Here is a 72089-nt window from a genome sequence, read left to right as displayed (position 1 = left end):
GATAACCATAGGACCAATACATCATCAGCATAGTTCTCTGTCATGTCCATCAAAAATACTGAGAAGCATGGGATAAATGTAATTTCAGCTCCTTATACAGCACATTCCTGTCTTTTGCTGAATGTCAGTTTTGAGTTGCCATTTTCTTCCCATATCTGGATGTGTAGGCACTTTGACTAGTTTGAGAGGATGAGCCTGCACAGCTGTCAATTGCTTATTGTGTTTAGAAATTGCTCCTTGAATTGTAGCTTACATCTGTCATGATGTTAGAACAGCATCACCTGAATTAATTTCCCAGCATCAGGTTATAAGGTGTCACACAAAGATTTTTCCATCAGAAAGACTTGTTGAGATTGTCCAAAATAGCTTTGCAAAAAAGAGATCTTTCCTTACTCAGTCTGCTGTACTGCTCAGTACCAGATTATATATATCTGATGTATATCAATCATACTGTATTCCTATTGTGCTATACTACAACAATCTAAAGTACTGTATTATATGCTACACATAAAGCCTTATGTATATGTTGCACATTGTTATTAATTATAAACAACATATTAATATCCTAATACTCCTCTGTTAATGTGTCTGTTGCTGTATTAATTACATACAATGGTGTATTATTATAGAGACTATAAATGAATTTATATATCCACACATTGTTTTTTGGGTACACCTCACGTATATCTATACATACACCCGTGTACACACACATACACACGAATACCCAGGCTGTAGAAGTATTTACAGCCTTTACAGCAGTGAATGGAATGGTGGTATAGAATAACAACCTAGACATGTCCATATGGCTCCAGGCTCCTCCCCTTCACAGCTGCTGCGGTAAAATTAACTCTGTCCTGGCTGAAAACCAGGACACAAGTGATAGTCTCTTTTTGGATTATTACCCATGACTCCAGGCCAAGGTGTGACACATTTTAGAGTCTGTCCAACCTTATATCTCACTGTAGCAGTGAGAGGTTAAGCACCAGTCAACTCCTGGTTTGCCAGTGAATGCCAAGGGCCACGAGCAGTCCCGGAGGGCGGGTAAAAGATGTGCAGTGGCAAAGCAGAAGAGGGAAGGAGGCTGGTGGGCATGCTGGCACCTTCCCCTCATGATACAATGAAGAGTACCAGCGCCAGGGGCTGGGAGTCTGTAGTCTAGCCCTGGTATTTCAAGGGACAGAGTGCTCACCCAACTCAGGGCCCTGGGGTTAAGGCATCACATTCCCATGCCTCTGGTCTTGTCCTTCGCAGAAGCTTCCTGCAAGGCCTTGGAACCCCCTTTCTCTGGGACTTTGCTCTCACTCATGACCCTAGGACATCATGCAGTTCTACTTTTTTGCTACATATTTTTTATCACCAATGGAGATGTGATGTTTTCAGTCAGCAAAAGGTTACGCCCATGTTATGATGGCAGCAAAGGAAATTCCTTCCTGGCTTTTGGCCTGATATACCAACTAAGTAATAAGTGTCTTCCGCTTGCTGTCTTTCAAGCTGCCTCCTGAAATCAAGTGGCTGATTAGCATCTGAGCTCAAATAATTAGTCTTTTTCCCTGTCACCACAGGAACTGTGACTCTGTTTCCTAGTCTTGTATCTTGTACGGAGATAAATTTTGAATTGTCCCTTCCCTTGAATTTTCATCTGACAAGTAACAGAGAGATATTTTCCTGCAGTGTGAACAGAATATTTTCTAAAATTTTCATGTTTATTTCCTCAATCAGTGCAGATTTGTATAGTGTGGAAAACCCCATCAACTCTTACTTTCCTTCCAAAAGTGTCCTCTACACAAACTGTCTAGGAAAGGGGAAGACATTGCTCTTTCCTGAGAAAAAGACTCTCTAAGTATTTTTCAGAATGTTTCTTAGTAAGTGTATATTATGCAATGAATTAGGCCTCCAGAAACATTTTTTAAGGCAGCTCTAAGGCTTCACAGAATCATAAAAGACTGATTAAATGATCTAAGACAATACACTCATTTTTCCATTCCTCTCCTGGTAAATGATTGTTCTCTGAGCGATGTTTTTCCAGTGCTCTTTCTCAGTTTTGTTTAAAGGAACTAGACAATAGAGAACTCTCATTGTTTTCTCAGTAGGTTATTTGCAGAGCCAGAAAATTCCCCATAGATATAATCAGCAAATGTTTCGTGCTATTATTGTATTTTCTTGTGGCTCATGTTGTTAATTTTACTCATGCTCAAATCATATCTTTGTGCTGCTTACACTCTCAAAAGCCTTACAGGTAGTTTCTGTGCTGTATATATGTTCTCCCAGTTATGTGCTGGTCTTAAATGAGATCTATATCCTTTGCTCTCCTAGCATTACCTTGGATTTAATAAATTGGTTCCAAAATAGTGATTTATAAATTTAGATCCCTCAAAATAAATTTTTCCTTACTTCAATTTTTTTCTACTGATCTTCTTGCAATTCCTTCCAATTTTCTGGTTTCCCCCTGCATTTTCTATAAATTAAATGTCCTACTACAGGCTTAATATATGTATATTTTTGTTTGGGAATAGATGTTAAGATACCACCTCATTCCTGTGAAGTGGATGTTTTCAGGTAATTTGAGCTAAGAACACACAGAAGGAAACTTCCTTATCTCATAGATAAGCACCATATTTTTTAAAGAGCTCCAGCACACGGTCATTCACATTTATAACTCGTACAAGTCACAGGCAAAATATAGAAAACTTGTTTATATTCATGCCAAAACTTAGACAACTTCTGCCTCTCGTCAACAGGTGTGGTGTTTAGTATGACCCACAAGCCACAAAAGCCTTGCGGATTATATGGCTTGCTTTGCAATACAAAACAAATGCCTTTCTATTTATTTAATTTACTGTGAGAAAGCAAACCTGTGGAAGACACATTCTTACAGAGGTAAAATGTGGCTATAAAAAGTATTCCTCTATTCTAAACTCTAAGTTAGTGACTCAGTAGTCTTTCATTCCCATGCTAATGTGATGAATGTCTAAAAAAAAACATAAGTTAATTACTGCTAAAACTTCATTGACTCAGAATGCACTGCAGATTTTTTCAGAGCACTGTGCAGAAGTGTTGTCTGACCAGAGCACTTAGAAGTGCTGGATGTTACAAGTACCTAATGAGTACGGTATGCTAAAAGTACCTCAGTTCCATTACACTTGAGATAGTACTTGAAGTAATTTCCATTTGGCTGGCTCTCAAGCATTTGCTGTTGTCCCTTCTGAACTACAGCTAAACAAAAAAGTAAGAAAGGCTCTTTTCAACATTGCACTCCACATTTCTCAGCTCAGATTGTCTCTTTCAAGATACATATAATTCATTAGACTGGAATGGTAAAATAAAAGGAAAAAAATTTTTCAAGATGATGTAGCCTGGGTTGCAGAGTAGGTCAGGGTAGTAGTCACAGCCAGAGTGGAAAGGACATTGAGTGACTCTCTTGTGCAAGGGCAGGGAGGAAGAATCAAGATACCTTTACAGCAATATCTCAGCATTGGCACTACATATGACCATCAAGTCATAAAATCACTGGTACAACATATTATCCCCTCTGCACAAGGGGAGAGAAGAGCCTATAGACAAAAAAGACATGACCAGGGGAAAGCTAGAATTGCATGATTCCAGCTTTGTTGCACATCATGCCTTCTAATGATGGTTTTGGTTGGGGTAGAGTTAATTTTTTTCATAGTGGTTCATATGGTGTTATATCTTGCATTTCTGCTGAAAATGGTGTTGATAGTGTGGATGTTTTTGTTATTGCCAAGCAGCACTTCCACAGCTTCATGGCCTTTTCTACTTCTTATACTACCCCACCTGCAAGGATTCTGGGGATGCACAAGAAGTTGAGAGGGGATAGAGCTGGGACAGCCGACCCAGATTGACCAGAGGGATATTCCAGACCATATGGCATCATGTTCAAAATATTAACTGGGGAAAGAAGAATGAAAGCACAGGATGTTGAGAGTGACGATTGTCTTCCCAACTCACTGTTCTGTGTGATGCAGCCCTGCTCTCCTGGAGATGGCTGAACACTTGCTTGCCCATGAGAAGTTGTGAATGAATGCCTTGTTTGCTTTGCTCGTGTGCACAGCTTTTGCTTTACCTGTGAAATTGTCTTTATCTCAACCCATGAGTTTTCCCACTTTTACAATTTTCTTCCTCATCCCACCAGGAGTGGGTTCCAGAAGGTAATTTCTATGATCCTCCCTACAGCCAGGAAATAGGACATGACTTGATCTTTGAAATTATCAATACCCTTCTGTTTGTGTGTATGAGAAGGTATTTGCAGAGTCTTTCTTCCTGCATTTGTCAGGACAGATTCTTAGATGAACAGATATCTCACAGAGAAAGGGAGCTGTGACAGAGAGTTAATAGAAGTAGGCAGTGGGCAGTCAGAACAGCTGTGTACTCCTGTTCCTTTCCACATGGAAGAAGTGCAGCTTTAAATATAAATACATAGATATTTGCCTATGTTTTATATGTTTTTTTGCAAACCACTTAACTAAGTTATAGAGCTTACTTAAATTACAGTTGCATGAATCAACTCTTTTAAATGTTTCTAAATGCCTGTTTAAAAGACTATTGTGCCTTCATGGGCAAGTAAGACTGTCTTCAAAATACAATTTTGCATGACCAACTGTGACATGCAGTAGGAGAGGAGTTTCTGATTCTTATTTTGAGGGAGAAGACGCTTCTGCATGTTGCAAAAGGCTGGTATTTTGATTTGAGCTGTGTAACAGGATGTCAGACATATTGAGAATGAAGATTATGTGAGTTTTACAAATTTATCAGGATTTTTTAAACTCGTTCATCTGTCAGCCAGTTGTTAACACACATGGTAAATTTCAGTTACACCTACACAGAAATAAGAAATCTACATTTGCCAGCAGGGTTTACCATCTTACTGCTCAGGAAAAAAGCATTAATAGCATGCAGAGATGAAGTGTGTATCCCATGAGGCTTTCAGGAGACTTTCCTTCATGTGAGTTCCTTGAGGAGAACAGGAAGATAAAACCAGAGGATTTGGTGCTAAACCCATCATCTGTGTGCTGCCCCCACACAGGGATACAACACTAACCTGATTTGTTTGTGCTGGGCCAGACATCCCACCAGAAATGAATGATTTAAAAACACTTGAATTTTTCCCTGCTAAGTCCATATATTATAATAACATTAACAGTGAAAGGTATCTATCAGGTACATGGTCATGATGCCATTTTCCACTTTTAGGAATTCTTTGCTTTCTACAAAGAACTGAGAAAGAGGAACGAATTCCCCCAGAAGGCTCTAATCCAGTAAGCATGAAGTCAGTAATCATTTATGCTTAGATTAGATTCTAACATCCAAACTACAAGGCTACCAATACTCCAGGGATCTTCATATGTCAAATGAATCATGCCTCCACTTATTCAGGAATGGAAAGAGCAAGTAATGACTTCATTCAAGCAGTAAATCCAAAACAAGTGCTCCAAGCCTTTGAACCCTGAGCAATGCCAGTGAGGCCCAGACAGTAAATCTGGCCTTCAGAGTTTGGGAATGTATATATGTGTGTGCAGTCATCCTATTCTGTTTCACGTAGCAGGATTGTCTTGCATGCAAATCCAGAGCCAGGTGACCTGAGGGGAACTGTAGACCAAGATATTTACACAGTACACACATTTTGCTTGCTGAGCTGTAATGGTTTTAAAACCCTCTAGCAAGGAGTACTCTGTGTTCTCTTCTGTCTAAATGTGCTGGAAAACAGACTGCATGTGTTGTCTTAGCAGGTTTTGGTGATGTGAGCTCCGTGCCTCTGTCCTCCTGCAGGTGAATAACAGGTTAAGGCTCTTTTAAAATAGTCCAGTCATAAGGTGGTAATCCCAGACTTGAAATCCTAGAGCATGCAGGGATGCAGAGTAGTCACTACTGGGAAGTTAAGAGGCCAATCTAGTGTAGTTTCATTATCTAAAGGGATACTCAAAGATTTACTCTAGAGATCGCACCTTATTCATTGATGCCATACATGGTTGGTAAGGGAAATAGTCATAAATGCTGTGATACTCCATGGACAATTGTATCAGTCCACAGAGATGTAAATTGTTCCTATCTCTAGATCTTTAAGGGATATACAAAAATGGAAAATAAGAGCAGAACCTAATTTGCTCTGGGATACACAAAAAGGAATAGGAATTTTACCATTACTACAGTAAGGTCAAGATGTCTTTGAATATGAAATCTTTCTTGCCTCAGTGGCTTTTTCCTTTTTCACCTCTCTTACCAGCTAGTAAGCCTGGGATCAAAATATATTGTGTTCTGTCACTGAACTTCAGTTGCAACTAGTTACCTATTTCACTATTTTGATGGATTGGCAAAGGCTTTTATTTTGAAGACTTCCTATTTCATTAAAATTGCAAATGAAGACCTGGTTCAGCAGTGTTTACCCACAAGGTTTTGAAGATGACCAAACTCACAAATAACCATTGTGGTATATGGGACTGCAGGACAATTGTCAAGAGTGGTCCTTTTTATTACACAAACCTCTTCATTGACTGTACATAGAGGCCTCCCAAATTATTTTAAAAAAATTTTTGAAAGGTATTGTCTATGAAAACATCTGTGATCAGGAAGCAGAATGAGGTCACAGGAAAAGCTGTGACGAAAGTAAGCTCAGTGGGCATATTATTATCCAATCCAGACAACATGCTTGTGCTACAAAATAAATACCACCTTCAGGTAAGAAATCCTTCCCCAAATGTCTTTGGTCAACACCTGAGCTCAATTCAAACTTTCCTGGAGGTCCAGGAGAAACATTGCATTCTTCTTAGGTGTTTTCCTGTTTGTCTGCCTCTGTCCTCCTGAGGTGCAGCCTGGATTGAGTCACCCAGCCTTAGAATTCATAGAGGAAATTGCGGCACGTCAGACTGACATCATCACTGTTGTAGGATACTACCTTAACTTACAAACTTCATAGGGTCCAAGAGCAACTTTACAGCCTGTTTAAAGCCTGGCTCTTTAAACAGCGTTAGTATTGATCCTAGTGCTTGGGTTCCCATGAAACCAAGCAAACTGGCATTCAGAGTGAAGCTAGGCAGAGATGAGAGGCTTTGGGCTGCTGCTAAAGCAAAGGCTCCTTGCTGGCGCTGAGGCTGCCTGCAGCTGAAACTGATACATGGAAGAGTTTGTACCAAGGGGACAGCAGCTGAAGTTGTAGGCTGGGAAAATAACACAAAAGAGGAAACCTGTGAGCAAAGAGAAGTCCGGAGGGAAGGGTTCAAAGCGCAACCAGCTTTAGGCCAATTTCAGACTGCAAAGGCTTTAGCTTCTCCTGAGTTTCAGCCATGATTAAGCACTTACTTCATCTATAGAGGAGAGCCACAAGCGACTCAAATCCCTGACATTTATGTCCACTGACATTTATGACTCTAAACAAATTATGCAGAGCCAGGTGTTTGAGTTTGTCTATCTCACCTGACTGCTCAGGGTGGCTCTCCTGTTGTGTTCCTTCTTCTGATAAGCCCTTGCCATGAAAAATAGTCTGTGGTCAGACACCCACTCAGCTGGCTTTACATAGGCAGGCTCAGACCATCTCAGGTATGAAAGCTTAATTGTCCCAAAGACTTGCCCTGGCACAATCTGGAAGTGACACACAATTCCAGTATACAGTCACAGGGGTCCTTTCAAAGCCTCAGAAGTCATTTGGACTGTGTAATTCATGTCCCACTGGGATTTCAGTGGTTCCTGAGTTTAGTCATCAACCAATTTGCTGTAGAAAGGCCTAAGGAAAATGGGATTCACAAGAAGTCCTCAGCACTCCCCTAGACCTACTTCTATTCAAAGAAATGTCAGCAGCGTTCTAGAAAGTGCAGAGCATTTCCAAAGGTCCTTCTTCAATCCTACTTTTGTGATATTGGGATAAGGTATTTTTCTTTCCTAAACTTGAACTTTCCCACACTGCTTTGTCAGTGGTGAACAATATTAAGAGGGTCTCTTACTTCAAGCTTTTAGGACATTTTTAATCTAGTTACCTAAAGGAAGTTAGTGATATATGTTTTTCTTCTCTGAGAAAAAAAAGAAAGAGACCCTAAAAATTGTACCTAGTGATAACCTGAAAAACCTGCAAAGAATAAAAATCAGGTTTACACGCAATTCTAAACAAGTGCCACTTCAATATATTTTTATTCCTTTAATGAGCTAATTTTTCAGTGACTTTTTTTATCTGATATTCCTGAAGGGTCCTTGGCATTCCTTGCATTTTTTCCCTTTTGCTTTCAGCTGCTTCATAGTGCCCTTTCTACTTCAATCTTTCATTCAGATGCTAAGTTGAGTGACATACTTTAATTAGGTGACATTTGTTGCTAAGGAGACATGCTTATTTAGACTAAATAAGAGGAGGTTACTTTAAAATCCAAACGCACTATAAATGGTAGCTTTATGTGTGGAAGGGGACAGGAGTTTTATAGGAGAGGTCATTAGCATTTTTCTCCTTTTATTTTGGAAAGAAACTTACAACAACGTTCAGTTTTTTCCTGCTCAAGAGAGCTCCAGTCTTGCCAGTCTGCCATGCTAATGAAATATTTTTCATAATTAATCAGTGAAAGTTGCTAGGATCTCGTAAGTGCTTTGATTTAAATCCTCTTGGAGAAAATGTTGCATTGGTATATGAAGATGTATGCTTCTAGCATCCTTATTTTGGCTTTTTGTTAGTTCTAATTCTAGTAATGATAATATCTAAAATAGGTAAATAGTACATTTTCAGAGTACTGTGTGATAAGGTCTTGTCTGAACTCCCCCTCTGGTAAAACGAGTAGCAGATGGAGGACATACAATATTAATTATGGGAACATGTGTATAGGAGTTGGTATCTGGAGTAAGATTAAACCATCAAAGTAGGTTTCACATGTCAACACAAAGCCCACAGGTCATGTGTTTCAAATTGAGCCATTAAGAACCTCCTTTAATTAAAAAACCCAAGAATTGTATAACATAGTCAAAAGTAAGGGGCAAAGATTCATACAACAGATATTAATACAAGTATATAAAATAATGTAATCAATCAATACATAGCTGCAGAGTTATAGAGACCTCCTGCAGAGATTAATGGATTATATACCAGATTCCAGAGAGTTCTGAACCATTCCATAGCTATTCTTCCTGAAGTGGAACCTTATGCATTTTAGAATAGTGCCTCTGATGAAATCTTCGTTCAATTTTTGTATGTGAAAGTCCTATAAATCCTTGAAGACCTTTCCAACCTCCAAGAAAAAGAAGGTTAAAATTTGTTTTGAAGTGAGTTAAAATTAAATTAAATTATCGCTAAGATAAGAGAGAAAAATAACTTGCTATCTCACTAAAAGAAGCATTATCAGGACAGGAAATAAACTTTTTGTTGTTGTAGTAATAGCAAAGATAAGAGAGATCATTACAGCCATCTTATGCTGCAGGTTTTTGTCTTTGACCTTGCCTTTTTCCTGGATAGCATGCTTTGCCCAGTCTAAACAAAACTGATTGCAAAAAACAGGAGGAAGAAGGAAACTTTTCTAGTCTGAGTTACAAGTGCCTTAAGGAGCTGGTGGTGCCATTGAACTAATTCAGCCAAGCATTTTGGGTTAGATGCACACTCACTATAGCAGAATCCATACAAAACATTTACAATTTTTTCCTTGCTACCATGGTGACTACATGTTTACCTATTTGTGAATTATTCCATTCAAAATATATAAAATCTCAGTTCAAAACCATCCTTGAGCATTTTGATAGCAGTCAGAATATACTTAATAATAAAGATAAATTTTTAAGTGCTTTGCTGATCTAGGTAAGAATATAGTCTCACTCATGTTTTTCCACCTGACACCAGTGTGAATAAACCCAACAATGAGGATTACTTGTGAGCAGGGATCTGAATATCAGACATTAAACCTTTGAAATATGTTCATTTTTGTGGAATCATTCCTTATAGGAAAAGGTAAGTTTAAAATAGCAATCATGTTTTATAATCTTCTTAAGGCTGGTATATGATGTGTTGGTTCTTTATTTAAAATGGTGCACCAGTACACTTACACATTCTCCCTCAGTCAATCTCAGTCTTTAGTTGTTACCTTGTGACCAGCCACACACATGAGCCACAGACATGAGCCTGGTGAGCTCTGCAGCCTGTAGAAATGAGGCTGAGTACCTTATCCACTGAGATGATGTCTTCTAGATGAAGACACTTCTTGGGGAATTTACAAAAGAACAGATTTTCTCTTTGCAGGTGGAGGACAGCCATGGACATCCCAGAGGTTTTGGTCTAAGAAAGCTAAAAATGTCAGTCAATGTAAAGCAAGGATGACAAGCACTTCATATTATTGACTGAACATGCACTTGTAGATCTGTTTCTACCTGTCCAGTCTGAAAAGCTTCTGGATGGATGCCCAGCTTCAGCAGAATGTGAATGAGGTGTGGGTGAGGGGGAAGATGGAGCCCAGGGCTGGTACCTGGGGCAACTCTGTCACCATTGGTGGCCATTACTGCATTATTTCAGCAAAACAGGATATTGTCCAAGAGAAAAATGGGGTGTCCCTTCCTTTATTTAAGTTTCACAACATCTAGGACTATTAATCATGAAATCCCGGAGATTTCTCCAAGAAAATGAAGGAAATTATCCTGGCTTGCCACATCCTGACAAATATCTGTGGGAACCGCTCACTCAGAAAAGGCAGGGTAAAGAATGCATCTACTCTTAATGGCAAATTATATGAAGTCTTTTGTAGCAAATTTGAAATGTCATTGAACTCTAGGAGAATGAGCAAAAGGATTTTGTCTTAATAAAGGATTAAGGCATCTACATAAAACTGTGCCTTGCAGATTCCCCTCAGACATTTTGCAGTGTACCCTTTTGTTTGAAAATGTTTGCAGAAATGGTTAAACCCACAATTGGATAAGATAATAATAGAGAACAACATAGAACAATGTAGAACACACACACAAAAAAAATCCCGCTATAAAACTAGGTTCTTGCTGAGAAAAAAAAAACAACTTGTGTTTGCACAGCACAAAAGAAAATGAACTCTGATTGATACTAGATGCTTCAAACACATCAATAAAGGATTTATGCACATTTTAATGCTCTCCTGAATATAAGCTGTTGTCCAACAGGTTTTACTCCTGTTGCCTTTTCTATACCTTCTTAAGTCTATTAGAGCAATGCTAAGAGACAGGGAAAATGAAACTGCCACCACTCCTGTGCCTTCTCTTGCCTCTATTTCTCTTTCCCTGAAAAAGGAGACTTCAGTCTGCATATCTACATATCTACCTTACTGTTTCTCTTAATATACACAATTATATAAAATTTTAATTTGAAAACACATTTACATGTCTGTCCATGTCTTTAGTATAATTTAATTTAAAACTACTGTAGAAAAATACTGCATTTTGAATAAAATTCAGGATTTGGCCCCACCCTTATTCCAACATGCAAACCCACCATCCCAGAGAGAGGTTAAAATAATAACATAGCAATTTCCTAATATGGCCTCAAGGTCAACAGATTCAAGTTTCTTCTAAGATCAGGTTCAATTCTTATCCTAAAAGACTGATTGAAACTGTACTCCTCTGTTTAAAATTCTGAGGTGTGCATTCAAGTCCCTGAGCAGATTTTAGTGTTGTGGTTACATACACACAGGGAGATTTCAGGCAGCCAGTGCTGCTCTAGTTCTCTTGGTGGGAAACACGAGTCCACGCAGAGCCATCACTCCCACATGTGTTGACTCTATTGATTTCACTTAAACAATTCCTGGTCTACTCTGGCGCTGGCAAGGTCAGTGCTGAATCAGAAATCTGCAAAAGCAGAAATTTGGTCGTGGACTTTTCCAGAACCACAGTAAAAGTTAGCATTTATTATACAGGTGTCTCTCAGCTCGATATCTGTGACTAAAGTGCACTACACAAAACACTTACTCTAGGGCTCGACCTTCCTCCTGTCCCTCTCTATACACACAGCTATGTAAAGGCAATTCTACCAAATATGTGGGTGCAGAGTAATTTGCCCCTGATCCTAGTATTTCCCTGTGTTATTCACCCCTCAACCATTAGCATTGGTGCAAGGGGATGGCTACAGTATTCCTTATTCCTGTAGAAGCTTTTCTTTTTAATTTGCTTTTAACTCCTATCTTTATTTAGAACCAAATGCTTTTGAAAGTCCAGCTGTGAGTGGAGTTCAGGTGCTGAATCAGACAACCATATGTGAAGATGGGAATAATTATGGGAATGAATATGGGAATGCCTAAAAAATTTTACTTGGGTGTCAGAACAGTCAGCATCCCCTGAAGAGAGCAGATGAGGGTTTAGGACAGCTAGATTGCTTCCAGCCTGTCACTGTATGCATTAGTGCAAGTGCCAATCTCTCTCTGCTGATGCAGTGCAGAAAAGCCATGTAAATACACAGCTCATTTTTCAGTTCTGCTCTTGGACCCTGCTGTAGATTTACTTATCTGCAATGCTGATTCCTTTTTCTTTCTTATGATGAAGTCAGGAGAGAATTGCCACCCACTCTGAATCATAACAGTGAACCTTGAAGTCATGACACAGAAATGGACATCAGGGCTTATTTTCCCATTGAGAAAGAGAATTATAGACTGCTAGAGAAAGGGCTGTGACTGTGATAAGATTAGATCAAAATAGTGTCCACAGTTCGTCCTTACTTCCATTAAAAACAGTCCCTGAATAATACTTGGCTGGAAAAAGGCATTAACTGCTGGTAATTGCATGATTCTACTTGGCCACAACTCCAGTAGGGCTCCCAAAGGCAGCTGGTTTAATGAAACTTGTGGTTCCTCACCCTTGTGAGCACATTTACAGTACATGGATCTCAATACCCCAAAGTCACGTGTCTTTTCTGTGAGGTGAACACAAAGGTTTGGAACACACACTTAGGGTTGCTTTGGGGGTTATTTTGCTTGGATAGGATAAAAGCACAAGAAAGCTCCACAGGGATCACTGCCCTTTGCTTAGGAGGTGTGTTTAGTTATGTGCTGTCATGCATTTTCAAGTTGTCCTGGAAGAGTCTGACCAGCTACAATTGAATTATATTTTTGCAGGGTATTTTTTTTTTGTATATTGCATATTATTCCAGTTTAGAATATGTTGGTAGATTAGCATTTCTCCATAAAATTTAGATTAAATTATGTGTTATTTAAACTAAAGGCCATGTCTTGTAATGATGGGATCTGTCAGATCAAACATATAGAGAACTTCAAAGGAAAGTCACATACCAAAGCTGTGAGTCCATTTCTCTCATTCTGTGCAAGTAGTCTGGTTTTGAAGGGTATTTTTATGAAATTGTTAACTTCCTTTGACTAAGTCAGGCAAAATACTCCACAAATATGACTGTTCTTCTGAACTTCTCATTTTCTACCTGTTTTCTGTGCTTTTAGAGTTCTTCATGTCTGCTGTCTGGGTGAAATGACAGTCTTGTAGTATAAAGTTTTCCACAGTTTTGAAAGCCCATATAATCTTCTGACCTTAAAAATCTTAAGCAAACAGATATTTGTAGTGTTAAAATGAATAACTAAAGCTAGCATCCTACAAATTAGCTAGACAATTCACATCACAGAGCTGCTGTTTCATTCTGTTTGTAGTCTGTTCACATGTGTCTGCAAACAGATATGAACCCATTTAATAGATGAGATTTGAGTAAAACAGCATCAGATAAAGCAAGAGGTCATACATTATTAATGTAATAGCAATAAGAGGCTAATATATATTTTTATTACATTGGAAAATAGAAAAAAATTACTGTTGAATGTTAAAGTCCTTTGTATCTTTATGATCAGTCCTAGTTCCTACATTCTTGTGCCTGCAAACATGAGGATAAGCAGCAAAATACCCACTGATGGCTACCAGGCAGACCCATGGCTACACAAGAGTGCCTGACACATTTATGTTTTAGTAGAAAAGCTTCCCAAACAACCATTTCTATGGAAACTTGTTATAACATTTTTCACATCACAAGTTTGTCCAAAGTCTGTAGCTTCTTCAGCTGTTATTGCATGTCACCACCTTGACAGAATGTGAGAGAAAAACTGCTCTGAAGTTTCTAAAGATCAGAATTCAGTTTTAGGAACCCCTGTATCACCAGTCTAAGAAACCACTCTGTGAAAAAGTAAACTCCTATGGGATTTTCAGTATCAAAATAATAGAAACATGTTCCTGGAAATCTCATTTTAGCTATCAACAAGCCCTAGCATAAACTAAGCCTTATGTACATCTTTTCATAGCATAAAAAATTCCAGTTTGTCTACATTTCTTTCTTCACATGCCAGAAGTCTCTTCCAACCTGAATTATCCTATGATTCCATGAACTTGATGCCTAACTCACATGGGTGCAGCAAGTACCCACAAAACAGATTGTCCCTCTCCCTGCATAATGGGACATGCAAAAATCATACCTAATGCAGTGCTAATTGACATAAAAAATAGTGTAAATAAATATTTTCTTTTGAAAAGCTACCCCAGCACACAGTAGGTCCCTTCTGCAATGACACTGGCAAAAGTACTCCCTGCATGGGAGGGTGCTTGTCCCTGTTCCTGGGTGACAGCTGCTATGCAATCCACAGGGAACCTGGATGTTTAAAAGCAAGGTATCACAATATTTGCTGCTGTAGTCTCCAAATAATTTTTTTAAAGATATTTTTTCTTCAGTTTTTTGCTTTAAATGAAGGCCGAGATCCTGAAGATAAACTGTGGCCTCTTTTATGTCTTTCCAGAAGTGGATCTCTTAGGTACAGGAAAACACTGTCCTATTGGAAGTGCAAGGGAAATTCTAAATGCTCTTTCAAAATCTGGCCGTTGGATCCCTAAAGCAAAGGATAAAATAGAAGAATGGCAGAGGTACAAAATCTGTAGTTAGCTACAGCTCTTCAAACTGTACAACTCTGGTTTCCTTGCACTGTTCTTGAATTTTAAAGATTAAAAAACACTAAAAACAGCCTGTAAAATAATCAAGCCATGGGATAGAAGCCTGATGGATAAAGGTAGCCAGATCTAAGTTCCCACCCTTGTCAAAAACAATAGGAAATTCATTTCAGACATGAAAATAAACTTCTGCAGAGTAAGTCTAATTCAAGGCCAGAATGAAATATGGTCTCTTCACAAAGGTTTGTGTTTGCCAAGTACCTTTTCAAGGAAGGTCTTCTAAGCAGCTAAAAAAGGAACTAAAAGTGCTGAAATACAGAATAATCCATCTAGAATAGGAAAATATTTTTCTTCATCCTAATAAATGAAAGTGGAGTAGGGTTGCATTACCTTTGCTTGTTTGATGGCCACTTTCTCTTTTTTTAGCCTGTATTCTTGTGCCAAACCAAAGTTCTAGTTTGACAATATGAAAGATCTGTGACAATACTGACCTAGAGCACTGCCTTCCACAGAGTGACAATCATGTTTCAGAGTTTTCAATGTTTTCATAAACAAAGGAAAATGTGATGAAAGGAGGAGCTGCTCAAACCTTACACTTCTTTTGTACTGCTCAGCATATCCTTAAAGAGCCTCTGGCATTTCTGCAGATCCTCTGTTACACCTGTGTTTGGGCTTGCCAGGAGGCCAAAGGTAACTATTCTACTGATCCCAGACACAAAAGGATAATTTGTCTATTTTCACCATTAAAATAGGTGGACACAAAAGGATAATTTGTCCATTTTCACCAGTAAAATAGGGGTTGTAGTACAAAAGGCTGAGGAAAATAATCAGGATATCAAAGCTGTTGATTCCTCAGTGAGACACTGTCTCGCAATCAAATATGAAGTCACAGTCTAAACAAGTATTTTTTACTTATTAAGCCCATGAAGACTTCTTTGACTACCACACTTTTTACTTTACAATACTTTGATTAACGCACTGCTGTTTTCTCACACATAATTCCTGGCATTTCCTTTCATAAGATTGCAATTTCTTCTATAGAGAAATGGAAAGATGTTGCCAGAGGGAAAGGGCTATTTTTTTTAAATAGTCTTTTTGGAAAATTAATATAATTTTTAACACTTAAAAAAAAAATCTGACTATGATGTATCATGATGGAAAAATTATGGGTTCATAAAATTGTTGAAAAAAAACCACTAAAAGGCTGTCTATTTTGCTAGGCACTTATAATAATTTTTTTTTAAATATGCGAAAATTAAGATTTAGAGTGATTCCCAGAGATTTAGTGCAGCCTGGAAATGCATCCAAAACAGAGAGTGCTTTGTCTGCACCCTGCAGGTTGGTACAAATGATTACTTTCTGAAATCAGATTTCACTGTGCAGTGAAAGCACAGCGTTCCTTTGGAAAGACCTTGCAAACTGAATTACATGTCACGCATGACCAATGTTAATTTTCTTACTCAGTGAAGCAAAATTCAATCTATTTTATGCCCAAAAACTATCATATTTCTGAGGCACACTTGTCATCAGTTCCTATTCCATCAATACTGGTATATGTGCTGGCTTCAACAGTCCATGATGTAATTGACTATAAGGTAAATTAATTATTAATAATATCTCTACATTAGAAAGTCATAGCCCAACTAAATGTCACTCAATTACAGAAATTTAAGTACACCAGAAAATGGTGTGGAGAAAGAACAGCAGTTCTCTCCCACAGTGGACTTTGCCATTTCCATATCTCAGTACAGTCTCATTAGAAAGTCTTGTGAAACTGAATAATGAGCAGAAGAGCCACCAATTTTGAAGAGTCACCGATAATGAGCACAAGAAGCCAAGCAGGCAGGGGAGCAGGAAAGAGGCCTGCAGGCAGCCTGGCCTTCTTGGCTTCAGCCAGAAGCATCTCCAAATGCCTGACATCTTTTCCATTCTGACTGGTCAACAGATATCAGAGGAGCTGATGTTGCAACTGAGTATTTCTCTGCCTAGCTCTAATCAAGACAGAAATAAGTAATTCTAGACTAAGAGAAATATTAATTAGTTTTAAATGCAGGATACTGGTCTGAGCAGTCACCTTGGCTAGACCTTTCCAGACATGGCTTTATTCAGTCGAACACTATACATATGCCTATGTCCTGTTTCCATCAACACTTAAAACACATGTTTTAAACTGAGTACATTCTTGACTTTTTCCTGAGAAGCACTAAAATGTGACAGTAATCCTCATGTTAGGTTTCCCAGACAGCTCCAACACACCTTTAGAAAACTGGTAAGGAAATATTCTGAGCAGAAACTGCCAATAATCTGTTCTGTCAGCCTGTGGGACAGCAAAGACAAATGCTGAGAGAAGACTATCAAGTTCCTCATTTGATCCAAGGTTAGAATTTGAGCTGGATTGATTGGAAAAATCCAATCTCTTTGGATTGTTCTGGCCCTGAAGACCTGCATTAGTAGCAATGAATGAAATGAAAAATGAAATGCTTCTTTTGTTCAATGAAAAAAAAACGTGTCTTATACAATATTACTGCAGTGAGTTACTACAGAACAACAGAAAAAACTGAGAGTTACCACCAAGATTTTCTAGACTGGGAGTCCCAGTTACAGGAGTTGATCTCAAGTTCTCATTAGAAAAAGTAGTGCTGTTACCTAAATTAGAGGTCCTCACATGGGCCATCAAAGGCAGCTCAGGGGAAATTTATTTGGCATGCAACTTCACTGTACACTGATTTCAATCTCTCCAGACTTTTTTTTGTTTGTTTGTTTTCACTAAAGTCTACATTGTATTTAGTCTTGAACAATGTATTTCAAGCTTCTGAAGGCAGGGCTGAGATGCACAGCATTTTATTGCCCACAATAGTACAAGCAGAGATAGGGTGTGTTTTAAGGATGTAATAGTTATGAATATTTTATCTTCCACTGGAAACAGCATTTATTTTTTCACATGCACTTGGAAACTTGAATAAAACTCGACTTGAGAAAGGTCTTTCTGTAGTGGTCAGAGTAGAGTTAGAGAGCAGTACTGTTACAGAAAAAATGACATTGTCCCAACCCACAATGTCTCAGAAGTGGAATGGTTGCAGGCTGTCCAATCTCACAGTTTGTAAGAAGGCTGCATTATATTTTCATTTAAGTATATGCTTTTTAAACTGTGGGGACATCAGCTATCTGTTACAGCCTGGCCTGCTTCATTAATGTGAGTAGGGAAAAGAAAATTCCATCCTTCTGCCAATAAATTACACAAAGAAAATGGAATTCTGTTGTGGGCCACCTCTGAGTATTTTTTTAAAATCCCACCCATGGAGTGATTGTATGAACTGGTGGCAGTCAATACCTGCAGAGTTAAGGCCCTCCTTAAGCCATGTTCAAAATATTTAAATTAATGGATTCAGCATAGGGAAAGGAAAATCCACAGTCTGGGAGGATTGTGAGGTTTGTGTCTTTTGAATATTTTTATTCTGGACAATTTGTTCACAACTGCAGCATCTCAAGGCCAAGTTATCTGGTTTGCTTCATTCATCTTGCATTATACAAAATGACTGTACACCAGGCAGGGGAATTCACTGCTGTGGAACAAGCCTGGGCAATCTCTGGCCACTTTGGGAGCTGTGGGAAGAGCTCTGCCATCTGTCCCTCACACCTGTGTCACCTCCTGCTTTTCTGGACATTCATACCCTGCAGTAAAGGAAAACAGAGCACAGATTATTATTTCCTCTGCATTTTCTATTTAGACAAATGAAACAGAAGAAGAGGGTATTTTTATAGGGAGTAAGTAGGAGCTTTGGCTTCTCACAGCCAAAGAAACCCCTACTTTACAAGTCACAGTTGCATGGAGCACTTGTTTGGCAGGACAGTTCCTCAGCCTCTCTCACTTCTGTGGGAAAAGGCTGTAAAGAGCTGCTCTTCCATGAGATGAATGTGCTGCCCAGCCATGCCACCTTGCCATCTGTTGCTTTTATTTCCTTCGTCTGCTTTTATTCATACTAGGTTACCCTTCTCCTAGGCATCCAAAAAGTTAGTACAACAATAATTTTCCTAATCCATCTCTTAGACTACTATCACTTCTTTCTTGGAATTAAACTATTTTTCTTCACTCTTTCACATTAGAGGAAAACTTCAGGCTCCTCACTATTTAGTTCCTATATCTTTTCCTATTTCACCAATACTGATAGTTGACTTCTATCTTTTACAGTCACTTAACTCCCCATATTTCAGATTTCAGATATGGTCTCTAAAATAAAGTGATTTTACTGGTTGTCTTTGAATCCCTACTGAAATATCTCTTTTGATGTGATGCCTGAGAAAAACTTGACAAAATTCAGGCTACTGTAGGGCTGACACAGCCAAAACAGTTGAACATACCTGTAACCAGTCTTATCCAGGTCTGACATCGTCTCTTAAAGAAACCATACATTTCTGGAATTGTCACCCCCTTCTACCTGACAATATTGTCCACATTATGTTGATAGTCTAGGACTGTGGCTCCTAAACACAACGCAGGCATTACTTCAAAAAGATATTTTTAGTAAAAGTACTAGGCAGGGGGTTTATAGCTCATTTTTCCATTACAGTTGGCCCAGGCATTCAGGAAGTTCCTTTTGTCCATCACATGCTTAAATTTCCAGAGCAGTATTGCTCATGACTCAGGGTAATAATAAACAAATGTAATAAGTTAATTAATATATTAAATAAATGGGGCTGCAGTTTCCTCAAATTTTTCTAGCTCAAATATTTACAGGTGTAAGCAGAGACTGGCTTTCCCTAATCAAAGCTCATAACAAAAACTTCTTACAGTAAAGAGTACAATTTGACTAAATATGTGGGGAATTAAAAGATCATCCTACCAAAGTCTTTAAAAAGGGTGTCAGCCACTGATGTAGTCACTACACTTTGAAGTGATTCCAGTAGAACTCTGATATCTTTAGAAAATGATTAGTTTTATTCAAATCATACTTCACAAATCTTTTCTATAACAGATATTAGCACACCAGACACACCAGAAAATGACATCCAAGAAGACAGCCTGTGTGGGTGAAGTGGTGCCTTGCTTTTTCTTCTGCTGAGTGAAACAATATGGATATAGACCTCACAGAAAGAAAAATGTCATGTTCATTGAAAATTTGCTAAAGCTGTGTTGTCTGTTCCTAACATTCCTTTCCTAATACTGAGCTTTTCCCGCCTCTTAGAAAAAGAATCAAATAATCAGTCCATTCCCTGCCAGATTAGAAAACAAGACTGCCAGCCTGGCAAAAAGGAGATTCCTTGTCAATTCTCCCAAAATCCCATCTGAAAAAGGTGTTAAAAGAAAGCTGTTCTGTATGGAGGCTACCTCTGAGCTGATGACAATTCATTTCTGATGTCATATATATTTAATGTGGGAGATTTAAACTGAAAGTAAAAGACTAGAGTCACAAAATCAACAAGGCTGGAAAATTGCCATCTTCATACCACTGTTGTGAGGACATCTGTAGAAAACAGAACCAAGATCCCTCTTTTTCTCATCCAGCAAACAAGGATGACCAGAGTTATTCACCAAAGTTGAATTCTTGCCTCTGGAGTTTTGTTTTACCTTCCACCTAATTTTTAACCGTTTGGAGGGAGAAGATGAAAAGTAAATGATACTTCAGTATGCAAGTGATTGAACTATGACATAATTTTTGGACAGTCAGATCATATCCATTTCCTGTCCTATCTTTTGTTGTCAGGGTCTCTTTGATCACTGAATTTAAGGGCAGAGCCTGTCTCTCACCATGTATTTGCACACAGCCTAGCAATGCAGGCTTCACTTTGGATCAGGGCCTACAAGTACTACCATCATATAAATAGCCATTCTCAGAGAAACAAAAATCAATCACAAAACTGTGAGGAGATGAAAGAACACATGGTTTCTGGGTGACTCATTTTGAGCAGCTCTGAACCCATGGTTTTATTTTGCTCTCAAAGGCCAAGTCACACATGGTGCCCTCCACATACCAACAAGGGTGCCAACACAGAGGTATAACCTACAATAGAACTCAGGGCAAGAATTTAGGACTGGGCTGCTTTTTCTCTCCTTTTCCTTCACCAAGTACTGCATCATTAGACAAGCATTTCTGCCAAGTTATAAATAGGCACTAGTGCCTTATCATCTTGCTCACTGGGAAAGAATGTGGATCAGCTAAAGAATGAGACACCCAGGAAAGCTGCTGAACAGCAACAACAATTTTTTGTTTAAAAACACTCTCTCCCAGAGTCAGAGGCATACATTCTTTGGGAATGAGTTTCTTGACCTGGGAAATGACATGATGCTTTATATACAAAAATATTAAGAGAGGATTATGTCACTGGTAAAAATGTGCTGAAATGAGGCCTTTCCCTTTTGCAAGCCTTTAAAGGAGCTTTCCAAGCTTACCAAAACTGTGCAGTCATGCTGCTGACAGGCAGCCAAGTTCACATAAGAACCATTACAAGGGCACCTTCAAAGCCAGCACACTGATGGACCTCTCATATAAACTGCAAGGTGTGTCAGACTTCATATTACCAACTCAAAGCCCAGAAAGAATTATCATCCTTCATTCTTGTATTCCAAGGTGAATCTCAAAATAGCTATAAACCAGGACTCCAGGAAACGTGGAGATGATTAGAGAAAGAGAAGCCATCAAGAATAGGCACTGGACAAAGATCAACAAGATATAGGCCAATATCCACATAGGTATTTAAGTTCCTATCATTCATCTGTTTCCCAGTGAGCATTGGTGCCTGAAAAAGAGTTACAGTCTTAAATTCTTTTATAGATTTTTGCCCTCTGTTTTATTCCCAGGCTTATTCAGCTGACAAAACAATTCACCTCTCAGTGGAGAGTTCACATTTCCTAACTTGCAAAACATGTGCATAGCACATATGTATCAAAAGTGTATTTTCACAGACTCAGTGTCATGATGAGAAGGATGACAGAATATCCCCAGGCAAAAAACCATTTTGGTCCAACAATTGAACACTTGTTTTGCTCATGCTGCAGGAAGTATTAATGTTTCATCAGGTTCTTCCAATGAAACAAGGTACCAGAGTTTTCAGTTAAACTGCAGCTGTAAGTGATAGATGAGACAGGGAACCTTACTTAAGAGGAGGATAAATTTATTTGAATACTATCTCTTTGGAGATATTCCTTTCATCCCTCTATACAGCAAACACCTAACTTAAATTGATTCTGCGTTATTCAGAGTTCCTGGGTAGAATCTTTATCACCTGAGATCTTAGGACCACAAAAAAAAACCCCAAAAACAAACAAACCACCAAACAAAAACAACAAATAAAAACCTACTGAAACCATTGTATATTAAAAATGTGGTGACCCTAAAAGGAGTAAAGAATGACAAATAAAAAATGAAAAATTTATAATCCTCTTCAGCTTTGCAGTTTGTTTCTGCAGAGTAATTTATTAATTATTTTAAGTTTTAGGAATGTCTTACCTAAAGCACGCTCAGAGCCAAAAGACAGTGCTATTTTTAGAGTGATATTTCTCAGCTTGTTTTGGCAGGGTTAAACCAATGTATCTTTAAAACTTGCATCCTCCGAGATTATAAACTTTGAGAACACACAGGTCAGACCCTGTCTTCAGGCGAGTTTGGCAGACATCTACTCACAAGACAAAGCTTTCCAGAGGGAAACTTAGTAGAATAACATATTTGCTATGAATAGAGTAAGTATCCAGGACAAAGGGATACTCACCATTGCTCAGGGTTCTGTAAAACAGGCCATTAGTATAGCATTTTCTAGATTACTCCATCCTTTTCAGTGCTTCCTGAGTCAGTTGCTAGAGCAACCCATCCCCTTAGACATTAAAACAAATAATGTTGGAGATCTATTTTCTTCCACTAGTACCACAGAACTCTTTCTGGATCTCAACAGGAACTGTAAAAAACTGCTCTGGTTTCAAGTTCAGTGCAATTGCAGAGGAAGGGATTATTAAGTGAAAAAGGATCTCTCAGTCATAGATAATTGTCCCACATACAAACGAGATAGATGGCAACAGGAAATGTTCTTCACTATATATGCTGAAACTGCATCTAGCACATCTTCTCCTACTTCTAGCAGGAGCCATGGGACCATGCAGCGGCCTCAGCATGAAGATTAGAAGCACCCATTGGGACATAATTCCCACCTTCATTTGTAATCAGAAATCACCTAGTCACACTAGAAGCCACCCAGCCTTCTACAGGGCCTTTGCTTCCACGCACTGCTTTGTGGTAGTTGGCAAATCTTTGAGTCCACTTAGGAGTTCAAAGAGTAACAAGGGATGAAGTGGCTTAGTCAGTGTGGCAGCTAGCAGACCTTTGTTTTTAAGAAGCAGAATTCTAATCCTGATTTTACTGTGAACTGTACTAGAACAACAAAACTTTTGTTTTGATTTTTTTTTTTTAATACTAGAAGAGACATTTTCTAAAACAAACATAGCTGCAGACAGGAATCTGGACAAGGTATGGTAGAATTACACAAGCAGATTGACTTACTCTACATCAAACTTACAGAACTGCTCCCAAAATGTGTACACACCCATTATGCTTGAAAGTGCTGGACATTGATCTCCACTTCAATTTAAACCACAGCCAGGGTCTAATTTCCCTTTCTTCACATTTTACATTTTCAAAACCAACTCAGCAAGTTCTCATCCACCCTCGCACCTGGGGAGAAAAAAGCCAAAAAGGCAAGAGAACCAGCCAAAGGGAAACAGGAGTGTTCCTGGGCTGCTAAATGACCTTGCTCCAATGGGGGATGAAAAGGTTCACCTACCCCTAGAAGGTGCTGCCACTCCAACTCCCACTTACTTTCATATGTTTAGGATGCTAAGCTGAGAATTAATACCCTCTGAGAGTACAACATGCTGACATGGACATGCTATATAGTCCTTTGTTAGTGAGGATCTGACAGAATACTCTTTTTAATATATTGGGATGTCTTCACATGCAACTCTTCTTGGCCACGTAGTAGAGGGTCCTCTGACCAACCATGCCCTTTTGGAGTTCTTAAGCTTGTTATGAATCTCATAAAATAAGTTTTTGAAACATTATTAGAAGAAAGACTCACACTGTTTCTTTGCTTTTATTGTTGTTTATTCAATTTCAGAATTTGCATTTTTAACATACAAAGAAATAGGAAATAGCTAGAGATGGGTGCAGCCTTTTGTGTGTCTGTTCCATGACTCCAAAACAGATATAAACCAGATGTAGTCTGGGAGTTGAGCAATTTCAGAAGTACAGGAGTAAATTCAAACCAGTATATCAGCTGGTAATGTTAATTACCTTTAGGTCAGCCTAGTATTAATGCAGTCAAAGCTTCCTTTAGTTTTGTATATATTCTTCTCTTCAGAGTACTCAGACAGGATAAGACTCTTAATCTTAGCTGTAGTTTCCAAAGATTTTATTGCATCTCCATTTTATCAAAGCAGAATATGCTAAAGGATGTTCATGAAATGAAGGTTTGGCTATTGCACTTGCCAACTTCAAAGGCAAAAACTGGGCAACTTTTACTTAATTTAATGAATTACCAATTAAAAGAAATTTTCAATCACTGATGCAGTTATCAAAAGAAAAAAAAGGATAACATAAACAATTAAACACTCAAGTAAACATCTTTTCCTCTCATTCCTCAGTCTCACCTTAAGTCAAACACCTATCCTCCTTAATTCTTAGTCTCAATTTCCCTTATTCTTGCTGCAGGATATACTCAGTCCACCCCAATTCCTGCAGTGAAGCAGTGGGTGGTCCTGGAAGTTGGATTGTGTTCATAACATCTGCTGCCTGTTGCTCTGTGCTCTTTGCTTCTTTCTTCTCCATGGTGCTTCTCACTGTTTTTCTTCAACTGTGCTGATGCTTCTTACTGGTTTTCCAGGATCACCTCCTCCAATATCAAGAACCGCCCATTCTGAAATGAAAGAAATCATGAAAGTTGACAGGAGGCCTGGATGGATGAACAAGAATATCCTGATCAGCCTCAAATATAAGAAGAGAGCAAATATAAAAGAGGTCAAGGCAGGGAGAGGTGACACAGAGGGAGCACAGAGACATTGCTGAATTGTTCAGGGATGGGATTTGTAAAGCCAAAGCCCACCTGGAGTTGATTGTGGTGAGAGGCATCAAGACAACAAAAAAATACTATGGAAAATGTGGATCTACTGCTGAATATGACACCTGCCCTTTGCTGAAAGACACAGAAAAGTGTCTTGACACATGGTGTTCAGGTCTTCTTCACTCCAATCAGGACCTGAGCTTCAATGTAGTTGTGGATTGTTGGAAGGCTAAGAGTGTTGCCTGCTCTCTGTTGCATAACTGAACTGTGTGAACAACAGTCTTGCACTCTCTACAAAGAATCAGAGTAAGAATTGTCTTTTCTTTCTCCAGAATAAATCTAGTCTGAAAAGTCAGTAAATTGCACAAAGTGGAAGCAGCATCTGTCACTTTTGTAATCCTTATCAAGTTTCCACCTGAATCACAGATGGAGGAAAAGGAATAAACATTTACTTGGAAATTTGTGTAAACTTTTCAGTAAAACCATTTCAATTGATCGTGAAAAGAATATATGGAATTAAAATAGTTAAGGACTGAGGAAAATCACATTTGTTTCACATAAAATGAAATTAGCAAATGGGGTAGGAAGACATTTCTTAACACTATAAGAATGCTATTACGACTGACTACCCACATTTAGAAGTGGTAAACACTGTAGAGTGAGAAGAATTGCATATAACTGCAAGCAATGTTATGACATTGAGCAATGCACAATGTTGGCTACATATCTGGAAAACAACCCTCTTCATCAGAAAATCTGCTGGAGAGCAGCAGACCTAACTCCACCTTAGTTTTCTGTATGTGTTCCAGTGTCAGGCTAAAGAGAGTTTTGGGTGATGTGCCATACTGAGGATACACTACTGGCAGAAGGATATTCTTGTTCCTGAGGACTAGCAATGTCACCTATTCAATGTCTGTATAATTGATCCCTGTCTCCTGATACTGCATACATCTAACCATACAATTCCATTCAGCAAGATGTGTCTTAAAACCAGTTTGGTTCCTTGCTCCAGACTCATCATAGTCTGCTAAAACTTTGCAGTACTGCCAGTTCTTTCAGTTTCTAACCCAGAGTGATTCAGAGTCATATTAAAAAAAAAAAAAAATCAGTGCAACATGGTCTTTAATCTCAGAGTGTTCTTTCCCCTGCTTTCCTTTACTCACCAATGTACCTAGGAAGTGTAACCCATGCTTTCTTTCAATGTTCTTCTCAGTCTCTACCTTGCAAGACAGAACTGTCATTCACTGGCTATTTCAATCATCCTCTCCACATGCTTTGTTTAAATAAACTTTGCTGAACAAACTGCATTAGGAAAGGTATTTAACCAGTGGTTAAATACCCCGTGATGCTTTGGACTCATCTCCATTCTATGCTGAAAATATCATATCTGATAAATCTTAGGATGACGTGTGACTTGTTCAGGACTGGTCCTGTCTGTGTTTCACAGTCATCCACTGACTGGCTAATACCTTAATCTGCTGTAGCATACACTGTATTTTGATTTGCAAGAAATGAACCCCCAGTTTCCAATGGAAAATTTTACCATATACTTCTAGGTGTTTAACTCCTGCACTTTGATGATTTAAATTCAGGACAGAGATCTAAATCACCTAATAAACAGAACTCTACTGCTGCTATATTTCTCTCCTCCTTGAGAATGGTTAGTTCTTTCCTTTTTATGGAGAAAAATAACGACCTAAACAGAAATACAAAGCATTGCATGTGTGCATGACTTCACCCTAGTCTTGTCTCTTTGGAAAGTACCCTACACTTGACATGCATTCCAAGTATACACTGCTTTGCAAATGTTTTTTTATTCCCTCTTCCCAGAACTTATTTTAAGCCACTAGTTCATAAACAAAGGTCACAACCTTACTTTTATGCACAAGCTTGCCAGTATAATTGAAAGTGGGGTCATGACCCCAGAAGTGGGTCTTGACAGACAGATGTTCTGAGATTCAAAACCCCTTCTGACCTCTTTTAACACCATTAAAGTCTCTAGTAGTGTGAAGCACATCATGAATGCAATGGAAGAAGATGAACCTCCACTTACCATTACTCGAGCAGTTCTGATGAACTCTGAAGCTCTCAGCCTGAGAGTAGTCATTTTGCTGGACTCAAGACATAACTCCTAAGTGCTTGCCCAATGTGCAATTAAAAATAAAATCTTCTTTGTTTCCATACAGGGTGTTTTTAAGCAAGTGCAATGAAAATAACATAGGAAAGCTCTCAGTAATACACACGCATCTCATAAGTCTATTCTAGGCCCGTCTACTTATGCTGTGAAATTATTCTGACATGCTGATAAAAGTCTTTCCAGGTTTCCATTGGGATCACATACATAATTCCTCTCAGATAAATTTCACTCAGTTATTCCTGTGAGCTAAAATAGTTTGGTTTAATTACAGAACTGCTCATGTCCAGATAGTGCTCTGGAAGGAATTCAGGAGCTAACATAGCCATTTTCCATTGAAAAGGGGCAGAAGAAAAATAGATGCAGACAAAGACCTGCTGCCACAAGCATTAAGTAGGTCTAGGACTGGCACAAAATGAAGAAATACCTTCTAGTATAAGAAGTCACTCTAATAAGAGTGACTGTGACCAATGATGAAATGTGTGCCAGAGCACTCTAGTCCCACAGTTGTCTGGATAGTCAGTCACCCTTCTCACTTGTGTACTCAAGTCTCCTTCCCAAGAGTGTGAAATTGGCTTTCTCTCACTTCAGAACATCATTGGGAGGCAAAGGAACCTGTATCCAGATCAGAGTTGAGAAGCTCCCTGGAGTAAACAACTTCAGACAGTGAGGCTATGCCTGTGTTAGCAAATTACACAGTGCCCAGAACAGTCCTGTGCACTGCAATGCAATTGTCTCTACAGCTCCTGTTAGAGGGCTCCCAGGTATGCTTTAGGTCTCTGCCAGCCAGCACACCCAAATAATTCCTAGATACAATCTGTGGTCTGAACATTCCTAGGATCATTCTCAGTGGGGACTTTGCATGCAAATCCTCTATTTTGCCATCTGAAAGAGTTTATTAGAATGGAGATAGACTATCCAATCCAGTAAACTGGTTTCAATGATATATGTAGAATGTTTAATGTTCCATCAGCATCAGTAAAGTTATTCATGTTCTGAAATCCTCTGAGCAAGAAGCAAGACTGTGAACCACTTTCAGTGGACCTGAAGGAGGCAGAAGTATTCACTTTGTTCTTTTTCTTGTTGTGTATATGCTCATCATCAATCCTATCTGCTCCAGAGCACAGAGACAGAGGCAGCAGTAGTGCTTGGGGGAGGATATGCCAGCCAAAAGCATAAACTCCTGCTGGTGGTGGATCCTCTGTGACAAGTGGCACCCACAGTGCAGCTTAGCCCTTTCTCTGTTCTGACTGGCAAAGGCAGTAACCATCACGTCCACTGGTCTCAGCCAGAAGTTTAGCAGACTAATGCTTCAATGGAATAAGAAATTTTCCATCTCTGTGACTAAAGTCTCCACTTTAAGTGTCAATACTTCCTTTCATTCCATCATTTATTTTATTTCTTTCCTGCAGAATGGCTTATGCCCAATAGATACTTTCTTCTGTCATGATGATACTACCTGTTTTTCTTTTTTCTCCTTATGAACATTTTTCTCCTTATGAAAGGATAGCCTTTCTTTCTTTTGATGCTGTATTCTTCTCTTTTAGTCTAGGCCTATGTTTTATCTCAGTGGTCCTTCTGAATTTCAAGTAGTTTTGCCACAGTTCCTGCTTATTGTCCCAAATTTGCCAAAAGGAAACCAGCATGCCTCCAGAGGATAATACTTACATCTTTACTTGCATCTTTTGATACTTAACATCTTTAAATAATTGTGCAAATGTCTACGTTCAGGACTTAAGAAAAATAAATCATCCTCTGCTCTGATACTGATATTTTGAGGTCTGTGGCTCCATGCCCAGGTGTTTTGTTATATCCAAACCCCAGAAGACAGCAGGCAAGACTATGCATCAGCAACCAGTTTAAATACAGCAACCTTGCCATTGCTGTATTTAAACTTCTCTAGACACTGGGCACATTTGCTAGTATTTTTTCCACTGTGCTTCAGCACATATGTTCAGCTACAAAAAGTTCTTGAACAATGGGAGTCTTTTGTAGTTGTTTCTGAATTTATTAAAATCTAGATAACAGTGCATAATGTGTGCTGCCCCAGGCTTTTTCAGTCAAAATGACTGAAAAAACACCTTCTCAGGTGGCACAAGTTTTCACTACAGCTTTTATCACCTTAAAAAAAAAAAAAAAAAACAAAATCAAGAAAGCTGATAATGAATATTCATGACCACTTGAGTATACAGGTCTGGTGGCAAGAGGTACACTTGTAATCATATGGAGAGAGCTTAGATAGTGGGTCACAAAGACAGCACACACCTCTGACAAGGCCTGAATGACTATGCAGTGGAATATAGAGATTGGGTCATATGAGAACTAGAACTCCAGGATCCTTCCTAGTGCATTTTACAAGCCAGTCCAGACTCCTAGGGAGATCTGCCACCTCTGCATGCCTCCCTAGCCTGCTCCTAGCTTCTGGTCACACCTGCGTCCCAGAGGCAGCATGGAACCCCAGCTCTGCTGTGGCTTTGCATGTGCACCCACTCCCCAGTCCAAATCTTCAGGATCCAAAGCTTTGTACAAAGGTCCCAAATACTGGAGTCGCTGTGATGGCAACAGTCCAAAAAGTCTGCTTTGTAAGAAGGGAAAAGTTTAGCAAAGTTCTTTTTCCTTAGCCAGCCTGGAGACCCCATGAACTCTCCCCAATGCCCACAGAGCGGCCTGCACCATTAGCAAGGAGCAGCCAACCCAATTAGTTCCTTCTCTTTCAAAAAGGACACAGACCCTCGAGCCATGCCAGACGCGAGACACTGGGCCCTGTAAGAGCTGGAGCATAGACAGGTCCAAGATGGCTTGCTTCCTTTTAATTACTTACAGTTATAAATCTGAGAGTATAAACTCTGCAAGGCTAAACAATATCTTTTCCCATGACTTATTAAAGTTGAATGGCATGCAGCCTTGTTCTTTTGCCATGCTGTTTCACAGAGCTCCGTCTCAGACCGGCTGGCGAAAACTCACTTTGAGATGAAAAGCTTTTGGAAAGAGAACAGCACACTCTGAGCACATAACAAGTACTCTGAGAAAGAAAAGTTTCTCTTATTTTAAAAGATAAGCTCATTAGGGATTGGGCTTTTGTTTTGTAAGTGATGTTGTAATGGCAACAAACTGGCTCCTTAAACCTCCTAGATGAAAAAGACTCACCTTCTCACATCTCCTGCATGCTTCTCTCCCTGCCCAGACACTCTGCTCCTCTTACCTTCCAACCCACTGAATAAAATGCAGGTTATGCATTCTCCCTTACTCTGCCTAGGAGAGTTGTGTTTGACTGATTGGCTGATGACTGTGGGCCACTTCTAGTCTCTCTCACTGAATGTAAGATGGTCTTTTGCTGAAGCAAAGAAGCAAATAAATCATGTTCTAGAAGCTGTTTGCAGCTGCATCCTACATATCTGCAGCTGTGTTTCTCATAATCTCTGCTTCCACTGCTTTCTAGTACTGAAACATTCTGGTTCACAAAAAGCAAAACCATTAAGAAAAAATCTGATCATATTCTGTCTACTGGATTTCCTTCTTTTCCTGCAGCAGGATAACAGTTCTTGTCCTTTTCTCCAAGGCCAACCCTCCTGCATCACAAGTCACAGCTTTACTATTTGCCCACTTCAGGTTAATCACTCTCCCTTCCCCAAAGCACTTCTTAAAATCCACAGATCTCATCTTCTCCCAACTTCTCAAGTCTGACATTTGTCTCAAACCCTAGGAAAGAACAAGCAGATCATGACAACTTCACAAGGGTGGGTAAAGTCATATCAAATCATCTTGGGCCCCTTTGAGAGAAATAAGTACAAGTGACCATTGTGTGATGCATGTTGTCAGTCCTTGTTTTCCTGCTTCACTTCAAAGGTGCGCAGTTTTGAGAGTGCGTCTGCTCCAGCATTTCTGGGTAGATCCCAAGATGAGCACTGGTGGTTTTTCTCCAGCAGTAGTATTTTCTCTGAATTGTTTCACCTTGTTCTGCTATTTCCATGCAGAATGACAGCTGTAACACTGTTATGGTCTGCATTACATTTGTACCTAGTTAATTGCTACTTGTGTATTTTCCAGTGAAATGGGGGGGTCTCCCCCCTTATTATAGTAAATAAAAAGAAATGATAGAGTAATTTGACAACTTTGTCTTCTTTCTCTCAGACAGAGGGCTAGCTTTCACAAAAACTTTCACAGAGGGCTAGTTTTACAAAAACTCAAGTTTTTTTGGTCATTAAACTCACAAAGCATATGAGGAGCCAATTGCTTTTCTTGACCTTGGTGTCTGAGATGTATCTTTTCAAAGCTCTTCTTTGGCTGCATCATCACAACTTTTACAAGGCTGTGAATAATAATGATAAAAATATAGAGTATTATTAGGGGAAAATACTGACTGAGGTGTCAAAAGGGATATTAACTTTGGACCCAAAAGGGACATTGACTGTGTCATCATAAGAAAAACATTCTTAAACATTGTGTTCCAAGCAAGAAAAATTAAGAAATCTTGGCTTGAACTGATGGTAAATACTGTCTTGCTGAAGCAATTTGGTTTTGTCCATGCTACTGTTAATTATGTGTATTTATACATGCCTATATAAATGTTCCCATGAGAATTTTTTTTCTAATGACAAAGTAGTAGCATCATATTTCATTCCAGATTAAAATATTTTACATTATCCAGATCAAAGTAAAAATTTCAATAACAACTGACAAATTATTTCCTTCAGTTGGGCAGAAGAGAATGAGAAGAAAAACAAAAAAGGGAAGAAGAAAGCCACAGAGACAATTAAAAGTAGAAGAGGAGCAGGAGGCAGCCAAAACAGAGCACAGATTTTATCAGATGGGCATACAGAGAAGCTGGCTGGCATGACAGTGCATTAGAGGCTGGAGAACAAGTGATGCTGTGAACACTCTGCTTTGCTTTGATGCAGTGACTAGCCTCATACCTAAGATGAGAAAAGACACTGTGTGCAAGTGCCACACCATTTTATGAGCACTTGACTTATGACATTAATCATTTTTCCTCACCAGAAGCAGCTTGCCAAGTATTGTTCTCTGTTCTGGGAGTGCATTCAATGAGCACTGCACCTACCTAATAGAGACTGAAAGCTGGCCTAGAGTTTCACTTTGAAGGTATTTTGCAGGAGCTTTCCTGTCATAATGCATTCATTTCTATAGGATTCAAAATCTTTAGCTCTTTAAGAGCTGCATGGGGACACAGGTATGTGGGGGTCACTTCATGCAGTTCAAGTGTCCTGATTCCAACAGACTCCATTTACCATCACTCTGGGGAAAGATGGAAACCACCCAGACAACGGCATAAAGCTTTCGTGGTGGGAAATGCCTTCCTGGTTCCTGTGGAGATCAGCATGTGCCCTGAAGCATGAGATTTGATTACCTTACTCCAGAACATAAAACTTTTAATGCTATTAGAAAGCCTTTAGGCTCTTAGGCATTTTCTTGAAATACAGCTACCATGTCTAGCTTGATGACCCCCTACAGAACAGGCCATGTGCCTGGCATTTCCTTCTACTAATCATCAATCATTAATATCATCACATGAGCCCTGTACATAACTTTGCTTTTCAAGAAGCTAAAGGCCACCTGGTCTTAGATTCCACCAGAAAACAAAAAAGTCAGTCTCAAAATCAGGGCGAATAGGACGACTTGCTTACAAGGTCTATGAGCCTGTACACACACACCACTCGGAGAGCCCAGACCTTCCCTGTAACAGGGACGGCCTCAGAGGAAGCCCACATCTGTGCAAAGCAGGTCCAGCTTGACCATTAGCATTTTGCCCAGAGGCTTACTCTCAGCCTTGTGCTACACCTGCTGTTTGGCCTAGGGGTTTGGGTAAAACAACACCTTGTGAAGTAACCATGGTTTGGAGAACCTCAGGTCTGAGCTATTCGGGAAGGAAAGGAAAAAGAAAGAAAGGCAAAGTGAGGTAGTTTACTGTAGCTAAACCTGTGATCCTCTGCAGTAAAACTGACAGGCAAAAAATGTTATGTCGTTTTCTTGATCTGCAACATAACTACAGATGACTGCAAATAGTCTAGGGGAAAATTTGGTTTGTTATTTTTTTGTCTCTAGCCCCACATCCCACATATCATTCAGCTGTGAAGAGTTCTTACATTCCCCTAGATGAGAAAAAATGCTCTTCTTTAGACCTGTTGATACCCAAAAGTTTGCTGGAAGGAAGAGCCCTGCCTCTCACCTGAACAGGTATACCTGGTAGCATCACTAGCAAAATCCTTGCTGCCTTAAAGGAAACCAGGAACTCACTCCCTGGCTTTACAAAAGCTCCAGGTTCTGCAATTTCTTTACAATAATACCCATGATTCTCAGAAAGCTTAGCTTTAGGGTTACCCTCTAGGCACTTTTCTACCAGTATCTTAACAGGTTTTACAGGCAGTACAGTCAGATGGATTATAGCAAATCCTGCCAGAGCAACTCACACAGTGGCCCTTCCAGCAGACTCCTTTGTACCTTCATGAAGCTCTTTAACAGCACAGTGGTGTGCAGAATGCTCTGATCTTCCCCTCCTACAGGGATCAAGGGACATAGATACAAAGATATTTATATATCTAAAGTCACTGAAATATATGAAAATGAAAACAAAAATAATTACTTCCATATTGAATACCTGTGTAGATCATACAGAAGAGATGACAGAAGACAATACAGCAATAATTACCTTCCAATATATACCATATAGCAATAATTACCTTACTACAATATAGCAATAATTACCTTCCTCTCTATTTAGACATATAGCTGACTAGGGATTGAAAGCCTTCTAATTGCCAGGAAGAATATGACATATCTATAAAGTTATGCTGGAAGGTGTCAATATATAAATATATTTGAAATAATAAAAGTACAGCCAAATATATATTGCTCTACATAAATATCTCACATTTTCAGAAAAAGCATAAATAATTGAGATTGAAATGACCAGCATTGCATGGGTGATACACACTGGTATGAGAGTGAGAGAGGGAAAAGTCCATCTCACAAAATGACTGGAGTTAGAATAAGGGAAGGATAGCTTTTCTTCCAAGGCTTTTGTTGACTAAATTCTTTATGTTATCAAATCTTAATTTGATTTTAATTTTGTTTTAAAATAAAGGCAAGAACTCAAAATTAAATTAAGCTAGAATGGCAAGTTTTTATTTTAAAATGACATCACCTGTTTTTACAGGGCTTCTACCTGAAAGCACTTTTCACCCATGACTTAGAAAATGGAGAAGGTTGACTGAACTACAAAATTGAGATCTGGAGTTTTTAATTTCCTTTTGTCTTCAAATTTCAAGAAAATTTGTAGCAAGACTTGTTTTGACACAACCAATTTAAATGGCTGCAGTTGTTTGTGAGTCCTTGAATGAATCTGCACTAGAACATTTTCCCTGACATGACACTAGACAAATTTTAATCTGCCTCCAGTCTTTGGAAAGGCCACTCTGAACCTTTTAGGCCTCAATCAGCTGTCACCAGTCTCAAGGTAGAATTATGTCTTTCAGAAAACTTGTATCTGTTCACATGCAGTTGCTCTCTGTAGGAACCACAGAGATGCACCTTTTCTTTCTGACTTTTTTTTTTCCTGACACCTTATTTATGCAGTTTCTATATTAAACTGGGGCAATCTGTGAGAAAGTAATATCTGCTAAGAGGAGATCTGGAAAAAGCCAAATTAGAAACATTTCTTATGCCTATGTAATAATCGGTTTTTCATTGAATTAGAGAAGAAAGTACAGGATAAGCAGGGAAATTATAGTACTTTGAAATAAGCATCTTATGAGGATTCTGTGACTTGAATTCCTGGCTATACATACAGAGTGAACTGACTGATTGTTGAAGGCGTGTTTGTTTGAGGATTAGCCTTCATGTAAAGGATGCATGCTTCCTAAGCCTCAGAAAATCTGTTTTTAATGTTCAACTGGCATAAAACAAACCAAGAATAATGAACCCTTAAAATCTATATTGAAAGTGTATTGGAGACTTTTGTTTCAAACTGTCACTAAAATATTTCTTAACTAATGGCATCAACATTTTATTTCAGAAATACAGAAATAATCACAGGCTCTAATTTTTATTGCTTTTCACCGAAGAAGGCATGATTTGGGTAATTAAGTATGCCATTTTAGATTAATCCCTTCTGTTTCTTAAAAGATGAGAAAGGCTTCCTCCCCACATTTGCATACATTAAAACCTGTAACTATTGTCTACTGTTCATGCCAGCATTCTAATGACTTCTTAAATTTAACAACATTAAGGCTTGGGAAGAAAATCATTGATTAAAATAACTCTCATAAGTTTTCTTACTGCAGTAGCTCAGTAAAAACTTTGCAGGTGGCATTGGTGAGTGGGAAATAGGCATCACTCTGAAGCTGTCACCACTGCAAAAGGGTTCATTGCTGCACTGCACTGACAAAACTGAGAATTACTTTTTTAAGGCAAGCAACTGAAGATTAACTTGTCCCCTTGAAATATTATTTCTCTTTGCAGAGGATGTTGCAGAGCTTGGGTCAAGCCATGGGAAATTTGGAGTGGGTTCTGTTCCGCTGTTCACACTCCGTTGGTGCTGGCCTCTGTAGCCTTTACCTTCAGCCCTAGATCACAGACAACAGTCCCACAACAGCAGTGCACTTACATTACATAATTTCCAGCTGATCCTTGTGCTGGTTCACTCAAAAAGACCTCTGACCTCAGTTCTTGGGTATGTTTGGTTATTTGTAAAAGTGCACTGTCTTAACTCTGACTACAGGCAATCATTTTCTTTCCTACCTCAGTGGGCCCAGGATTGAGACTTTTATTTATCAGTTTCTTGATAGATTTGGATAGGTACTTGGCAAGAAGAAAGTAAAATAATTGTATAAATAAAATAAACTGTTTATCATTCTCATGTATTTTAAATTATATTTCATATCAATAGACTCTAAATCACACAAAACAAACAAAACTAGTCAGAAAATTATCATTGGTGAATTCTTGGGGCAATAAATATACTTCCACAGGCATGTCACATAATGTTAATAGATACTTCATTAGTCTTCTGTGCTAACTAATGTGTAGATTCTTTTTTTTTTTTTTAAGATTCTGCAGCTCTTTGCTTCCTGAGAAACAATAGAGTCTTGGATTGCTCAACAGGAAACCATATTTTTTTCAAAAGAAAAAAAATATTTCAGTCATTCTTTTACACTTATTCTTCTGGAAAACTCACCAGAGGAGCAGTTTCTCCCAAAAAGGTTGCAAGGGTTTGTTCATCTGTTCCCGATGAAGAAATCCTCTTCTGCAGTTCCACAACATTTATTTTTGAGCTTCCTCATGATGAGAATAAACAAATAGGTAAAAGCAAGTCCTCTTGTTATATATCTTAATTATCCCTTTCAAAATCCTTAGTTTAAAAAGCAATGTGGCACCATGACAGCAAATACTCAGAAACTCCACAATCAGAATTTAAATAAGCTCATGCTACAGAAATCCTATGCTTCATGTTTGACAGATGTGAAATTGAAGCACAGAGTTTGAGGAAAACTAAGTCTGTTGTGGCCCAGTGACTTGTCAAAGATAACACAAGAAGTATGTGACAGAGATTTTAATTTAGGTTTCCTAAATTTGTGGCTATCATCCTAACCATCATCCTACCTTTTTCCTCTCCTCAGTATTATCACCACAGTGATCTTTACCAAGCATCAAACACATATTTTGAGAGGAAGTGGGAGGTAGCTGCTAAGGCTAAAAAGAAAGTCTATGTTTTAGAAAGAAAACAAGCCCTGTACTTGCCAGCTGGCATCCACAGTTAGAAAATGAGCTTTGCTTTCTGTTCTGGGTGCAATTATAAATGCTCTTCCTTGTGGACATGTGCAAAATATGCAAAGAGGAGAACTGCCACAAGTTGGGCAATAAAGTAACCAAGCAGCCAACACCACTGACACTTAAATACCCTGAGAACTGCTTTCTCTGTGGAAAATGTCTGAGGAAGTCTGAGATAATTCCCACTGCTGTCAATTCTCTCCTTTTTTCTCTGTGCATAAAGGAGAAGGCCTTGCTCTGGTCCTGGTCTTGAGACTTAACTGAGAGAGAAACCATCCTTGTGTAAGTGGCATTATGACTGGTCTTCAGAACATAAAGCTTTCTGCATAAAACATCCATATTAACTTTATAACAGAGAATTGCTGTGGAGAAACATCCTGAGATTGGAAGTTGTGCTTATGAAGTAGCCTCACATTCCTGTGCATCTCTGGCATGCCATATCCCTAGGAAGTCTGTTGCCTCCAGCAAAAGAAGGTTTTTTTTAATAGAAAAGGCTTTTAGCCATGACTGCAGCTGAGGGTCTGTTTTGGAGTAAGCCTAAGCATGGGCCACATCCATCCACAGAACACAGGAGTGTATGTCCTCTTTATTATCTCCTCCAGAGAGAAGGAAAGCATGTGAGAAGGTAAAACTGTACAGTCACTACTGATAGATATACAGTAAAGGGGAAAGTCTGTTGTAAAACTGCATTTCTTCTCAGCAGTGGAATTAAATAGTGAGATAAGTCTGAGAAAAGTAATTCTCTGAAACTTTTTAGGAAGTGATTGTTGGGTATTTTTGTTGTCACACAGAGATGACTTTGCCAGAACCGTGAGAATTCAAGTGAACTCAGTGTCCCCATTTGGGCTGAAAACAGCCATAACAAACAACTGGAGGGTGCTGATAGCTTATTATCCTACATTAATTCTCCACAATATCCTTGCACTGTTCATTTTAAAAGAAGAAAAACATTTCCTGCCTGGATACATTACAGCAGAGGGCAAATGTTCTGGAATGACCCGAGACAAAGGCAGGGTTTTGTTTTGTTTTCTTTTGTTTTAATGAGACTCAGAGAATAATAATTGCTCAAGATATCAACAAATAGCCCAATTGGGCTTTTGCTCTAGTTCTCAGAAGGAAGAAAAACAACCTCCCTGGACTGCAGACAATGTTTCCTTATATTTATCTTACATCTCATCCAGGAAGGTGTCCTAATTATGGGAGGCTGGTATTGCCTGTGTTAGACTGTACATTAAAAGGCCTTCAAGTATTCAAATTTCTTCCTTATATTAGGGGTGATACAGCTGCTTTTTCTCAAGATGTTTCTCTTCCATTGCTGTAGTTGTAGCAGCAATGATAATGACTATTAGTAGACAGATATAGAACTGACTCATTCATCAGCACTGAAAAAAACACAGAAATGGAAAAATACTCCTTATACTCGTATTTTTTTCTAATAATTTTTAATAATTTCACAGAAGAAGCTAACCAGCATTTAAAGATGGACTATTTATTCAACTAATGTACTTTAAAATATCTTAACATATTAAGTCCCTAAAGTCAGAATCAGAGAAAGACAAGACTTGGAGAATCTGATTCATTTTCCCATCAGAAGCAAGACATATGGGTTTGAACTTTGACTGGTGTTTTCATTACTTTTGCTCATCTGGCTTGCAGAGAACCCTTAACACTACTGTTTAATGCAATAGGATCCAGGGCCAATGTTTTGATTACATTCAAAAATAATTTCTTGTGTAACAGAAGAATATATACAAAGATATTCAACTCCTGCTTCTCAGCCCATCCTTCTGTAAGGTATAATATCAACACTCACAAGAAGTTTCCACTTTCCTCAGCTCTTAGTTCAAAGCAGAAGTAAAAAAGGCACATGTGGATGATTCTGCTTTCACATCACTGAAAATCAGGACAAGATCCAGAAAGATCAAGTGAGCTGTACTAGCACAATGTTACCACAAGCAGGAATAGAAGTGATATGCAATACTGCTGTAACTGCTGGCAGACAGAGTTCTGCCCTCTTGTGTATTTGTTCTTGTCATTTTGACTCTCTGCCTAGAACCTTTTCACATGCTGAATTTTATAGTTATGCTAGCCCCTGTTTATTTCTTTTTCCCTGGTGACACCCACTCTCAGACATTTTCTTTGAAGCTCTCCTGATAAGGTTAGGAAATCTTGGTAGATCATGAACTTTGAATAGGGTTTTAATGCTGAAAGAAGACTAACATTAGTTCTTTTTTTAAGCCAGAATTGCAATCTTTGCTATAAATCTATGGATTATTTAATTTTAAAAGTCTTGATAAACCAATTTGAATTCTAAGAGTAATTTGTTTTTCTCATTTCAACTCTCTACTTAAATTGTCAGGAGTCTCTTTGCTCCTCACCTTTTTATAGCACAGAGAGCACTTAGCAAAGTGTTCATTATTAGCAACAGCTAATATATTATAACTGGCAGCTTTAGGTATGCCCCCTCTTTCTTATAAATGGAATTGGTAACATGCAGCATTATCTTTTCCCTCAAGCCTTTTTGCATCATTGCATCTCTAATATATTTGACTATGAATATACCTCAATATGTGCACTTGTTAATATACATGCTAATAATGGAGTAGGACTCAAATCACATAACCATCACAAAGTTATACTGTGTGGTCAAGTCAGTTCCTCTGGATCCTTCTGTAGTTAAAGGAGAGAAACCATTACTTCTAGACACCAGTCTTTCCACCTTCAGATCAGTGAATTGAATTGCCTCACTCCAGTCAGAGCCCTACCCTAGAGAGACAGCATGGACTAGATGTCAGCTTTCAAGTGGCAGTGTCTAAGTGAGGTGAATATAAATTCTGGTCACAGGAGATGACATCCCTAAGCACACAGTGAATGGAAAAGGATAAGACAAGAAATAGTGTTTTCAACATGAGAGATGACAAATTTCATCTCTCCAGATTCTTACCATACTGTTTGAAAATGTTAGCGTGATAAGACTGAGGGCAGCAGAAGTTTTATTAAAACATCTTTTCCCAATGTAGACAGGCAAGATTCTGAATTTAATGTGTACAGGTAAAGTCACTCGTATAGGTATAATGACCAATATTCTAGGGAAGGTGAAGTACAAGAAAACTTCTCAAAAGATCAGGAGTGCTAAAAATTTACACAGAAGGTAAGTTAGGCTGGTATAATTGGTTTGGCAAGACAATGAAGAAGGGTATTTTTCCCTTTCTACAAATACAATGCAGGGGGAAAAAAACCAACACAAGGAAGTTTTAAATGAAAGCACAGCACTGAGAGAAGACTAGGTGGGAACACAGAGACCGCAGACACGAGATGGTTGTTGGATGGAGCAGTGCAGCAGGATGGAGCAGTGCAGCAGCATGTCTTTCTGGATGTGTGATTAATTTTGGCTTTCTGTGTGACCCCAGGAGAGAGGCTGAGAGCCCTCCATTCAACAGAAATGGAGAGTGCCAGGTCTTTTGAAAGAGGTATAGCAGATGCTTCCATTTACAAAGGACTCAAGCCCTTCTGTGGTGCTGACAAAACACATATCACTGCTAAAAACAGATTTCTTACAATAGTTAAAGGGGTGGGAAAAAATACTGTTTGTCCTTCTGTACTCTATGGTTCCTTCTTTTTAAAGTGAACATTTTGCTAGCTGCTTCCACATGTCATTTTAATACATGAACACATGTCTCAGAAAAGTACCTAAAAAATATTAACAGTTATTTTAGTTTTCAATTTAAATCCAATATCACTCTTCCAAGATAGGAAAAGACATTTTCACAACAACCTTCTGCTCAAACTACTGTTATGAAGGTTATAACCCCTTGAAAAAGATGTGTGAAACTGAAAATACTGGCAACCAGTTCAGCAGAAGATCCCCATTCTACACTGCTATAAGAAGGATTTGGAAAGAATGACACTTATGACATCAGCTATCACTTTCTTCAAGAGCTTACAATTTTTTCTATAAAGTTTTTTTTACCATCTTACCAATGCTGTAAAAAATGTTGTTGCATCCCTAAATGTGGGCCAGATTAGGCAGTCACAAAAGGAATTAAATTACCATTACTTTAAACAGAACTTGCTGGTGCAAGTAACGACTTTTTTGATGCAGCCAGTGCTGTGGACTCTAACCCAGGTATTAATAGACACTAGTAAAATGGTCTCCAGTTACAACCTTATGATCAGTTTAGAATAAACTGCACTAATGAGGAATGGTTTGAAGTACACAAATGCTGTGGAGAAGTGTTTATTCTGCACCAGTGCCCCAGGACCAAAACTACATTTGGTACTAGTAGATATTTTACCCTTCAAGTGACAACTTAAGGGGAAGAGACCTTAGAGAGAATTACAAATTCTGTAAAAAAGGAAAAGACATTTTGATACAGAACTCAGTTCAGCCAAAAATATTTGTGTGCTAAAGGCTATAGGCCTAAATAAAAATAATCCTGTAAGGGAGCAAGAGTCGAAAGGTTGGAGATAAAGAAATACACACAGATGAATACTAAGACACAGGACACATGCAGTGTGCATGGATCAGAGTGGACATTAGATACAAAAGCAAAATGAAGGTTTTGAAGTACAGGTATTGTTGCAACACTAGATTTTTCTGGCTGTGCTCAAAAACTTACATCTCCAGTTTCCTTTCACTAGGCCTCAGCAGAACCAGGCACCTAAGAACTGAACATCAAACCATGTGTTCACCATCACTCACAGCTGCCTAGAGCAAGTCAGATGGCGCAGGCTGAGCTTTGGTACCTGCTTTCGTCAAGATTTTGCTTGATGCCAAAAGAAGAGTGAGTCACTTTTTGCAAACATTGGGCAAAATATAGAAACTGAATCCTGCTAACCCTTCAGTGTCATGCTCCCTCTCCCTCTCCCTCTCTTTCTGGCCCAGTGAGTGCTGGATTCCTCATTGCATAAGGTTTCCCCTTTAACAGAAGCTGTGGAAAACAAGTTTTCCAAAAGCCAGATGATTAAGAAATTCTTCAAGGACATCTGAAAGCAGACTTCCCACGAACTCGGCAATTCTATTAGGATGAAGTAACTTGTTCAGAACTAGGGCAGGATAAATCTTACCCTAAATGTCCATGAAAGTATAAGCTATGATTTAAAATCAGAACTGAATATCACACTCCTGATACAGAACTAGTTGGCATTCTTCTGAAGCTCAGAAATAACTAGATTTGAAATGCTTTAAATTAGCTACTTGTTTGTTTGTTTGTTTTTATGAACAGTGATCTCTACTCAGGGATCAGGAAAAGTAACAGCACAGCACTTTGAGCCTGCTCACACCCATTCACCACAGGAACAGGTCAATATTTTGTTCTTTTTATAACACACTTTTTATATTATGTCTTTTTGTATCTGGAGCCTAGAAACAGAGATACTACCTCAGGCCATGAACTGTGTATTCCTGTTGAAGAGTCTGCATCCACAGAAAGGCCAAAAGCAAACAAGCAACAGACCCTCACTGCCAAGTTAGCCTCAGTGCTGGGGGCCAACCTGCTGGAAAGTAGCAGTGGTGAAGGACTGTCCATGAGCCAGCAGTGTGCCCTTGTGGCCAAGAAGGCCAACAGAACCTTGGGATGTGTTAGGAAAATCACTGCCAGCAGGACAAGGGAGGGGATCCTGCCCCTACACTCAGCTCTGTTGAGGCCACATCTGGAGTTCTAGTCTCCACTGTACAAAAGAGGCATGGACCCCCTGGAGCTGGTCCAGCAGAGGGCAACAAGGATACTTAAGGGTCTGGAACATCTTTCTTGTGAGTGGAGTCTATCCCACTGGAGATTATTCAAGAACTTCCCGGACACAACCCTGTGTCATGTGCTGCAGCATGACCCTGACTGAGCAGGGAAGCTGGACAAGATGGCCCACTTCTACTTGAACCTGTGATTCTGGAATCTTTCTACAGGCTACCAGTGAACCCTGGGTGTATTTTCCCTGGGCAGGATGAACTCGCCACCTCAGGAAGCTGTTCTCACAGCCACATGAGGAGCCTTGAGCACCAGATGTAGAAGGGCCGTCCCTTTTTCTTTGGGTATGTCCAAGTTGCAGCCCGAATTTATTTCTTATGGTATCCATCATGCACATGAGGACTCCAAAGATAAGTGTATGCTTGAGAATTTCCACATCCTCATGAGTCTCAGGAAGTTAAGTTCCTTAGAACTCAACCCAGCTGTATTCTGGACAACTAGAATTTTCCCATTGGCCCCAGTCAGGACTGAACTGACAGTAATGTTTTCTGCCAAGACAAGCACTTCCTTTAACAGTGGGTGGGTAACCTGGAAGCTTTCAATCATGGGAAACAACTGGAAGTTGTAATGCTGTAAGTATCCCCGGGAATTTGCTTAGAAAAAAGAAGCTGAGGATACAAAAAAAATTCTTTGTTCAAGTCTTCAAGTACCATAACACATGGCTTACAATATTTAATCTCACTTTTCCCAGCAAAGTACTTTTATAAGTCTTTTTTAATATATGCAATCTGTCTGCTAGCTTCTGCACTTTCTGTCTCACTAAATCCCCTTTCCTCCTATTAAAATGCATAAAACAATATATCCTGTTCTGAGCTATTGACCCATCTCAAGGTAGGGTGTGACTCAGAAAGCATTTCTGTGACTTGGAAAGCATTACACCCCACTGCTTTTGTGGTGATATCTGGCTCTCGTGGAGATGTGGCTTCTACCCACTTATCTATCTTTGAAATGATGTATGCATGTTAAAGGACAATATTCCAGAAAAACATTATAACATTCTGAACAAACTGCAGCTAGAAGCTCAAAAAATCATGTAAAAGATGTGTAGCCTAACATTGTTCCTGTGGCCCACACTTTCTCAGATGCAGCTTCTGAGAAAATCCAACACTATATTGATCACACTTTTCCATGGCCTACCCCCTGTCCTGCATTAAGCAAACAAACAAACAGAGAAAGCATCTAGAGCTGCCTCAAGAACTGGGATTGAAGAAGACAGCAAAATTTTTTGACAGAAAATTTGGTGACAAATTAACAAAAAATATAAATATTAAAATACTCCATACCTCACTGAAAACATGGCAACATAATACCAGCATGCTGGGGGCCTTTGTGCTCTTATCTCCCCCTTTAGGCTGAGTTCTCTGGTTAAACACATTTTCCAGGGCACAACATACCCTTCCTACCTGGGGAGGAGATCTGTTTTATTACAACAGCCAGAGTGTGCCATTTCATCAGGAAATTTGAACACAAACCTACAAGTACACTTCTGCCCCAAAACTAATTTATTCTGACTACTGGCATTCTACCTTTCTACAGCTAGCAATATTCAGAATAGTAGATAAACAGACAAGCACATAGACAGGCAGACAGACAGGCAGATTTTGTACCGAAGACGAGCATCTTCTCATGCACTGTTTGAAAATACAGTTTTCAAAGACCTATTAAAAAAACTGATTCTGATAGAATAACCAAACATTGAAATTGGTAGCAATTAAAAGTCAAATTGCAATGTACAGAATCATAAGCCACCTACAGTTCCATGGTTCTGGCATAAAGAGACATCTGTCTCTTTATGATGAAATTAGGAAATGCACTGTAAGCTCAAGTCATGGTCCTGCAAGGCTAAGAAGAAGCTGGATGTTGTTTTCCACAGAAGTGGCAGACGTGCCTGAATTCATAGTCCTCAATTTGATATGGAAAGTCTTGCTATGGAAAAGTTTTTCTGATCCACACTAACAATAAAAAAAATGGTGTGCCACATGCCATTCTCCTTGGCTAATTGCACTGATAGTTGAGTCCTATTGTGACATTTTCACAGGACATGTTTGAACACTATATTACATTGTTATCATGTCTTTACAGTTTTTAGATCAGAAATGGCTGGGCAGCTTGGAGGAGTGAAACTAGTAGTCATTCAACCTGTACCCATTTAGAAAGTGAAGCCCTTGAAAAATTCGCCATATCATTCCTGGATGTTTTATGCAGGCAACCTCTGAAGTGACGCAGAATAAATTATGTGGAAAGAAAGGATAATTTCACTTCAGAGCTCAAACTCTCAGCTAATGGGAATAAGTCCTTTTTTTCTTGTCTCTTTAATTTGTATTTTGAAAATGTAGTTATTGTCTGGGAAATCTGACTCCCGTTAGCCACCTGCCAAGTACTGACTCACATCTGTGTACAGGATGTTCCCAGCTCTTGTGCATGTATTTTTATCTATTTGCAAAATGTATCCCATTGGCCACTTTCTAAAGGCACAGAAAGAAATGGAAAAGGACCCCCAGCATAACCAAAAGGTCAGCTTCTGGGGGCTGGGGGTTCTTTCCCTCTTACTTGCTCCTGTTTACTTCTTTCCACTTTTGATGTCTTTTGACAGAACTGCTCTATATGGCTCAGAAGCAATCATGGACTCTCAAGCACCGCTAAGAAAGGGCAAATCTCCTGTCCCTGTTTTTTAATAAGATGCTGATGAGCTAGTCTACAGTGAATATATGGTATCTTGATAACAAGCTGGCTAAAATGGTTTAATTCCCATTCCTGAATTACCAGGTTAGAGCATTTCTCTAATGATGGCAGCATTCAAATGCAGTATCAGCCTTGCATTGATGCCATTTTCCAGCACCTTCAGTGACATTTGGGCACTCCTGAAATTAATTTCAGCTCTTCCACATATGTGTGTGAGTGTGTGTGTGTGTACATACTAAGAAATAGGAAGAAAGTGAGACTTGCTCGTTTACAATGTGTATGGGTCCTGAAAAGTCTTTACTGCTAATAAGCACTAAGTATCACTTATAATCAATCACCTAGACAGTCATTGCACTCAAATTTGGTTCAATCTCCCATCAAGACATTTAATGTTGGAGGGATACACTAAGGGGAAGAGAAGCATTGTAGGCAGAGGAGCACTCTTGGGTGCAAATGGAGCAGGTCAGTCATTGCACCCAGAACCTTGACATCTACCAATGGATACCAGTCCAGCAACTGCTCTTTAATGCTACACTAGTGCATCAGTAATTTATGCAGCCTAGGAAAGAAATTACAGTAGGAGTTGCAATTTATTTCCTGTTAGTCTGTTGCTGACTTCCTGCAGGCTGTTCTTGCAGTACAGCACTCAAGGAAACCTGAAGTCACACTGTCAAGACTTGCAGCCTTCAATCTGGTGAGCTGCAAAAGAGCCTGGAATTTTTGTAAGCTGGAAATAGCTGGAAACTTGTATTAAGACAGTCTGGGACAGCACCTCTGATCTCCCTGAAGTGAACTGGTACCCATCTGGATGTTCATCAGAAATGTACTGGGACAATATGGTTGTGACTCTATTGAAAAAGCAATTGCTATGTAAATAAGATTGTCCAAATCACTCAATGAATACAGCCATTGGTTCTCAATATCCCTCTTCAAAATGGTACAGACCAACAGGATGAACCCAAGTGCTGTTGAAAAAAAGACTAAAGTCCCTTCTGCTAAATTCTACTAAGTCCTGTAGGTTTGATGTTTTGGGGTGACTCAAAGGAGGTTTCTTCAGAGTAATGCAGTATGGTAGCAAACATAGGGTGTACTCGGGTAGGTAGGTTTGCTCTCAAGGAGAAGTAGATGCACCCATCTCCCTGTCATTCTTCCTTGTCCCGTGGTGGCCAACTGTGCCTGAGGGAAAGTACAAGGACAAGATATGCAGAGTGATGCATTCATCTGGAAGAAATGGCTGCTGTTTCCTAGCTATAGGTCAGCATTGCCTAACTTTCTCAACGAGTATTTGGTTTTGAAATTCAGACTTCTTAAATGATTCAAAGGATGGAATGCTGAAAGCAGAAAAGAATGGAAAAATCAGAGAAAACAAAATCTGCTGTCTCCTGAAGAGCAACTTGAGACTCTGGCTGTTACTTCAGCCACTGAATCCATTTGGCAGAAGTCAACCACATAATATCTCCACAGCACATGCAACCGCTTCAAAGCACCTTCCGGTTGCTCCCATGTTGTGTTCTACAGAGTGCAGAGTGTATTCTTTACTGTCTTCTATCCTGACCACCTTCAACCATAGCTATTTCTTTAGGAGAAATACAGAAAATAGTCAAAAGCCTTCCTGCCAACAAACAAAATGAATCCCTATTAAGTAAAGAGTAACATATAGACTTTGCTTCCATAAAACAAAACAACATTGTTTAGGCATCTGTATCTGAAAGGGGTGTGCTAGGACTGGGCAAGAAAAAAAAGTTAAATGTGAAATTTTCCACAGTAAATAATGTCACAGGTACAAAGCTCCAGTGAACTTTCTACCTGTGACAGCTTTGTGAGACTGACAAACATTATCAACCAAGATAATGATGCCTTAAATTATGTATCATTATAATGACAGCAATAGTATTATTTGTTGGGGTTTTCTTGGATTCCTGAGTACGACTGACATGACCTCAGGGAACTACTCCAGGATGTCAGTAATCATCTCATTGCCTTCTGGAACAGTTTGAACTTACCATGCAAGTGTTGCAGTACCAATCATCAGCAGTTCCAGACTTACCACATTGGCCAGCCAGATTTCGGCAGCAGCTGCAGGGGCAACATGGCTGGAACTGCTCCTGTGTGCCTTGAAGATAAAAAAAGAACACCCTATCTGACTCACTGAGTTAATACCTATCAGCTCTGCCAACACTGTGTTCAGTGTCTGGGAAGCTGATATAGTAAATTTCTGCCCATATTGGTAATGGCAGTGATTCACTGAAGCACTTGGAAAGATGTTTAAGATCATGTAACAGGCTTAGGATTTCTCTACCTGGCAAAAGAAAGAGGGATTTAAACTACCATAAATTCTCCCTGAAATATTTTTTTTGCATTCATTTTCTTTTCCAATTTTAGCTGGCCTTCTGTTCTCGACCACATTCTTTCTTTCTTTCTTTCTTTCTTTCTTTCTTTCTTTCTTTCTTTCTTTCTTTCTTTCTTTCTTTCTTTCTTTCTTTCTTTCTTTCTTTCTTTCTTTCTTTCTTTCTTTCTTTCTTTCTTTCTTTCTTTCTTTCTTTCTCTTTCTTTTCCTTCCTTCCTTCCTTCCTTCCTTCCTTCCTTCCTGCCTTCCTGCCTTCCTGCCTGCCTGCCTGCCTGCCTGCCTTCCTGCTTTCCTTTCCTCTCTCTCTCTCTTGCTCTGTGTTTCTTTTTTTTCCTTCCCTTTTTCCTGCTCTATTTTTGTCCACCCTCAAAAGTGTATATGTGGGCAGCCCAGGAGTAACTGTTACAGCTCAGATGTAAAATTCATGTGCTTCTTCATAATATTTCTCAGATCTTTATTTTCTCTTGTTGCAAATGAAAGGTTTGTGTTTCAATTTTAGAAGAATGGGCTGAGTTACAAGAAACATATTGATTATACCAAAGTGTATGGTCTTGCATTATAATCTGTTGATACTGATTATTGCTGTGAGCCTGAAGTTTGGCCAACACAACTGTACAGAAAGTTTGGACCCTGAAGTTTCCATAGGACATACCTAAACCCATTCCCCTCCTACGAATTCATATTAATTTGCCAATGACTGCTTTAACACACCAGGAAAATTACTGGTGTATAGAAATATGGTATTAGATGAGAAGAAACAAGAAGAGAGACTCTAAAGTGTTAAAGGTGAAGGTCAGGGAAAGAAAGTTGCAAGGTTCAGAATAACAAACAGACACAGTGGTTTTATTTTGGGAATATGGGAAAATGGCTCTTTGGGAAGGAAGGAGTCTGAAGGGTAGAAGACAATGGAGTTGAACTGAAATTGAATTTAAGTGCTCCAGGGAAGTAGCAGAAGAGCAGCTGCCACAGAATCGGTAGAAACTGAATTCCTGCAACTCTTCATGGGGAAGCTGGACTTTCAAGGAGGAAAACTTATCCTTTACCAGTCATTTCTTCCTCTGTCCTCCTCACTCCCAGGAACAGCTCTGGATATCAATTATGGTAGGATATTGAAGTACACAGAGGCCCAGGGATGAGTTGTCAGTGAAGTCTATCTAGCATTCATTAACTTCCAGTAACTTTGTTAGTTCTGTCTTCAGCAGAACCTCTGAAAAGAGTACTATATTTGGCAGGGCCTAAACAAAACCCTGGCTTATTCTGGTGCAAATTAGCACAAGTCAAATTTTACTGATTTAGGTGAGACATGAGACTCTGCCTAGGACTTATTTTTGTCAAGTGAAAACCCAAACCTAAATGTTCTTAAGGACCTAGCAGTGGGGGAAAGAAAGGGGGATTAGTTGTTTTCTTGGCTGGTTAGGTTTTTATAAAAATCAGGTGGAAAGAACCAAAACAAAGTATGCAGCTCAGTTCATTTGAGGTGGGATGAGAGCAACAGACAAGACTGATGCCTCACAACAACATACCAGCTTGGAGAGTACTCAGTACATAGCATTCTTCAAATATTGAAACAGAACAGTGTTTAGAACCTGAGTTTGCTCAAAAACACTGGAATGAGAAAAATACTAAAAGAAAATAGTTGGCTACCACTTACATGGCTTCTGTTTCCTTGGAGTTGGCAGAAAATATGTTGCTAGAAGCAGTAATTAGTGAAATTATAGAAAGGGACAAACTGAGGTCTAGGTTAGTTAGACATACCTATTGCCTGCCAGCTGTAAGGAAAAATGAAAAGGTGTACTTTTCTGGTGTGTTGGTTTTTTGTGTTGGTTTTTTGTTTTGGTTTGGTTTTTTTTGGTTTTTTCTTTTGCAAAAAGTACCCTGTGGCTTCACTGAGGAACTAGAAAACCCCCTCATATTGGCACATCCATGGCATATGGTGCTCTATGTTTTTTTCCCATGTGTCTTACTTAGACTTTTGACCATGTAATCAAATCTTGTAAACCTAAAAAAAAAAAGGAAACAAAACCCAAAAGATCTATGGGCAAAATGTAGTACCAAATAATATTTGAGGCTGATGTGGTAGAAGAAGAAAATGGATCAACAATTTGTGAATTATAGCTTTGACACTAATGGGGGAAAATGCTGTAACACACTTCACACCCTAAAATATTTGCTGTTTTCCTGTCTTTGCATGGGTCCAAGTTCTTCAGCTCCTGTATGCACCTACTCATTATAGTTCAACAGCATCAAATGCCAGTGTAGAATGACATTGACCAGTTCCCTTTTAAGTAACTTTACAGGGAAATGAGAATATTTGCACATTAACTAGAGGCTAATCATTGAACTTCCTTAGTGAAAGAGAAAACTTGGGTCACATTTTCCTTTTTTGACTTTTTTTCTTTTTCTTTTTTTGGGGGGCAGGGGGATGGGAGGGAGATTGAAAACATTTGATTTGGCCTGAAGTAAAAGTGCATACTTCACACATATTTCTAACCAACCCCCAAAAACAGTCTCTGGCTTTGAACGTGTTGAACAGGAAGCCATTTAGTGTTGGAATGCTTGCTTTGCTGGTCCAAGAAACACACGTACTTATTACTCCTGGGCTATCTAAAAAGTTTGAGGGTGAAAAAGTCCAATTTATATGTAGAAACTTGTTTCCTGTTTTGTTTTTTCCCCTTGTGTGCCAAGTCTGTTTTTTAAACTCTGTGATAGGAAACACATTTCCCTTTTTCTCCCTCTCGTCCCACTTTATTTACCCAGCTGTATAATTCACTTCAATTTATAGCTCATACTCTTCCCTGGACCAAAGTCCAAAGACACAGTCAGAGAGAGGAAAAGATGGATGTTGTGTTTTCATGGTTACTGAGGAAAGGGAAGAATCTGGGTGGATGTGAAGCTGCCTTTATATCAATATCAAGGGAGTGGTGGTGGGAGACTTCTCTTTCAGGATGTGCCACAGCATATGTTGAAGAAAGGTGAGGAAAAGGGCACAAGGAAAGCTGTGCCAATGTAGAATGTCCCATGATTATTGAACCAAGCTATGCATATTTTAAGTCTACTTACTTTCTCTGAATGAGATACCCATCTCAGCAACTTTACTCACTTTGGAACTACTTACAGGTAGAAGCATGAGCAGCTAAAAATAAAATTAAATAAAACAATATAACAATAATTAATAGTAGTAGTAGTGAAAAAAACAAACAACCCATTCGCAGATCTTGAAGCACACAGAAGTGTTTATGCATGAACTCTGCAAAGGAATTAGTTGCTCAAAAAGGAAGAAAAGCCTTTCTGAACAAAAGCCGTAAGATCTTATAATAAAATTTTGCATATTAAACTAAGATTTCTACAATTAAAACAAAACTGGGGAGTGGTTGTAGAATTGTTTTTTATTATCATTAATTTAGGGTCATTATTCCAACCAGACTTTTAGTAAATGGAGGGGCTTTGCGGAGGTAAAGTGATGGCTAACAACATCCATTGTACTCAAAATTATAAATGTCTATCACAGCTAAAGAGAACTGCCAAACACAATACTTTATTTACTTTAGGAATTAAATTTATAAGACTATAACAGCCTATGGAACAGTTTCAGTCTTTTTTTTTTTTCCTGTCTCAGCATTTCAATATTATCCATTACAACAACAACAAAAAAAAACCAACTTTCCAAGCTAGTAAGCAGAGCAATTGCACCAAGAAGAAATCTGACATGATTCCCCTTTTGTACTCTCCTGGGAGTGAAGGCATGCAAAAAAACTATTTTTCTCTTTTGCACTGCCCTTCTTATACAGGTCAAATGCTGTATGTTAATAGCCTCCAATTAAAGTTTAGAGCAAATGCACATGATTTCTTCTGTATCTGCAACAGATCCTTCAGTTCCTTATACCTCTATTGCTAAGAAAGAAGTCAATAAAATAGTGAGTACACCCACTAATCCTGCCCAAACCAATCCCCTTTCCTTCCAGACTATGTGACTGAGGCAGACAGGTTGCCAAGCACCATTACCTGCAAACACCACATCGCCTCCACATGGGTTGCTAGAAGACCACGCATGGGACTGAAGAGATTTCACATTTCTGCCAATATTCCTGGCCAGACTGCCTGCCACACTCCAGCTGATGCTGAAGCAGGATTGTCAAATTTCTCTGAGAAGCAGAAATTCTTGAAAAAGACCATCGCATTTGTAGCACATTCTTCATTTTCACATAGGTTGCTTCCTATAATTGGTGGCATATCCAAGATGGTGGCATATGTGCTGGACGCACATAAAGTTCAAGATCTTTCATCTCCCTGGTACATGTCTTTTCCTGAAGAGAAGGTTCAACAACAGAAAGAATAATTGTTCTTCATTTCTGCCACAGTCCTTCCTACAGTGTCTCTGAAGCAAAGCCTCATGCTGGCTTGAGGAATTGTTCTGCCTCTTCTCTCTCCAAGGATCTGGGATATGGGAAGGAAGGAGGGCTGAGCCTTCAGTGCACATCACCCTGCTCAAGGAGAAAAGATGCTGCATTTAACACTCAAGTGTTCAGATGCCAAATGTTCTACAAGGGACTCACCCAACCGCTGGACAGCAAAATAAAGAAAGCCTTCCTTGGTCTGTCAGAATACTTGCAAAACAAAGTTAAATTATGACTTTTTCTGACTAAATAATATAAAAATGAGGCACTTAGTGCACAATTTCAAAGGCTGGCTGCTAACCACCAGCAATAAATATATTTCAATGGTAAGTGAATGCAGGAATTATGGTAGAGCAAATCTCTATTTGGGGCCTGGTTGAGGCATATTACAATGAAGAATTGGCAGAAGTAGAATGAGCTTCTTTGCAACTGGTGTGCTTTTCATTCCTCATCCCTTTGATTGTCCGAATAGATTGTAAATATTTTTTCTCTTAAGATCTTACTAATTCATCTGAGGATCCTTTAAAATTCCTCTCTTCCTTCCCTGGCTAAGGAACTCTCAATTTTATCTCCGTGGCAATAGCTACAGCCATATTACTAGACTTCCCCTCAGGGAGCAATCCTACACCAGGTGGCACAGGGTGACTCACATCCATACTACTCAGGGTTATGCTCACCTACTGTCTCCTCTGGAGTCCACAGGAAGCCCCCACAGCCTAAGACATAATTATTTTATTTTGTGACCTTTCAGAGCATTTCAGCCTGCTGCAGTGGTGTCTTTATAGCTTGATGTGTAAGTAATGCGCACCATGGAGCATGTTATGAGTTAGTGAGGGGGTAGTCAAGAGAATGACCTTGCTAGAATTACACAGAAAAACTGCATAGAGCTAAACAAGCTGAACTAGTGTTTTCTGAAAATAAATTATCCCCAAAATAATTAGTGGATTTCATCTTAGGGAAAACTTGATTTCTTCCAAAGGGCAGCTCAAACCTCTGGTTTCCATGGGAGAAAATGAACAGAGGTCAGAGTATGAAAGCAGGGTTAGCACCTGAACTACAGTGTAGACTTATCCATAGCCTCTGACATTTCTAACTAACAGCTAGCTTCTCAACTCCTCTTCCTAATTAGCTATAGGTGGTCCTGTAAATGACAACTGAGCACATCCCTGTCTGCTGAAGAGCTCTGCGTGATTTCTGAAAGTTTCCAAAAGGTTGACTGGTTCAGAATATTCTCCTTACCAACACAAAAATGAAAACTTTTCATTTTTTCCATAGCTTTAAAAAAAGAGCTGATCAGAATTTGGTGTGACAATGAGCTCCTGCCTTTAGTTTTTGTTTGATCCCAGTAGGTTATTCCAATCTTGGTCATTACTCTGCAAGCAAGTCTAGGTACCTGCTCTGGTGAGAGGGAGTTGAAAGTCCAGGAACAATGTTCTGACAGGTCTTCAGCTACCTCTGCCACTCTTGGCCTGATGGTTTCAAAACTCCTAGTGCCTGACTATTCTCAGCAAAGTTGGTACTAACTGTCCCATTGATTTCCACATTGTCTTGATCTGTGTCAAAGTACACACTTCATCAGGAAGTTACTGGTGGGTTGTGAAAAAAATTATTTAGAGAAACAGTGCCCAAAACCAGGTTTCTGGAGATTCCTTAAATCAGCCTTGTGAAGGACGTATTAAAACTTGAGTTAAGTTTTCCCTGGCTGCACTGAAAGTGGGAAAAGGCAGTCACACAGGGCTTTTGGAAATCAGCTCAGGTGTAAAGCCTAAACACATACTCAGGAGTAGGCATTTGTTGATAAAGCCTAGAGAAGCAAAATTTTTAGTTAAGTGTCATGAGTTTTCCATGTCGATATTAGAAAACTTACTGATAAGGATGTAAAAAAACTGGTAAACACTCTGCAAACTTCCTAGGCCAAATACTTCAAGCTAAGTCTCATCATCTTCTCTATTCTGTTGGTACTAGCCTTAGAAATGGTGCCTTTATACCCATTTTTATGAAAGTCTACAAATGTAGCAATGCATAAACACACGCTGTCTGATCTGTGATTCTTGGCACACAGCCTGCCGCTTCCAGAATCTACATCTCTTATCTAACCCCCTGAGTAGTAGTGGTCCACTGAAAAACAAAATACACCTTTCCAAAGCCTTTCCAGTAGGCCTTCCTTCAAGCAGAATATATAATACCAGCAGGAAAAAAAAGAAGAATGTTCTCATTCTGCATAGCTCTCAGTGACTGGAAGTGTTCTTCAGCCTTATATATACTATATAAAGAAAGATACAGTTTATATTTCCTTTTTCAAGTTAGGCAGAAATGGAATGCCTGAGTTCTACTGGTATTTAATGAAAATCATGTGGAATTTTTTAATGCGTTTTATTATTTCCTGCCAACATTGTGGGAAGTGTAAGCAATATAAGCATTCCAGGTCATTCACTTCAGCTTTCTCAAATCCCAGATCAAACCTTATTGATTCTACTAAAATTATCTTCACTTTTCAAATCTTGCTTTATCTCTATATTTGGTGACTCCCTCACCAGTGTATTGAAAAAAATATAATATAATTACTATTACCATAAATACATTAGGATGTATACAAGGAAAATAGACTTTTGTTAATCCTGTGTCTCTGGAGACAAGCCTAATGAAATTTTTTGCATTACCCCTTTATCGGTTGTAATTTACTTTGAAGATTAGAAATGGAAACATTTACATTTTATAGGAAGTAGATTCTGGGGAAAAGAAAGTGTCTTTTGCATTGAATCCAAAGAACTTAGAAGCATCTCCATTAGTGTTGGGTGAACTGTCAAAAATAATCTTGAGGAAAATTAAGAATCAAAATATGTAATTCCCTCAGCATCCTCAAACACTTCAGGCTGATATTTTTCAACTTCAATTTATCAAGAGTCGCCTTTCTACTATATATGATAAGGAGGTCACATTTTTTAGTGAAGATTTTATGTTTTGGGTGAGTGAGCAAGAATACATAGATATTCATGTGGACAATTTCTTACATGTAGTTTTACACTATGTTTCTGTCTGAAAGGCTGTATTTTATGAATAATTTTATCTCTAGAAAATGTTATCTGAGTGGTTTTGTGCCTTTCTTGGACCTAACTCAGTCTCTTAAGAAACTCTAGTTGTGAACCCAAGAAACCAGTTCCTTTCTGTAAAACCTTTGACTGCTTCCTGTTTGTAGTATTTTGGGAAATGGAACTCGATAAACACTTTCATTTTCTCTGTGTTTTGCATGCATATATGAGTATATCAAGGACTTCATTGTTTATTAAGGGAAAAAAATCAACCAATCCATGTATTAATTATCTTGTTTGTTCCTACTCCTTTTTGACTTGTGATCCTGGTGGGACTTGGGTTTCTTTACTGTTTTATTTATAGATTATGTAAACATTACAATTTTCATTGTATTTGCACCAACTCTGCAGAAGCCCTGTAAGTCCCAAAATAAATAGTTTTCTTTGTGTTGTCAAAGCACCATTTAAAGCTAGGTTGGAATTTAAAAGTAGCTCACATTTACTGTCTCTCAGTGACTTCCCATCACTTTTCCTCAGTTTAAAAGCAAAAGGTGGTTTTAGCTGTCAGGTCATTGAGTTCTTTCTTGGTTTGAAAATAAGGTGGAGCCCTTCCTGGCTCATGTATCATCACCTCTAAACCAGTCCTAGTTGCAGTAAAATATTAATGTAGAGAAGTGGGGAGATCTTTAGAAGCCCAAATAGCAGGAAAGCACCACAAGGTGACAATCATTTATAACAATGAGGTAAGTTATTTGTGGTTGGGAAGGCAATAGTGAGCAGGGATAAGATACTAGATTCTACTTATCAACCATACTCATAGCCCATAGGATTGAAAGAAAAACAATATTTAATGAGATTTTTATCTATAAATGCATTAAATATTTTTAAGACAGAAGGAAAAAAAAAGCATGGCTTAGATGAGCATTTTCAGAGAAACACTTCAGTAGACAGAACTCAGTGTATCCATAAATACATTGGTCAGAGAGAAGGGCTCCTCTCATTCCCCATGAGTATCTACCACTATAAAATTCATTATCCTTGATAATATAGTTGACCATTATTTTCCATTTGCTAATACATATTCCATTAGGCATCATTATATGTGTCTTTGTTCATCTAAGAGGTCTGCCTTTCAATATCTTGAAATTTCCTGACCAATGCTGAGGTGAAGAAGGGAAAAGTAGTTGAAGCAAAATTAAAGGTCTTTGTTTATTCTTAGAGTCACTACTGCCTAAAGCTTGCCTCACTTCCTAAAATGTTGGTCTTTTTTTACAAATGTTGGTCTTTTTTTACAAATGTTGGTCTTTTTCTACAAGTGTTTTGGACTTCCTCTCTTCCAGATATGGGTTAGACAGGGAAATAAATGCCAATATTACAAAATAAAAACTAAAACTGTGGTAGTGGCAACTGGGACCAGAAATATTGGAAACTTGTCCTAGAATTCTTATATTCAAATCGCTTCCTCTCCAATCTTGAATATCAAGACATTTGACTTATTTAGATAAGGTCTCCATAAGAGGCTAGGCTCTCCTGCATGTGAAACTAAACTGAAAGTGAACTGGAAGTTCCCACCTTTGGGACAAAAATATTTGGGCACTAGTTCAATTTAAATATTATAGGAAGAGTATTCTAAAAGCTCCAGTAGCCATCTGCTGTACAAAACACTGATTATTTGAAATCTCATTGTCGGTCAACTTTGTGTTAAATGGTGGAATAAAACCTGAATATGAAAAAGAATCTCATTAACTAGGTCCCTGTACCTACTCTGGGAGCAACTACTGAAATATTAGTAGTAAATTAGGAGTAAAAGATCTGCTCAGAGCATAAGGGGGATAGAATGAAGCTTAGCTAGGAGTCTTCCTCGTGAGCTTGCTGAATTTTGGATCAGCCTCTAAGATGTCAGGTTATGTCATGTTATTCCTTTGGAAAAGGAATGCTATATAAATGCATGTGTACACTATGCCTTGTGATCTGCTAAAGCACAAATCAAAAATATGAGACAAATCTGATGGTAATTAGGTCATATGAAACAAATCTATTTTGTAGCTACAGTTAAGAGCTGTTAAGCAAATGGTGGTTACATATTTTCATCTTTGTCCCAGGGAAATGCAAGTATTTTATAGTGTTGGAAAACAACCTTTATAAACCATATTGTCAAAGTATGAGCAATCAATTTTTACTTTATTTTTCCCAAGATTCTGTCTTTTCACAGTAACATAATGGTTCTTTGGGCAGGGGGGGAGGGGGATGGAAAGGGGTTTAGATTGTTCAGCTAATAATGATACTTTAGATATAAAATAATGCTTCATAATTATAGACAGAGAATGCAGTTCCTATGTTAACTTACTTTGTGAAGTCAACAAAACTATCAACATTAAGTTCAAGGAAATAAACTGAAGCCAGAACTTTGAAAAACTGGGTTTTGTACATTAATCTCTCTTATTATTTGCTAGTTCATGATAAATCTAATGCACATCCCTATTACTACTGTTGTTTCAAATACCAGCTTTCAAGATCTTATATTCTGTTAGTTAAAACTGTGTCAAATTGAAGTTTTGCATATGGCATATCTTCCTCAAGATGAATGTTTCTGAAATGTTTCGGCCAAATCTATAGGATATTCCTGGGAATGTGTAAGAAAACAGAGATTCAGTGCTTTGTTTTCCTGACCAAACTCATTTCACAACTTGGTCATGCTCTAGCTGGAAGTAGCTATGACTGCCCAGCTCAGTGCTGTGGGCATGTGCTAAGCATACTAAGCTGTAGCTTAAAATATTGCTTCCTCAGAAGACAGGCACAGATTGCTCAGACAGCAACATGTCTCCATCCTACCTTAGATGACATTTAATTCCTTTTTTGCATCTGAGATGTGAATAAAGATGTGCAATAAACAAATATCAAATTGTTTCTTCTTTAGTGAGCACCAGTCAATCTATGACTCAAATGGAACAGGACCTCTGTTGCATGACAGCATGTGAATGTGGGCTGCATCAAAATGTGAACATGACAAGGTGCTGAACTTAAAAAGAGTGTCTGGATACTTAGTGGCATGGCCTCAACTTTGCAACTTTTGCATAATAACAAATTGTCACATTGTTGGTGTTTCTGGGGTGGTTGATGTCACAATTCACTTCCTTGTTTAATCTTTTCTGTGCTATTTTGCTTTAAATAATAGGAAAGTCTACAGTTATACCATAATTACTTGATAGAACATGAAATGAAAGTAAACAAACTGAATTGTCAGCGTTGTGTGTCCTTTCTTTGAATGCAGTGAGGGCAGCAACCTTTCTGTCAGACTGAGTAGAAAGTAGGCAAATCATCTTTCCCTTGCACTGCTGTAAGTTATCTCAACAACTTGAAGCTTATTCACAGAGACTGGCTGAAATGTGAGGCATGTGTTGAACACCTGAAGATACAGCTAGGTCTGATTATCAACCTGCCTCTGTTCTGAGTAAAAGCATATTAATATCAGCATCAAGTCTGTTGAACAAGCTGCAGAAGGGTTCTAGGACACATCTCTCCTTTCATGAACAGTTCTAAGACCTTTGTTACGACCCTAGGAGCTGCAGGAACTGCATCAGGTATAAAAAGACATATTACACCCATCAGGTCCTGTATTATCCTGTTACAGTCATGAATTGCCGCTTTACAATTGTCAAGCAATTCCGATAACTTGAGTCATTTAGAAAGAAAAATATTCCACAAAATGCTTACTTTCTTTTCCCTACATGCAGCAAACTGTACCCATGTTAGAGTCATATGAATATCCTGCAAAAACAAGTTGTCTTCAGCATGCAGCAAGTCTCTGACACACCAACATAAGCAGAAAGGTGATCTGGCATTTCACTTTTTGTTAGACTTTAGTTTTAAAAAGAAGCCCTTTACTCTTCTCCCAATTAATTATTTCTTCTCCCAATTAATGTCTCTCACTAGGAAAATGTGATGACTCACCTACATCTTCCCTTTTGCTACAGTAAGATAAAAGAGGTTGGCAAGCAGCTGCAGAGCAAGATGAAGTCGAGGAGAAGCCCATTCTCCCATCCTATCACAGGCAGCATCTAGCAACTGCTGTCTCTGCAGACCTTTTCTTCAGGTGATTCAATCTCTCAAATTGACTGTGATCCTGGAAAAAGGGCTCATGCCAAATAACCATCTGGATAATGCTGCAAATTCCAAGCTAATCAGAGAAATTGCCTATTCACTTGAACAACAGTCACAGGCCTGGGAGGCGCCAGTCTCCAACTGCAGTCATGCCTTGGCTCATTAGTCCTATGTGCCCCCGAAACCAAACTGTCAAAGGGGTGTTGAGTGCACAAAGACTGGGCAGCAGCTGAATTAAATTCCTGTGCAGAACCAAAAATAGAACACTTTGAGCCCCTTCTCTGTTGTGAAGAAAAAAATTCCTTGACAAAAAAAAATGCTTTTCTTGGTATTATTTAGTGTGTTTTTCTGTCTAAAAAGCTAAAGATTTTTGGCCTCAAGGGGTGCTAGCCTGTTACCTTAGAGACTGTTTCTTTTAGAGGCAGTGGAGTGGCAGAGGGCATGCCTTTGTTGCTTACCTTGGCAACCATGAATTGCTAAATGCTGTTCCCATGAATGCAAGCCTTTCACTGCCATTAGTGCCTGCCCACAGGTATAAACATTCCTTCATGAAAAGGTCCAGGGGAATGTACACTACCTCGATAAAAATCAAGACGACAAACAAAAGCATATTATATAACACAGCAGTTATATAAAATTAGATTTTAAAATAAGATGTGTCTTTAATGACATTGATCCTGGATGCGGTCAAATTTCCTGTTCCATTTATATTCCCTACAGTCATACCAAGCGGTGGCAGTGGGGAAGGGAGGAAAGTGAGAAAGCTTGTCAGGATATTCTTGTTTCTGTAATTGCAAAATGGAAGACCACTCTGTCTGTACTCAGAATAAACCTGCTGGAGAGTTTCAGAGGAATAGGACAACTCTGGCAGTTTCCCTCCCTGGCAGTAGGGCAGGTAGAGGCAGGAGGAAAGTAGAGGCTGTCGGGGCTGGGCAATGGCACTAGATCCCTTCTGCTACCAGGAATTCTTTATGGTCTAGCTGGGCAAACACTACAGGCAGCATTCTCAACATGTTTACCTGTATAAAGGCCTTGTGCTGCAAAAACAAGAGATTTGTTGTATTCTTCCTGTAAATGAGCCTGTTGAGTGTGGAGGAATTAAGTTCTAAACTTAATTCTCCCCTCCCTCCCTGCTCAACGGTCTCCATTTTGTAAACTGATTTTTTAAAAATACAACAAGATTTTCATTCCATTATCAAGTCAATTCACTTTCTTAGATCTGATAGTCAGTACGTCTGAGAAAATCTTGGCCCATCTGGATTTTTAGATTGTAATGTGGCGTATTTAGGAGAACAATCTCTTGGGAAAAGCGATCCACTACAAGATATGTCTCTACATGTCTGTCAAAGGGGATCAGAAAGAAACTCGTGGCTCATGTGGACTGAAAAGCTCAGACAACAGCAAGGGGACTATGGTCTTGAACTGCCATACAAGAGCAACTTTGTACAATGAGATTGGGGTAAAAGCCTGTAGGAGGTTTGTTGGGCCAGGAGAAGATCTCTCTTGCCTTGAGAAAATCCATGTGGTAGTGGTGCTTGGCACTTCCCATGTAACCCTCCCTGAGTGGGTTGGCCTTGCATCCACAATGCCAGGACACCCAGCAGTCAAATAAGCTCTTGAAAGCTGAGCCAAATGCAAGGGCAGTGTTGCAGACCTTCAGCTGATGGCCATATAGCTGCACCCAGTTAGCCAGGTGTGCACACAGACAGACAGATGCCTGCCCCTGAAACATTCACATGCACCCAGGAGATGACAGTGAAACAGGAGCCCTTATAAATCCTGTGGTAAAGCATATGCGTGGTCCAAACCCCTGAAGAACCCTACTAAACCCAGAAGAATGACCAAACTATCCGTGTGGCCCCTATTTGCACAAAGGGGAAGTGCTCATTGCTAAAAAAAATTTAAAATGTGAGCATGGCCAGCAGGTCAAGAGAGGTGACTCTGGCCCTCTGCTCCATTCTGATGAGACTCTACCTGGAGTACTGCATCCAGCTCTGAAGTCTTCAGCACAGGAAATATATTGAGCCAAGCCCAGAGGAAGACCATAAAGATGATCAGAGGGCTGGAGTACCTCTCCTGTGAAGAGAATTGGGGCTGTTCAGCCTAGGGAAGAGAAGACTCTGGGGAAACATTGTTGCTGCTTTCCAGTACCTAAAGGGTGTAAACAAGAAACGTGGGCACAGATTTTTGGTAGGTCTGTGGTGATAGGACAATGGGTAATGATTTCAAATTAAAAGAGGGTGAATTCAGAGTAGATATAGGGAAGAAATTCTCTTATGATGAGGGTGGTAAAACACTGGAAAACACAGACTTCCCGGTGAGGTGGTGGTTGCCCCATCCCTGGAAACATTCAAGGTCAGGCTGGATGGGGCTCTGAGCAACATAATCTAGCTGAAATTGTCTCTGCTTATGGCAGGGGGGTTGGAACTAGACGAACTTTAAAGGTCCCTTCCAACCCAAACTATTTGACAATTCTATAAAAACAAGCAGAACATTTCAGCCGGCATTAGCAAGGGCCACACACCAGGCAAGCACACAGAGGGACAGCTGTGATCAGAAGAACCTGGCCTGTTGGCCATGCTCTGCCCTTCCTGGCTCCCAACAGGGGAGCTGGAGACCAAGCAGAGAGAACATGCAGAACAGGAGACCCAAGCCTGACCTGGAAACCTGAGTGGCCTTTTCTCTTACTCCTGAAACCTCTGGGTTTGACTTTTCTCTCTCAAAAGAAGAAATGTTATACTGACAGGAAAAATATTTACAGAATTCACTTTTTAAGATACTTCTTTCTTTCCCCTCTTGAGCTCCAATCCAGTGATTCTCAATCTTTGCTAGTAAAGCAGCAAAATTTTTATTTCCCTCATGTTGTAGCACTGTGAGAAGGTGAAGAATGTGGTAGAGGCCTAGTGAGGTTAACCAGCCATCCCTGGAGGTCCTCCTCAGCATCTCCTCTCGCTCTCCAACTTTCCTATTTCCCCTCATGAGGTCTGACAGCTGCAACTGAGCCATGGATGCTCCCAGCACTTGACAACTCAGTATCCTCGCCCATAGCTGCTGTGGCACAAGCTTCATGCCTTCTGACCAGCTACTGCTATCACTTTGGGCTCCTGCTGGTGTCACTGGGGGAGCAGCTTTGTGCTTCTTTCTGATAATCACAATGCTCATCACACCATCACTGTTGCCTTGTAGGAATGGGGTTTTACAGACTTATACTATGTTCTTCTGTTCTAAACACACCTTTGTTAACATTTCCACTCCTAGTGCAACACCAGGAGAATGACAAATCTTCTGGTTTGTTGCAATGGGCAGTGCCTATGGGATGCACAGCCTTAGGGATGTGGAAAAGGTTTAAATACCTCACTGTTAGAGGTTTCCTCCAGGAAGGAAACAAAAAAAAACTTGCAGAGTGCAGAACTCACTCCTGCTCCTGCTAGATTTCAAATTTTATGAAAGATTACCAGTCTCTGTCTCTATGTATGCAAAAATACCATGAAACAAAGAACAGGGTAAGTCCACCAGGAAAAAATAGGCATTAAAAAGGATAAAAAAATATGCACACTTCGGTGCCCAAAAGAGTGAATGTTCTTTTCAGGAGCACTAAATCCTAAAACAACAACAAAAAATTAGATCTGTCCTTGGTTTCTTGATCAAAACAACCTTCTGTCATGAAACAAATAGTATCGCTTTTCTGGTGTTTGTCAAGCTAGAGACAATGGTAATTATGGGACATTTCAAAAGACATTTGATATATGATACATGAGATAATTATAAAGCAATACATCTGTGAAATCCATTAAGGCAAACATCTTAAAAGGAATGTTAAAACACTGGGAACATGCAGAGGAAGTTCAGCAAGCTTCTAAGCTTTACACACTTAGAATGTTTGCTGTGTAAAGTTGTGCATTGCAAAAAAACAAAAAATATTTCTTCATGATATCTTTTCCTTGTTTTTCCTTATCATCTAAGTATGCCAAAATGTTCCAAGAAGCAGGATATTTGCTTTGCACAGTTCAAAGTAGCAGAATATATATGCAAATTGAAGAGATTGAAGTAAACTAAGTCATAAACAATTCTGAACTCAATATGCACTTCACAAAAATATGCTGTCTTACAGTTCTGTGTTCAAAAACTGTTGCTTGAGTTTATTTCTGAAGTTCTTACTGTATTGAGGTGACATAAATTCTGGCATCTCCTTCAGGAAAAATGAAAAAAAGGAAGGAAAACGACCAGGAGGGCTGGAGGATCTGTGAGCATCCACCATCTGTTGGCTGGTAACAAGAAGACTTTAGGATTTAGAGGCAATTAAATTAGAATCCTGTTTCCTTTCAAAGGATGGATGGTCCAAACTTAGAGTCCCTTCCTTCCTCTACCCCAGAGGAACCCTCACCTCCCTTCTTTGGCTGACTCTGTTATGGAAGTGCAGGCCAATGGCTGCCACTCTTTCTTTCCTGGCATGGACTAACAATAACCACTTACATCAATGAAACATAAATCCGGGAGCATGATGGCATCACATATCAATCAAAACAAGCCAGATACTGAACAAACCTGAAGACTGATAGGGGAATAAAGACAGGATCAAAGGCTACGGTTCTCAACTCAATGCAAGCTTTTCCACTGCTTCCCACTTGTGCTATTACTGCTCAACCAAATGACAACACACCACTGCATTTCAGTTATCAAAGAAAATTCCACTATAGGAAACACACAGAATAAGGTCAGATACTTCATTATTTTAGTTTTCCAGTAGCCATATCAGGTCACGTTTAGATTTGGTCAGTTGAATTTCCTGCATCTGAACTGTAAATTCTTGACATATTTAGCAGTTCCTCCGTAACGACAGCTCCCAGAAGAAATTATTCTTGCCTTGCCTTGCCTTGCTTTCCTTCTCTTCCCACAAAAACTCTCCTCCTTCTCAAAGGCTTTGGTGTGGCTTGGTCACCAAGTTTTGTCACTTCAGGTTATGGAGGGTGGCTTTCCCCAGTCCACCCTGACCTCAGCCCCTGTGCAGCCAGCCAGCAGGTGAGCCTGGAGTGCAGCACAGCCCCAGCCTTGACCCAAGAAGATCTATGTGATCACTGGGTCTGGTATCCCTCCCAGTGACATATAGAGTATGTCCAGGGTGAAATCAAATAAACTGATATAATTTCAGGGGAAGCAAGTAGCAGTGGTTTTGGTTCACTACACTGAATGTGTTAAAGGCCAAGAGTTGCAAGGAAAAGGAGCATGCAAATTAAGGGATATTTTTTTCTGTAACATGGGGGGATCAAAGAAAAGCTAAAGTTAGTATTCTAATACTAGCCTCACATGTCCCAGCTCTGCCACTACTGAATAAATGTGCTGAAATGTGAGGGGAAAAAAGACTTACTTCTGTCAGGGAGCTCTGGAATGCTCTGATTATGAAGAAGTAGTGGAAAGTTTCCTGGAATTATCTAGTGAACATGTCTCAGGCTGTTTCAATTCATACCTGAACTCATAGCTACTGTGAGCATACCAAGAAAGGAGTGCTCACCTCTCCTTCTCCAGATTTTGCCTGTGGATTAGATAGTGCTGATCATTCTCTTCCTCTGCTTACAGCAAACACGCTGAAATTCACTCACCAATGTAACTTCTGTTGTAAAACAGTGGTCACAGTTTGAGGTACCAGTACACATGGCCCACAGGGACCCTCCTATATTGCTGTACCAAAGTCACCATAAAATATTCCTCGTTTCAAAGCAACCAGCTTATGACATTAATCAGCTAATTATGTTGCTGATTAATGTCATAAGTTATTGTACTTCCTCGTCAGGGTTAAAAACACCTTCATCTGGAAGATTTGGATTAACAAGTATTTTGGATGGTAAATTCCATGAGAATATGCTCCTAATTTTGTTTATCTGGTGTCTTACTTCAATCACTGCCTTCATATACGAAGTCACTGCTGGGATGGTGGACAGCAAATATTTAACAGTAGTCAATAATGCTATGCAAAAGTGTAGGGAAAAAACTAAGGAGGAACACCATATCCAATTGAAGTGGCAGAGGAATGCAGTAGGCAGAATGTAATTACTTGTGTGAGAATTTGCCTAGGAAACTGAAGCAAATGCCTCTGCTCCTTTGAAAAATGTACTTTTTAGCATATAATGATCTGCCTCTACTAGGTGAACATTGCATTATTAAAGTGCTGGCAAAAAAAGTGAAAAAGTAAGTACAACATGGTGTACTTAAATGGTGCTTGAATGTTCATTAATTTTAATATGATGTAAGGAAAAAATGACATAACTGCTTAAGAAAAGCAAAATGGAAATCAAGGGTTAGTATGGCTAGTTTTAAGCTTCACACATCTAGAAGCCAGGGACAGAGGCAGAAAGAATAAGAGTATTTCAGACCCAGGAAATGTTAAACTTCATATAAATGCTTTTTTTCCCCCATAGGATTTAAGACCTGGAGCTACACTTACATTTGGAAACTTTTGAAAATGGTTTGGCAATTTATTATGGTTTTGATGACAGCCCTCAAATCTTTTTTAAAAAGGCCTGGGATCTTTTGAATGCTTTCAAGTTTTGCAAGGAAGATCCAAAGTCTATGCTCATTAGTAAAAGCAAAAGTCTACACCCAGAAAGTGATCCAAAGGTGGGATGCAAGAATATGTTTGGAAAAACAGCACCCAGCCTGGTGATTCTGGAGATGGCTACAGGGAATCCACTCCGTGCACTGCTGAGAATCTGAGCAAAGAGTTCTCCAGCAGCAAATGGGGAAACTTTGAGGACAGGCACAGATTTTTAACTCCACCCTCAAGGCATCATGTGTTGTACTCAGTGTTATTGGAAGGTGCTGTCCTCCCTTCAAGTCAAAGTCTCAGTCTGTAGAAAAACTGCCTAAATTATAGCACAAAGCAGAGGTGTCCAGCCATGTTTTGGAAAAATGACCTCAGCACAGTGTACAGTGGCCTAGTTGACATCTGTGGTTCCATGGGAAGTGGCTGACTGCTACTCCCTCTGGTCCTCCAAAACTGTGAGAAATCCCATTCCTTTGGAAAGCTCCCAAACCAGCCAGTAACAGGCATGTGCCCTCCTGCCTGCTCAGACATCCTGTGCAACAGAAGGACAGATGCTCTCAGACAAAGTGAGTGCAAGTGGCAACTTAAACACTGCACAGAGGAAGAAAAGGGGTAGCTTTTCATATCACCCTTAATCCCCTGAGCCCTGCCCTGCAACCAGCACAGATGGAAAATCTGATTAGTTGAAGCACAGCACCATGCAGAGGAAGCAGTATTCCCTCTCATCCAAAAGCTAACTTGGGTGAGCAGGGTCTATGTGTGTGCTGTACACTGAGAGAGAGGTGACAGGAATACTTATCACTCCTTCAGTCACTGCTCTGGTCATCAGTTTGTTATGATGTCTGATTTTCCACAGGTGATAAAAATGGGATATTCTGTTATCTCTGCATGTTAAAGACAAACATTATCCATTGAAACAGCTGCAGCAAGAGAGAACAGAAGAGACTGGGGAGAAAAACTTCAAGTATAAAATTCAATTTAGTAGCATATCATATTTTTAGGCCAGCGTCCTTCACAATGTTCCACAAAACCAGTTTTACAGAGACATTTACAAGCATGGAGTATAGATTTGGAAGAAGTTAAGACTCCTTTTATTCCAGGAAATTGAGAGAAACTTTCCATGCAAACATACACACCCGTGCAATCAAAAAATCTTCTCGAGTGTAACTTTAAGAGACACAGCAGATTTGCTAGTCAGATCAGCCAGAACCACTTCAGTTTGACTGAAGAGAGGAAAAACAACAACAGTAAAACCACTGGGTTCAAGAATTTAGGCCAAGTCCTAAAAATAGAACTGCTTTCTTATGGAAAGGGATAAAAAAATAGAAAAAAAAATCTAAAACAAAACAAAAGCAAAAAAAATCAAAACAAAAAAAAACCACCACCCTCCAGAAGGTCTGAAATGTTCTCAAAATTGTCTGAATTTGGTGCCAAGCACACAGGGGCAGCCTAATGCTTAAGAGGCTGCCTGTGCCAGCTCTGAATCCCTCCAGTAACTAGAGACTGTATATCCAAGACTGGGAAGTGACGATGGAAAAAAAGACCCTGTTTTCTAGTGGGCAAGCTGTCCAGCCATTTTAACCCTTGCCTGAATATTTGCCTTGAGACCTCATGATGCACAGTTTCCTCAGCCAGCAAGACACTGCAGTGGGACCAGTCTTGGTGACCCATGCTCCAGCAGTGCCTGGGGTGAAACAGCAGCTTTGTTTCTGTGAGGAAAGGGCTCAGCCCTGCTGGAGAGGACGGCAGCTCCAGCCTTCCTGCTGCCCAGACCAGTGTGTGTCTGCCCCAGGTTGCAACCAGCCTGCTCCTGCACAGACTCACCCCCTCCATGACCACTGGGCAAAGAGCAGCCCTGCAGCTGCCTCCTAGCAGGGAACAGAGCATCACAGGCAGAGGATGGATCTTCTTTTGCACAAAAAAAATCACTGCTCTGAATGAGTTACCTGAAATTATCATCTTGGAGCAAGTCCTTGCAGTGCTGTACAAACTCAGAAGTATCTGTGTAGAACTGGAAAGGCACAAGGGGAATGTGCTGTTCCTTTCATGCAAAATAACTGAAGAGGAAAGGCAGTTTTCTGTTTGCCTGCCTGCACCTTTCAGAAAGGGCAAAACACAAAAAATAATGTTAAGAAAATAAGTAACAAAGCAGCTTACGTTTATCCCCTGTGAGACTCCCTATTATCTTACTAAGAACAAGGCAGAAATACAGCTCCTCATGATTTTGCTTTCATGCTTTGCCCAATCTCAAAATGTACAGTACTAAGACAATGTATCCCCTTCAGGGACAGAATAAAGGAATAAACACTTTCTGCGTATTGTACTGGCAAGAAATACTGGTCTTCTTTATACACAAAGAAAGGCAGGATTCTGGATTTTCACAAATCAACTGAGAGCTTCAAGCTAAAAAAACTGAAATGTCAGTATCAACATCTGACAAAAGAGTTGTCAAGAGTTATCAAAACTTTCTCTCTAGACCAATGGCCTAACAGCTGTTTGTCCAGAACACCTGAAGATGCTGCTTGAAAAGACTCTGGGAGGGCAACTCCACCACCTCCCTCTAAAATGCTCCTCAGACCCTGCTGCTTCTCTGAAGAACTTCACTGGTATTCCAAGGCAATCTTTGTATTTTTACTTTTGCCTATGGTATAAAAAGTTATTTTTAAATATTATATAAAAGATTTTTAGTATTTAAAAATTTAGCTAATCCTCATCAGTTTAACTGTTGCTAAACAGGTTCCAGTGTAGCTCCATCAGTTTTCACGTAAACTCCAGACCCTGCCCTTGCTTCAGTTTTCTGAAAACCTTAGCTAAAGTGGCAGGATAAGCTAGTTTCTTCCTTTCCACATGGCTGAAATTGGCATAAGGACCAAGAGAGGTCAGGAAATTTAAGGAAGAAAGGTCACTTTTCATGCAAAAAGGGTTTTTAAGAAGCCAGGGTCACAGCTGAATTTTCATACGCCAACTTCAAGAAATATAATATGACAGAAACAGAAGTGCTATTTTGGGTCGCATAAGTATCATATTCTGAATAATCCTTTTATTAGCAGGCTGCCCTTTCCTACCTCATCTTTCTTGCCAGCAGTTACAGACCTCAGGCTCATACATTTCCATCAATGCTATGAGAAGGGCATTTATCAACTTCCTGTTGCTCAAAAAATACAACTAAATCTGAAATTGAACTTACTAAGAAGCACATAACAAAGCACAGAGCAGCAGCTCTCAAAGTTGTTCAAAAATGTGTTTTCAAGGAGAAGGTCAATATTTTTTATATGATATTTATCTTCTTTCTAAATGTCTGACCCAAATAAGTAATCAAAGAGAATGAAAGCCTAAAGCAATCAGTTTAAATTCCGTCATGTGATTCTGGCCTGGTGTGTAAGAAAACACTCTTTGAATTTAACAAACAAAGTGTGCATAGGGAATATTATTCTAAGCATTTAATGGAGTTGCACAACTCTTGTGTGTTTGCTAAAGATAGCAAAAATAGTCAAGAAACATTTTTTCAATAAAAAAATGCCCTTTTATTTTAAAAAAAAAGTTGTTTATGCTTTATACAGACATTTAGTATCAAAGTGCATCTAATAAACATTTATCAAGGCTCTGGGTGACATGTTTAACAAAAATACTCACAGAGAATAGTTATCTTTTAACATGCTAAAGTCAGAATTGAAATTTTTTTGTGCAAACATTTGCTTTGCAAACAGCTATCACGAATACTTATACTTCAGAGTACAGTGTGGTTAAATTGTTTATTCAAGATGATTATGTTTCAATATGAAACATTGGTGCATTTTCTCCCATCCTGTTTTTTTAAAAGTTTAACATTAAGTATAAGTTTTAAAGCTTTCATATGATTTGGACAATTACAGAAGCCCCTGGGAACCAAAGCTCTGCCTGTAGTAGGCATGCTCCGAGGCCAACTGAGGGAGTCCAGGAGCATTTTTAATTACAGCACCACCCTATGCATTTATGATTACTTAAGTGTACTTGACCCCACCAGTTGTCTAATCCTTCCTTTTAACTTCTCCACGGTCTATTAAACATCCCCATTTACAAGACTCTCTGCTGGAATCAAACCCTTGACGGCTGCAATGTCTGCCTTTCCTGCTTACAGCGTTCTGACAGCCCTGAACATATTCCAGTCCAGATCTGACCTCTCAAGGGAACGTGTCTAAATTGAATCGATCTCATTGACAAAGATCAAACCACTACTTAAAAAGTCTCGTGGCTGGATTTCCTTCCCAGCAGACCCACAACTCCAAGCTGAAGCAAACATGAAAGGCTGCATGCAGCTGCAAGCAGTATTAGGTAGGAGAACAGTGCAAGCCTCACATGATCTGAGCAGCAAGTGTTCCTGTGGCAGCAGTACAGGGAGAAGGGAGGGGAAATGGGCAACAGGCTCCTGACCCTTGAGTAAATCCATGCCTAGAAAGCATGATGGGGATACTCATCCATGCACAACAGGGATACTCACTCACTGCACACTACCCATGCACAATGACGATACAGTCAGCACTGGATAAATGACTTCTCTGAGTAGAAATGAAAGATTTTATGCTATTTCCCTTCTTTGTAGTGTTGCTTGATTCATTTATACTTATGGCTCAGAACTTTTCACAAACACCATCTGGAAAACCAGCTTTCCTACAAGTCCAGGCAATCCAGCAATACAATATACAGTATAGGCATTTTGCATGGAAAAAAGAATTGCTGCTCTCAAGTACATAGAGTAATTTATGAATGCTGTTCTTAAGGTGATCACCAGCTCATATCAAAATAGAATAGAAAATACAATTCCTATTATTTTCCACTGACAAGTCACAATGTAGACAAAATCATTGTTTTTGCAGGAAGATGAAGAGGCTAAGCAAAGAGCTATAGCATCTTCAGTTTTACCTGTGATTTAATTATTTACTTTCAACCCAGGCATTTCATTTTCCCTTTAAGTTACATCCTTTTTGGACAAGTATTCTAGCAAGGAGTAAGAAGAAAGGTCTTGATTTAAATTTCTTGAAACTACTATTTTGCCACTAATAAACTGGAACCAGGCAACAACTATGTTCCTGCAGGCCCACAGAAACAGAACTGGTACAGAAAAAAAAGGGGGTTGAACTAATTCTTTCAATGCCAATGTAAAAGAAAGTCATGTTCTGGCCAGACAAGTTCTTCAGGTCAAGTACAGCCAGAAGGTGCACTTTGAAAAAGAGAATGTGTTTTCCAGAAAATAATGTCCTTTGGAAAGAATTCCATTCTCCTAGAAATTGGTCTGTGAAGTTTATGTTCTGGCTATATAGGTGGAGGAACACAGATCCAGGAAATATACTTACAATTCTCAGTTTATTGGAAACGTTAATGCCTGTCTTACACAAATCTTCCAACTTTCCTTGATCCTCTCCTTAGCTTCTTACCCATCATTTTCCAGCAATGTCCTATAGTAACACTGACCTCACTGAATGCAAATTTCTTTATCTCTATCCCATTCTTAAAGAAATGCATTCCAAACCTTCTTCTAATCAGACCAAACACCCAGGAAAACAAAAGCAGAGTGCTTGATAAGATCTCACTCTGTGATTGTGAGAGGTTGAGACAACTAAGGAAAAAGATATGTCTTATTGTTCTGGCAATGGAAGGGAGAAATCAGTTAAACTGGAGGTCTCAGAAAGCAACCCACACAGATTACTTCAGATTTTGTGCTTATAAAGCAAAAATTAAACAAAGAAATTAACAACATACCAACTATCCTGGGGTAAATTGGTGGATAATTGATCAGTACTATATCTTAGCAGTGAGAAAACCACTATTTTATTTCAAAACTATGTATGTAGGGAAGAGCAACTGACATCATCTACTTAGACATTTGACACTGTCCTGAACAACATGGATTTGACATAGGAACCACTCGATGGATAAGAAATTTTCTGCATAGTCACACTGTGAGAGTTGTGGTCAATGGTTCAATGTCCCAGTGGAAGCCAGTGAGGAGTGGCCTTCCTCTGGGTCAGCATAGGGACCAGCACTGCTGGACATTTTGTCAGTGACCTGGGCAGCAGGATCAAGGCGCCCTCAGCAAGTTTGCCAATGACACCAAGCTGTGTGGTGCCATCAAATGGAGGGAAGGGATTGCCATCCAGAGGGGCCCGGGCAAGCTTGAGAGGTGGGACTGTGCAAAGGCCAAGTGGGTGCTCCTGCAGGAGGGTCAGGACAATCCCAAGCACAAATATAGACTGGGCAGAGAATTGTTTGAGAGTCCTCTCTCCCTGCAGAGAAGGACTTGGGGGTGCTGGTAGATGAAAAGCTGGGCACAGGCTGTTAATGTGCACTCACAGCCCAGAAGGCCAAATGCATCCTGGGCTGTATTAAAAACAGCATGACCAGTAGGGCAAGGGAGGTGATTCTACTGCACCTTTCTGAGATCCCAGCTGGAGTGCTGCATCCAGCTCTGG

General features: G+C 39.3%; 1 long non-coding RNA gene across 2 annotated transcripts; it reads right to left on the bottom strand.

Moving 5' to 3' along the window:
* Positions 1-24226: 24226 nt before the first annotated feature.
* LOC129118904 (uncharacterized) lies at positions 24227-47227 on the bottom strand. 2 transcript variants are annotated; one of them, XR_013181366.1, is made up of 5 exons: positions 43836-47227; positions 36216-36316; positions 33451-33537; positions 31237-31334; positions 24227-24747 (listed from the first exon to the last, which is right to left on the bottom strand). It is a non-coding gene; the product is annotated as an uncharacterized LOC129118904 (long non-coding RNA). The 2 variants fall into 2 exon arrangements; XR_013181365.1 differs by lacking the exon at positions 43836-47227 and having other exon boundaries at positions 36216-43829.
* Positions 47228-72089: the final 24862 nt, after the last annotated feature.

This window comes from Agelaius phoeniceus, chromosome 3, assembly GCF_051311805.1.
Source record: "Agelaius phoeniceus isolate bAgePho1 chromosome 3, bAgePho1.hap1, whole genome shotgun sequence".
Classification (NCBI taxonomy): Eukaryota; Metazoa; Chordata; class Aves; order Passeriformes; family Icteridae; genus Agelaius; species Agelaius phoeniceus.
Note: the sequence above shows the minus strand (reverse complement) of the source record. Positions and strands in the feature narration are given on the sequence as shown.